Source organism: Falco biarmicus, chromosome 1, assembly GCF_023638135.1.
Source record: "Falco biarmicus isolate bFalBia1 chromosome 1, bFalBia1.pri, whole genome shotgun sequence".
Classification (NCBI taxonomy): Eukaryota; Metazoa; Chordata; class Aves; order Falconiformes; family Falconidae; genus Falco; species Falco biarmicus.
In genome coordinates this window covers 91,823,631-91,895,719 of record NC_079288.1, presented here as the reverse complement: position 1 = coordinate 91,895,719, position 72,089 = coordinate 91,823,631, and the positions used below count along the sequence as shown (strand labels likewise).

The window sequence follows — 72,089 nt, the reverse complement described above, 5'->3', positions numbered from 1 at the left end:
TGCTTCCTTACCCAGAGTTAGCCTGTCAAACACATATGGTTTATCTCTGTATATTGAGAAACAGCATATAAGAACGTAACCCAAGAAAAAAATGTCCATCCACTCTGACACTAAGTTCACTGTTGTCTGAATTTACTGGACTCCAGTTTCTAATCTTATCATCTGCAAGACTTCCAGAACACACACAGCTTCCCCCACTGCCCTGGGTTTGATTCAGCAGTGTTATTGCTACTGAAAAAGCTGTGGAAATCACATCAGGTCTTATATACAAGCTTTAATACAAAATTAATATCTTGGTATCACATATGTTTTTCTTCAGCTCATTCTTATAATCACAGACCAGCCAAAAAAGAATCATAAGTCCTTTCTGAAATTCCAAATGTATCATTAAAAGCAAGGATTTCCTCTATATCTCTAATTAAAAAACAAACTGAGGCATACACAGAACTAGCAAACAAACAAGCTGGCTCACAACCGCATCAGGTCCCATACACATCCATCTATATAAATTGCTGGGCAGACTGCAAGAATGAGGCTTCACCCTATATGCAAGATCCTATTTAATTCAGTTCTCTGTCTTTCCAGAGATTCCATGGTGATTCAGTCTCACTAGTCAGTATTTAGCCATTACGCAAACTAAATGAAATTACTAGGTATCGTATGATCTAGATTTTTGTAGAGTCTGTGTACAGAACTTCAATTTAGAACACTGGCCGTACCCCTGGTGTGATATATGAGCCTCAGCAGATAATTGCTCTGCATTTTGCAACCTGGAATGGCTATGTGAACATAAACGCAGCCTCCTACTTAGAAAAGCCCTGTTTATTGGACAATTTGATCAAGGCAAACAACAGGTTTGGATGTTTTTACCACAAAAAATGTAAGCAAAAATTTGTGAAAAACTCAATATTTTAAGCAAAATCTTTCATTTTCAATTCATAAATTAACATATAGCCTTGTAAAAAGGAAATCCAAGAGAAATTCAAAGTCAAATTAATTTAAAGCTTTGTGTTACACATAAAGGGAAATGCAAAACAAAACTAAGTTTCCTTATTTTTCTATGAGTGATATACACCATATCAGCGTGATAACAACACAATATCCAAAGTAAGATTAATACTAAAATGTTCTGGTTCTAAATGAGGACACACAAACAATTTAAAACATATTATCTCCTTTATGGGTTATGCCAGTTTAATTTTCCTTAAAATAACATCTCTACTGAATAGTTCATATAGACACATTTTTGTGAGAGCACTTTGCTGTTTGTTGGTTTGTTGGGTTTTTTTAAAGGTGTGCAGCACAATAAAAATATTTGGGTGGGATACAGTATCAGATCAATTTGCATAACTCTAATCCTGAATGTACTTATCACTTTCCCGCAAGAGACCTGTGTCACCATGTGCAGTTATCACAGCAAAACTGTATCTCTTTGGAAATTATTGTTGGAGCTTTCACTCACAAACTTCTCATTTGCTTTTCACTAGGCTCAGTAGGTAAATCACTTAGGTAAGAAAACATAACAACATAATTTATTCTATACTGATATTAACTGCTATTTCAATGCAAACAAAAGTCAAATGAAATGCACAATGACAAACACATTATCTGCCACATTTAATAGTTTGATCCTGCTCTGTGTAAAGCCAGAGCATATTCTGAGCAATTATCTCACTTATTCATCCAAGTGCAACACCAGTGTTAGAACAAAGTCAGATTCTGTACCCAATTTGTTGTACAAGCAACCTCCAAGAGCTAATTTGAAGTAGGATCATTGATGTTACCCAGATTTTACTGACAGAGAAACTGAGATAAGCTAGAGATCTTACTGAAAACTTGTGGCAGCCTACACAAGTTGTCAGAGCAGGTCAAGCAGCTTTTCTTAGACCAAGTTGTCTTAGTATCACCAGAACTAAATGACCTTGACTTCATAGCCCTTTCTTAGCATACCTTTCTTTCTACTCAAGTAAAGAACTTTCATAAACTGCATACACATATAAACATCCATTTCAGTTTGCATAATACCTTCATGGGTATCAAAAAATATCTCTATTGCCAGTTTCGTACATATGCCTACATGTGACAACTGTCTTCTGATTGAAAAAAATAGTATCATCTTGAAGGGGTCAATGTATTGTGCACTTGTCTTCCTTCTTGAATCAGAGTTAGGAGCACTCTATACCCACCCAGAGTGGTGGGGAGTCAAAATATTGCTCCAAGATGTTCTAGGAGTGAAGTAAATTAAATTAGCTTCAGCACATGAAGAATTTAACCTTCAAGAAGCAATGTAAACTATGTCTTGTTTTCACAACAGCTACTGATCAGAAAATATGAGTCTCCAGAACACATACATCAAAATCAGGAAAGATCCCTCTATTTGGGAAATACAGTCTGTCATGCTAAATGTTATACTTATAATTAAAAGGAAGTGTTAAGCATAACTAGACAACTGATAATAGACTGACCTGCTGCTATGGAACCATGGATTCAAAACACAGGGTCTGCAAGAAAAGAAGATTAAAAAATATCACTTTATATAATCTTAAGACTATAAGATGTTGTTTTATAATTAATATTAATTGATAGTTGCTGTTAATTTCATTTAATAGATTAAATCTTGAGCTATTATTTTTATCAATTTGTTTTGTATTAATTCATTGAATTGATTTTCATAAGACAAAATGAGAAAACAAATGGCTGAATATCTCCTAATTATTTTGAATTGTATTTTTACATACCTCTGCCTACGTGTATGTTTATGCACGTGTCTATATACATGTACGTAAACAGTACCAAATATACTAGCTACATGAAATCTTTGTTATTCCTATTAGCCTGCAGAAGACAGCAATTATTTAGCAAGAATTCAAGAATTTCACTCTGTGTTATTAGGAGACTGGAAACATACGTGGTGCTATGGGCACGTTACCACTATATGATTGGTGTAGAAAAGGTGCAACTGGATGGATAATTTCTGTCAAGACTATCTGCCCTAACTGCAAGAGAAGTACCTTTCTACATCTTCAAACCATTCCTATATCCCTGCCTTCTCACAGTCACAACTGGCATAGCTGAGACAATGTTTTCCTATGTTGTTTGCTTTCAGACTTCCATAACAAAAAAAAAGAGAAGTCATGCATTATATTAAACAGTTATTGCAAAATGAATCACTGTCATACATCAGAAAAAAATTATAAGATTAATTATGGCATGTTCTAGCTACAGCATTTGGAATCTTGCCATTTGCTAAATTTGCTTTCAGTTAGCTTTCTTGAAAACAAGTAAAAACCCACTAGTTTTGTTTATATACTGGTTCCTATCAGTTTTTTTAACAATCTTAGCTGTGTTGTTTATCCACCCTGTAGCATTATTAATATTGGTTCTTCGGGTTCCAAAAACTTTCTACCATTGCATGACCATACTCTCAAGCAAACAAACAAAAAAAAAAATCCACTAAACAAAAATAAACAATCCCTTGCTAAAAAGAGAGACATTAACTGTATAAATTAAACAAAACCCTACTGTATACAGCTCTCTAAGCAAAAGACTTTAAAAGTCTGCCTTAACACCAGCTACATAAAGGTCTTGATAGCATGCTCTCTCAGACCGATGGGGGAGGGGGAAGGGACTCAAATTCCAAAATGTAGGCTGTGAGCCACAAAGCATTTAGCAGCTGCTTAATTTGAAGCAGGCAAGTAGTCCAAATGACTGTAAACTTCTGGGTGCCTGAATCTGCCTGCTTGCTTATTTGCCTGCCTGCAGGTAGCATAGCCTTTTCCAAACATCGAAGCTATTTTACAAAGGATATGTCTTCACTAGGAAACTAGGTGTGTCCTCACCTATGGTAACAAATACCTAACAAATTCTTAATGAAGACAGGCAATTTGCAGCTTTCACACATTAGTAATTCGCTATAGCAGATTGTGCTGCAGCAAAGGTCTAGTTTGATCTCCAAATTCATATTAAAATTATGAACACATTTATATTCATTAGGACTTTACTTCATACTGGCAATCTTAGTTATCATATGCTAGCTAAACTGAGTAATGAACACCTTGATTTTTTTGGATAAAACGAGATGCATGAGATAGCTCATCTGTTTACCTGAGGTCTAAATTAGGACTCATCTGAAAACAAAGAGGTCTACTAATGATTACATTGAGAATAGTCTGGTGATCTTTATCATCTTAGTGTTACAAAAGAAGGAAGTTTCTCAAACTATTAGGATGCAAATAACTCATCACCACCCCTGGGGGGCTGGACTATGTGTGGGGATAGATATTGGTCCTTTGATAAAGACCATTCTTAGCAAAACTTGCTAATTACACTAAATCGCATAAGAGTTTTCAAATAAAATATTTTTTTTCCTGGCAAACAACCTGCAGGTTTACATTCTTTTAAAAATCTAAGCCAGGGTTCTGTTGATTTGCCTGGTTTTCCAAGTGAAACATACACATGTAATGATCCTAGAATCCTGTTTGTTTTGTTTCTCAGCGAAGATAATTTCCTGCTTTATTACTTTAGAAAATAGTAATTTGAGAGGGATTGTTTTTTATTGTTGTTTTTGCTTTGCTTTATTTTTACACCCAAAGTTACAGACCTATGTTGAAGTAAAAGCTTAGTAGAGGCAAGATTCTTCAGTTTTGCCTTGAGATAAAACAGATTAGGTCAGCAGTATGCCTTCAGGTCCCTCATTTTTTTAATATTTATTTACCTGGTAGAAAAACTGAAGCTCCTTGTCACTGCATGCATTTTGCTTGTAGTAATTACCCTGAGGTAAAAGCTTACTTAATAATGAAAGGCAATCTAAAGTTTTTATAATTATGTTTTTTGGAGTGATGGTTACATGGAGTTGGTAAGAGTATGAAGTCTATGCCTGCTCTGGTAGTAATCTGAAATCATTACTGTTTAGTAAATACTAACAAGTTCCCTTTTCCTTTCCAAGAGAACCCAACATGGAACCAAATTAACTTCTGCATTGCTTTCAGCTGAAATTTTTCTCAGATCATGTTTCTTGGTACATTCTGACTAAAAGTTTAAAGCAACTTTGTACTTCATCCTACAGAACCACACCTTTACCATGGCTCCTGAACAGAGCAGAGTAAGTAGAAACCTAGAAGAAATAACTGCAAATAAAAACTCATAGTCAGTAGCTATTAAATGGACTTTCTGCACATAAGTTTAATTAACTTAGTTTAATGGCAAAGTTCACCCCGTAATTTCCAGGATATAAGAACATGGTTTTTATTAATGCTTCTCATTAATCACATTAACAACTTACTTTGACACTTTTCTTCTTTGAAACACATTGCTCAGAGAGGTTGACAGACTGCTTCTATGTAACAGAGAACCAAATCTGGATAAATTTGTTAGGAATGCCAGTGTAAATTAGTCAGTTTCAACAAAGTGACTACTGACATGTACTAATGTAGAAACTAATTTTATTCACAAGAATAAATAGAAATAATTAATAAGTAGAAAATATAAATAATGAACCAGAACTGAAGTACAGAAAACTATGAGACCATGGGTTCAGAGTAATGATAGTTTTCTAGTATCCCAATTCTAAAAGACAAAGGAAGCAGCTAGGGAAAAGCAAGTACAGGGCAAGCACAAATTGTATTTTCTCTAATATTTTCCTGGCTTCAACTATTTTCAATTTATGGAATTTCTTGAATCTGATGGAGCTTATCTATTTAATAACTTCTTCCAAGTACTTGCATCACACTTCTAAGTATCTTCTATCTTTACAGTTGTCTGCTTGAGCCCATGTTAATTTTTTTAATATAAAACATCCTTTGGCTAAAAGTTCAGAATATATACACCCCCACTACATGATCAACCACCTCCTTCTGTTTTGAGCTATATTCGTACCAACTTTATTCATTAGTCCCTAGTTCTTGTCCTGTAAGAGACACTGAAGAGGTTTCTCAAGTCTCTCAACTACCTCTTCCTCCAGCCTCTCCACGTCTATCTCCTGATAGTTACGATTCTGTAGAGCTTCACCATATGGCTATCCAGTCTTCTCTCATTCAATCAGAAATCATTCAGTTTAATCATGACTCATGCTGGAATTATTCTATATCTTTGATCATCTTTGCTGTTCTTTGAACCTCTACAATTTCTGCTGTAGGCCTATAATCTTCTGTAGTGAGATTAAAAAAAATTGCAGTATTCTAGAAAATTAAGCATTTATTTACAGTGGCATAAACATTTATTTAGCATTTGCTTTTTCTTCCTTTTGTTAAAATTCTTGACATTCCTTTTTGTCCACTGCTGAATGTTAAGCTCATGTTTTGACAGAACTATTTATCACAGTGCCCATTCACTTGTGAATGGTAATGGCAAAGTTTCAGGCTGCCAGTTCACATGTGAAGTTAGGATTGTTTTTCCTCTTGTGTATCATTGTTGTATATATTTACAGTGAATGTCAACTGTCCCTTCATTACATAGCCACTTAGACTTCTAAGGTCCTTTAGCTGTCTTCAAATGCTCTAGTAAATAATATCATTTGAAATTTCTCTCACCCACAATAATATAATTTTCTAAATCATTCACAAATTGATGGGCATTTATAAGCTGATGGCACAGCTAGAGTGGAACTACAGTGGTAACCACTCTTCCTTGTAAGAAAAATATATACTTTTTTGGTTATCTTTTAACAGCAATTTGTCAGTGGGACCTTCCTCTTATTCCATGACTACTTAGCTACCTTAAAAGCCTTTGGACAAATACAGGTAAACTATCAGCCAGACCACCTTTAGCTACATGATTGCTGATTCCTTTGAAGATCTTCAAGAGGTTTGCAATGCAGAAATTCCCTTTAGTGAAGCTATACTAAATCTTCCCAGAGGATTCTGTTGATCCAGGTTTCTACCCTCAATTAATGTAATACACACTAAAATTCTGATCCCATAGGTACTTAAATGTTTAAGTATTTTGCCTACGCAAGTCACCTATTCAACCTCATGAGGCTGTTTAAATGAGTGAAGCAACATGTATGCTACATCTTTTTCAAGAATGTCCTGTTCTCTAATACAGAGGACCTGATTCTTTCTCCTCTATACTAAATATAGAGCTATAAATACACCCCAAAAGAACTAAGTTAACACAAGTGTATTATACCGTAATAATGGTGCATTACAATGAGGCATTTCTATTAACTAAGCTTCTGTCAGAGGAAGAAGGTGGAAGCAGCTCTTATATGAAACAGTCTGGAGCACTGCAGGTATAGTACGGTATTTGGCAAGAGAAGTTTTCAACATCCTTTGTTCTCACTCTGAATCCACATAGTATAGAAAGCCAACAGCTAGGAAGCATTGTGTCAGAAGTGACACCAGTTGAGTTAAAAGAAAAAGAGGTTATTTTGGCTGACACCATAGATACATGACAAAGTAAAATGAACAAATAACACAAGTTAACTTAAAAGCAATATTTAAAAAATACACTAGAACTGTAAGCCATTTCTAGCCTAATTTATTCTTGGCAATTTTTCAGAGAAGTGAGGTGACTGGACCAGCACTCTTCATACAGCTCTAGGCTCCAGGAAACAACAAAATAGTAAGGTATTTAAAAGCTGTGTTTTAATTCCCATAGAGGCAAAGATTCTCAAATCTCATAACAGCCTTTCATTATGTGTAATGGTTATGAATATGCTTTGATTCTAATAAAGTCTTCAGAGTAATTACAGACTATCCATTTTTAGGTATAGGAAAAAAGCAGTCGTGCAAGTTTGTAATATAGCAGAGGTAAGAGGCAAGAAATTAGGTATTTGGAAATATTAGAAAAATAGGTAACCAGGATGAAGCAGGAGACAGGAATAAGAGACTTTAGAAAAGTGTCACAGATACTGATTTGTAACGGAAAAAATTAATAGTCATTAACAGGATCTTGCAAAACATAGGCACAGAAATAGAAATATTGTCCCATCCTTATAATTCTTGCCAGTTCAAAGCATCCTAGAGAGTGTCACAACACTTGAGCGCCAGAGGTTACCTCTAAAGTGGCATTCTCTTTCAGACCAAAAGTGCCCTTGTGAAGAAAGTCCCCCAGTTGTCTCCAGTTACTACACACTGGTTTGCATTGCAGGGCAGTCTCAGAATGCATTAATTTATTTTCTTTGGATAAGACTGAGATACAGTGCAAGGCTTTACCTAATGTACTTCTGAAATAATACACTTCAGCTGGTAACAGACTGCAAGCCAAGCTAACCTGAAGTAACCTCTCCCTGCTGCAAACACTTGTGTGGGTGTCCTCAGCAACTTGCTAGTAGCTAAGGTAGACATAACCAGAATAAGAGAGACATGAAGAGCTCACACAGAGGAACAGTGCATATGTGCTATAGCGTACAAGTACTATGTTTTGCTCAGCCTTCTGAGTAACATGCTGCAAAATTATACAATAAACTAATTACTCTTCCACATGCAGAATTGAACTAAGTTTACCTGTATGGCAATACTCAAAATGTATGGATGCAATTGAATCTGATTAAACCTGCACCCAGAATAGAATAAAGCTGAGCAGGAAAAGTAGTTCACTATGCACAGCAAATCTCAGTTTTCCACATTTTAATAATCAAGACTGATATTGGGCATGAAGTCAAGTTTTTCTCAGTTCAAGTTCTGAGTGAGATGCCAGGGGCCCACCCACTTTAGTGTTACACTTAAAACAGGAGGCAGTTCCAAGCTAAGTCCCTTGAACACCATTTAAGGTCAGGTCTTCAGTTCTTTGTGTCTCATGTTAGACTGAGAAAACACAATACCTTAATACAAGTGTTGAGTATTAAGGCAGCCAGCACACACACACAAAATCCGATTGTATGATTCAGGAAGCCCTTGCAGGCATGCAGATATGCCAGCAGAGTACATATATCAGTCAGTCACTATTATCAAGCTTGGCCAGAAAAATAACCTCTTTGCAGGAGACAGACTTAAAATTGTACCCAAGCATCTCATAAGCAAAGGTCAAGGCCAAAATGAACATATCCGCAATGGTTTATAATTTAATCACAACAAAAAACCTGTAATTTATCCTAATCCCAGACATTTTAGCAGGTCTTTGCTAAGCACTATTCCATTTGCTCATTAAAATGTTCAGCATAGATTACTTGGTGAAAACATATTCACTCTTCTAGACAAAAAAAAATGACTGATATTGGCAAGTCTGTCTAAATGAGGAATCATCTAGACTATTGAACTCCTGAGGCAGCTACAAGAACGATAACATCTAGATTTTGGAATAAGTGCAATGAAGAAATTATTTCCACAAAGCAACAGTGAAACATGGAGATGTTATAGACATCCACATAATAGCTGGGGACATAATAATTGCAGTGTCAATCAAGGTGGAACATGATCAGAAACAGAAGAAAGGGAAGGCAAAGATCCAAGAAGAAAATAATAATTTAATTCAAGTGAAGGCTGAAGGGTGGCAAATACAAAAGGATTCTAGACAGATGACAGCAAAGATGAAGACTTCAGCAGTAGCAAAAATGAAATTTTTATAGCACAAACAGCTTTACAAAAGATCCTGCAGATAATTAGGCTAACCACAGAGGGCACCCAAGGGAAGACAGCTCTGCTGAGACAACAGGATAACTTGGCAGTGGTCAGAGATACATGATGGAGCTCTACAGCAGCTATATACAGTGCTCTGTTTTGTGTAACTGCAGTGCTTGCTGTCAATAAATGCACATAAATTCATGGCTATAGCTCTCCTATTGTCTGACTTTCCAATCATCACATAGCTTTTCATGCACTCTATACTTTTGTAGACTAATCTTCCTGGCCTGGTCATCATGCAGTTGGATGTGTGAAGATAGCTTAGGAACTTCTTTACTACAAGTAAAGTGAGGTCTCACAAAAACAAAATGAAAATTTATAGAAACCAAGAAGGGAAACCTGGCTGCCATGTTTGCCAGTAGGAACTATAACACACAAAGATTCAGTAGGAGAAAATGGGACAGATGTAGTAGAGAGGTGCTTTACTGTTACATTACCAAGAATGGCATCTAATGCACTACCGTATAGGATGCTGAAAACATAAGCTCTCACACTGAGTACAAATTAGGTGAATATGTACAAGGATGAACATGTAAAAATCCTGCAATGCAAACCCTACAGAAAACTGAGGCCAGGTTGTAGAGCAGATTACCAGAGGAGCCCAGATTGCCTGGGCCTGTGGAAAATACTATTTTATTACAACACAGACTGTAGGTATCAGATGACTATTTGCTTCACCATTTCCATAGTTACAGCAAGACTTCCAAAGCACAAGATCTTGTGCTGGACAAATGAGGTATTGATTAGGTAGGTATAATTCAACAAATCAATTTATTGCTATATCAGAAGTAGAGGAAAATTAATCAAAAATATGTTCTGTCATGATGAAATCTCTGATTAACAACTATCTAAAACAGAATTTTTTTCCACCATAAGCAAATGTTGTGATTAGCTTTTGTGGAGAAGCTTGGAAAGCTGTTCCACATTGCAGTAAGTCCATTTTCTGTTGAACAGGTGAATATATTCCATCATTGTTGAAAAGCATATTTAAAAACAATTCCTATGAGTTAAAAAATGCCTGTAACTCAATTTTGAATGGATACAGTTTTGAAATCACAAGGAAGGAAATATAGTCATTCCAGGCCTGCATAATGATAATTCCCAAAAAGCTGGTCAGTTGTCAATGCCAATGCTTCTTGAGATGGATACACAACATAAACATTTTTGAAGCAGAGGACTGCACCACTGACAAGTATTTATTGCTTTCCTGAAAATCTGTTCACAAGCAGGACACGAAGAATGACTTTTTCTGTGTGACACACTGTTATGATTCACAAGGTCCCAGTAAATTTACATGGCAGTAGAATATTCAAAGGTATAAAGAGGGTACTATGCCAAAAGAAACAGCCAAATGGTTTATACCACACAACAAAAAGACCTGCATGACAATCTTAGGCAGGTATTCAAAGTCAGACTGAGCCAGTGATAAAGACTGAGCTCAGATGAGTTAAGCGTTAACAGTCTCTAACCTACACAGGTATAATCAGCAGGTTGTCAGAAGTATGCCTCAGGCCTAATGATGAGGACATTATTTGTCTGAGATATTTTTAATGGGAAATGGCAGAGGTAGTGTGTTGTGATACTATCTTTTAAAATTAGTCATGTATAATCATCAGAAAACTTCAGTTTGGGAGAGGTCTCATACGGTAGGCAGTAACTGGCTCAGAATCTGCAAGACTGGCTTATCTGTACAAGCCATTGTCAACCAAAATCTCGTTAGAAGAGCTGTCTGGAATGCTATATTCTTGGTCTCACTGCATGTCCGGTGGTGCAACAGTTTAGGAAGAGCAATTAGAAGGTATGTAAACCAATGGATCATGTCCTATTGCCCATGAAGCTGAATTACAAAACAAGGTGGACAGACTAAGGAGCAAGCCACAACAGCTGGAATGGGAGTACATCAAAGCAATCCACAGCAATACTGTTATAAGACTAGAATCTAAAGTGGCATTACAGTTAAGAGCTGTTCCTATGCATGACTGACACTTAGCATCAGAAAACTCAAATTTGTTGTGTTTTCCCTCCACTATTAATTCTGACAATGAAAGCACGGTGGTGTAAATAAGATAAGCATTATGGTCCTGTTATGGTCTCTTTGCTGTGTTTGGCACTGCTTCCATGTATTCGAGTTTACAATGGTTTTGGTTTTACTTTGTGAAAACGGGTTTTTGATACAATATGAATTCACATAGCTGCATTGTAATTGCATTGTCTCATAATAGGGAGAAAGGAGATAGTTTTACTTTATATCTTTTACGTTTTTCTTTTATATGAAAAAGGGAGAAAGGAAGAGGCATAAACACTTTCACATCTCAGGAAACAAGCTGCTTCCTTGGTCTTACTGAGATCTGGAAATTTTCCATGCCAATAGAACACTTTTCTTTCTAGCTCTAAAAGATATGTGATTTCTATACCTGATGCAATAGTTTATTTTAATAGAGTTCACCTCTCTGAAATAGGTTTAATTTTGACATCTCAGATTGAATTATAACATTAGCTGGATTTTTCATTAAAATATATTCTATACAGAAATAACACAGGTCTTAAAAGAGCTGTGATAGTTGTCTTTTCCTAACATACAATTCATATGATGTTCTGTTAGTACGCTAAAAAGGGAAAGTAGAATGCTAATATTTGTGCTGTGTTTTCATTTTTTCATGTTGTCACAGCTGTCTTAGACTAAACAAAACTTTTCTATTTTGAAGTAAGAGACTTTGTATATTTATTTTAAAGAATTAACAGAGCTTTTAGACTTTTCAAGAGTCTAATGAGAGATACAAATATTAAATGAATATAATAAAAGATAAATATACCTGTTATCTAAATAAAAAACAAGTTAGAAGAATAGTTTGGCTATATATTTATTTAAACACTCATACCCAGCAAAGATGTTGACTATTTAAAATAATGAATGTCCCCATTATTATATTGTCCAGCATATTGTTTTATTTCACTTCAGTTTCCACATATTATTCATAAGGAATAAGGTTGTACTATTTATGTATCTATATTTCCCCTTCATTGACACAAATTTAATAAATCATAACATGAAAGATAAATATATTTTTAACCACTGAATGGAACTGAAGGTCTATACTTTGAAGTACCAATGTCAAACTCCATATTGGCTTTAATGAGGTTCCAAAAAATAGGTTCAGGAAAGCTAGTGAAGTCTGTTGATCGTTTTTTTTTTTTATTTAGTTGTTGTCAATTCTACAGTCTATTAACAGGAAATTGTAAACAGGGATCAACACATCTCTTTCTCAGTGGTGTCTGTGTCACCTTTCTTGGGAGGACCATGATCATTCAAATATCTAGTAAACTACTTCTGATGTATTGAGAGTACATAAACTAAATGGCAAATTTATTACCATATATATTACATCTAACTCTGTCCATTTATGGTGCAGAATATTGACACATACAGCAGTACCCAGGAAAATCAATCTTATCTAACAAGAAATGACTGCAAACACTAAGAATTACTTCATATCAATTAACCTCGGCAATTCTATTACTGTTCATAGGTTTTTTCTCATCACTATTCACTATTTTTCTCATCATCATCACTGTTACGCAAAAAGCTAGATTTGTTACAGATCAGCATACACATATGAAAATGGTATTAATTCAAACACTCACTGCAAATATTATAATATATATGTGTGTTCTGAAACATAAACATAATAATACAGAAACATTATACAAGAGTAGTTCCATTGAACCGAATAGAAACTGCTTACCTACTTAACTTTAAGCACATCTAAATGTTTAGACAATCTGATCTTTAAAAGATTTCTGTAGAAAAGGAATAGTTTTGTGTACTAACTGTATATTAGGAAAATCCTTTGGGTTTTTTCCTGAGGCAAAAAAGATTGTGACATGTTATGATTGCTTGACAAACTAGTCACAGTTTTCCAGTTTATAAAGAAGACTGATTCCAAAGTTATTTGAGATTTGGAAATAAAAGAAGCATGAAGTTTTACATTCCCCTAATATTCTTATGGTACTTTGGGCATATGTAATGGATGTTTCACAAGAGTTTAACATACCAAAAGTTTTTCTTCAGAATTCATTGTAGCAAATGAATTTTGAATGTTATAACCCTGTAAAAACTTTTAACCATAAGGACTTAAGCTAAGCCGTGTTCTGCCTAAATATGTGTAATCTCTGTACTGAAGTCAATGGATATGTTCCAGATTTAAACCACTGCAAATAAAAAACTAGTTTGACTTCACATCTTCAGTCATAATCAGACATTTTAAGGAGAAAAACAGGATATTCTGCAAACTAGTTTATATAGTTTTCCATTGGAAGGAAATATTTATGGCTGTTACACTGTTAGCTGGAAAATGAATGGTCATTTATTCTTACCCTTACAGAATTAGGCCGATCGCTTTGCTACATATGATGAACGCAAGGCTGACTCACAGTTACAGTATGCTGGGTGTGGCTGCAAAAGAAAAAAAAAAATCTTTACCTTGACATTATTTGTTGTTACTTGGGGGAGGGGGGGGGGAGGCAAATATGGGTGATTTTATCAGTGAATGGGTGTGTTCCCAGCAAATTATGCCACCTGAGAAGAATTCTCTATGAACTTTTGGTACCAGCATAGTACTAGCAAAGATAAATAACAAAAAGTCTAACAAGGAATCACAGGAAATCTTGAAGTTATAGGAAACCCTTTAGAATACTGACTAAGTTTGAATGTCCCTAAAACCGCCCAGGGAGTAACGTGGTTTTCACAACAACAAGCATTTTTCCAGTTCCTGACAACCAGATTGCTGGCTGCAAGGACAAGTAGATCACACACTTACAGTTACCATATTTGCCCATCTATAACTTCCAGGTTACCCACTAAAATCCAGTGCAGTTCAGCAGCTGTGTCGATTAAACCTGTTTCTCTATAGACTACGTGAAATTTTACAGCACAGAGGTTTTGCTCTTGCTTCTGATCTGTAACAACCTGCTGCTTTTCCTTTCTGGCACCTGCCCCTTCCACCTCAGCCTCCCTGCTCCCCAGTCCCCACCATTCGCTCTCCCTGTGACCACAGACATGCTCCTGTCTGTACCTACCCACTCCTTTCCCCTTACAGAAGTTACCCCAAAATGCCAGTTATCTGAGGACTTGCTCTCAAAATCAGAACTTTAATAAGCCATGGATTACTAAACACAATTATTTACTCATGCAAATAACACCCTGTGCTTGTGTGTGTGAAGAACAGTTATCCCTACCATCTTCAAATTCAATCTCTGCATGTCAGTCGAAAGCTGCAGGGACTCCCCCGGCGTCCATGAGGGCAGGGCCTGTCCCGCTGCCCCAGCAGGGAGCACAGCAGGTGGGGGGCAGCTGGAGTGGCCCCAGCCCTTGGCGCCATGCGGGGCCTGGCAGCAGGGAGGCAGCTCATGGGTCAGGCCCAGGCCCAGCCCCACAGACAGGCTCACTCTGGCAGTGGCAGTCACTCAGGCTGGGCTCTGGGGCAGGCATCAGCCCAAAGTGGCTCCTGAGGCCCTGTCATGGCCTCCCCATGCACCTCTGAGGCCACCTCTCCACGTCCCCAGCGGGATGGGGACGTGCTCCGTGGCCTGTGGGATCCATTGACATTGAAAATTACTGGATACACACACAGGGGTGAGGGACTCCCAGAGAAGAGATCACGGTGAGCTGAGGAGCCGTGCTCATTCAGCCCCAGTGCCACAGGGCTGGTAGGGGTGAAGGTCTCCCCTGGCCGCTCAACATACAACACAGCCCCTCAGTGGGAAAGCAGCATTGGATGGGCATGGATAGTGTCCAGAGGCATATGAAAGCAACAGGACAGTTACGAGAAATGGCTCCTACCTTGAAAACAAATTATTTTTTTTAATGAGCATCAGTGTTAGGCCCATTCCTTATTCCTCCCGCAGCATGCTGTGGCTGCAGTGTACTGGCAGCGTGGGACCTGCTTTGAGCAGTCTCAGAGAAGTCCTAGCAGCAGTAATCCACTTGATAGTGACTACTTATGCTTCTGGGATTTTTTGGTCTAAATATCACTACTGATCTGTCTAACCTACCCTAAAATGAAAAATCACTGATACTAAGATACTAGGAATTATATGACATATCTTGTACATGTATCTGAACAGTTCATTCTGCATCAATCTGCCTTTTAAAAATCTGTTTGAAATAGGAAACAGCATGCTAAACAGCCCACTAAACATTGTTGCAGGCCTGAAGACAGCTTTTTCTCTGCATCAGGGCTTAACAGACAGCACATTTGCTGAGATGATACACCGAGGCACAAAGCAGGTGCCGGAGTTACAGCTTGTTCTTCCAGATCTCAGGGAAGAACAGGAAGCTCTTAAAAGTTTGTCTGTCTAACACTTCCCTTATTAACGTGGTTGTTCTATATCTGTTTTGTATTTGCCTCTGCCAGCAAACACCTTTCAGCATGACTCCTAGCAATAAATTATCTTGTGAATCAGAATACTTGGGGTGGATTTTAAAGAGAAGGCTGCCTTTGAACAACTTAACCAAAGATAATCTTCAGCCCACGTAGTGAACATGTCCCAGAGAAATGTCTGCATGGCAAAATTCAGATCTGATGCTTTTCAGCTGAAGTTCTGTAATTTAGTTCCCCTCTGAAGCTTCTCACTTCTCATGTGAGCAAGCATAAGGGTACGTGTGAGGGGAAACTCAAGCTAATATGACTTCAAGTCTCTCTTATTTCCTTTAGACTCTTGCATCTGACAGACACTGCCAGGTCACGTGAAATTGCTCAGAGCTCTTCCCAGAGGACTCTGGCCACACATTGCAGCAGAATCACAATTTTTCATTTCTCTTCTTAGACTTTCTTATTCTTACTAATTCTTTGCAATGACACACATACATTAAAAAAAAATAAAAAATCCAGACAAAACACTGTGTGTACCAGCCAACTTTGATAAATAGAAAAATTTCTTCTGGAGACTACAAAATTATTTCCAGGAACCCAGTTCACACTCTAATTCTATGGCACGTTCAGGAATATAAGACAGCAAGAATATAAGACAGCAAGCACCACAATATGTGCTGTGTATTTCACCTACTGTCAATGAGGGAAACAGAATTTATTTTGGAGAGTTTGCATCTTCTGCTTAAGACTGTTTTTCCCTCAGGTTCCACTTGATTTCCTTTCTACCCCGAATATCCCTCCTTGTCCGATTTTAAGAGGACAGTTGTGATTGCATCCTTAAAGTAATACATTTTCTAAAAGAGCATCACCATTAAGGTCTGTGAGAAAACTTTCTGTAGTTTCTTGATGTATGACAAATGCTGAATATACTCCAGTTAACTGGAAGTACCTTTGGGTAAGCACCCGCATTTAAAAAAAAAAAAAAAAAAAGCATATAACATTTTTCAAAGCACAGTAATAAAATGAACTTTTAAAAAGCATTTATGGCTACAAAGACATTTACAACCCTGAAGAAAAGTGTGGAGAGTTACATGACTAGAAACTGTTCCCTTGTTTATGTTGGGTCATGCTAGCCAGTCTGCAGTAAAGACAAACATTCCTTACATGCTGTCAATTTGCCATCTTTGCTCTGCTTATCTTTGTGGAAGGTCAAGCATCAGAAAACACTGGGATCACATGAGGTGTCATCTCAGCAGCAAGGGAATTGGTGGTTTCGTATCTTAGGGAAATGGTCTTCCTCCTGCTCAGTAGATTCACATGAGTGCCTAAGTGTACTAGAAATCAAGTTCCCGCAGATGTACACTGTTTTTCAATTTACTGCTCAGCAAATTCTCATTCAATGAAGACTAAGCAATTCAAACTGATTTTCACTTACCATCTTTCCATTGCTTGCTTTCTCCTGCTCTCCCACTCTGGCTCCCAGTTTCTGTGAGAAGAAGATTTAGTCAGATGCTAAAGCATGATCAAAAATGTTTAAAGTTCTAAGGTTTTCCATTTCAAAAGGTTACAGGTAACTTCCCTTTTGCTGTTGAGTTTACTATTACATTTTCAAAATATGTATAAAAGGCTATTAAACAACTATCAGTATAACTAATGAGTTGTTAAAGGAAAGCAGGACAACAGACAATACTTTCAGTGCATTTCTTTTAATTTTTAATCTGATGTTCCATGGAAACAAGACTTAATGTGAATGTGTTGTCAGTGTATTTTTTTTCCTGACTGTTTGATTTCTTCTAATAGCTCTTGAATGGTTTGGCACATTCTAACAAATCTCATAGAAGGGTGGAGATGGTTTCCATGAAAATAGGTGGCCAGGGAGAAAATCCAGACCATGCAGTTTTTCAAACTGAGGAAAGATGCAGCGTCAGTTCATACATTATTAAAAACAAACAAATCCACGTGGGAGAGATATCTTCTAAATATTCCTGCCATAGGAAAAATTACTGTCATTTTTAGAAACCAAAACAAGTCAAATGTGAGGCACACATTTCTAGCAAAACAGGCTAGTCTTTGTGATCGTTGAGCTATCTGGATGAAGAAATTGCAATATTTTTTGAAAGGAAGTAAAAATATCTGCTGCTTTTTTGTGAAAACAGGATTTTGAAAACAGGGTATTCCTTGCTGGACAAATCAAGCATTATTACTTGCTGTCACTTAAAAATTCTGTTGATCCTTGTAAGAATCTACATTTATTTTGCTTCTTTAACGGTTTATGCTCAACCTAATATTTTCTGGATTGATTCACTGGATTGTAAATCATCTAGGACAAGGAAACAATTTAAAATTTAGAAAGTGCTATTCAAAGTTGAGTTAAAAAAAGATTACTAAGACCTCAGTGATACATTAACTCAGAAAAAGGTGGTAACTGAAATGCTTTAACCTTTATTTTCTTCCAGATAAGCATTTTATTTTCATTTATCTAAGAATACAATTCTCAATAGACCTTATCTTAGCTTTTTTTTATGCCAGATGTTTGCCCCTATATGTCTGTTCCCTACAAAAGTGGAGATACCTTAAAAACAGTCTTCAATAGCTGGTTTTATTTTTCCTCAGTATAGTGCTGTCAGCAGAGCAGAGACTTTACCTGCCAAGAAAACATTACAACATATGACAGTACATCTCATATCATTCTACTACCTCAAAACCAGGTGCTTTTAACTTCATAATCCCTAATGTTCTTCTGCAATATAGCTTGGGCAAAGCTCTAAATCTTTCATTAGTGACATCCAAAGGTAAATAATCTATTTTAAGTCATGTAATTTTCAAAGCCTTTTTACTTTCTCTTTGCAAATGTAATAAGAAAGCTTGATGGCAGCTTTTTTGATGACACCTCACAAAATTCCTGTTGGCAAAAATAATTTGCTGGTTTAAAAAATGCACTTATTATTTATAAATACTAGTGAAACCCTGGCTTCCAGTGAATTTAAGGTCAGATCACCCAGAGATTAATGTGCTTTAAGACTAGAAGGTACAGTTAAGATCAACAGCAGAACAGCAAGTAAACGCTGCATCAACTCAGCAACTTGCTCTTGAATAGGAATATCTCACAGCACAGAAAAATTCAACTTCTATCAGTTAAATTTTAGGAGCTTAATGGGAACATATGCTGAGTATATGTGCTTGGAAGAGAGCTTGGAAGAGACTCTTTACACCTGGACCCTTGCTAATAAAAGCAACACAACATCAGACTCATTTGGTAAACCACATATAGAGGGAAAAAAAAGCTGATGTTAGAGAAATACACCTACAGGGCTAGACTTTCTGCTTCTTTTGGGCTATTCATCCTTACTCAGAGATGCAAATACCTTTTCTTCAAGTGCAGGTGTAGACTAGTCATCCTTGAAGAATGGCTGTGACTACTTGAAGAACACTTTATTAATAGTTACTGATATTCTTTTAACATCCAGCCCAGGATTTTTCAGGGTCAGCCTATATCTATTTGTTCTTGTGCCAACATTGTTCTTTAACTTAAACAGACCTGTTCCCTTGTGGTGTTTATCCATGAGGAGAGCAATCTTATCCCCTCTCAGCCTTCCTTTTGCAAAGTTAAACAAGTCACACCCTTCCACCTCCTCTTATTAGTCAGGTTCTCCATTCCTCCTGTCACCCTAGTAGCCTTCTCTGCAAATGAACTACTTCCAGTTCATTTTTTTTCACGTCTGTGACTAGAGTTTTGACTATCCTGGATGACTGCACACCAAGGCCTAGCACTATCAGCCCACTCCTTGGCTCTCCTCCTGGAATTCTCCTGGTGGGGAATTTTTCAAAATCACATTTGCCTGTTTTCATGGTTTCATCCATTAACAGTTTACACTCATGCCTTGATCATCAATAATATATTATAGTTCTCCTTAACTACTTCCACCTAAGGAGGTGCAAACTTATGGCAAAAGAATTTGTTATCAGCCCTGATACCATGTGCTCATAACCCTTGATGAAACTCCATATAGATGACGTTCTGGACCAAGTTTCTCCTGGACAGATCAAACAGTAGCAAGAGACATGCATGCATGGGTAAGAACAGTTAAAGATGAAAGCACGGAATGAAGTTGCTAAATCTTCTCATTTAACCACAAAGGATTAAGTGTAATGCTTGCTCATACAATAATAAGCATTTGGAGAGAGAGAGGAAAAAAAACCACCAAACTTGGCAACATCCAAGCGCAGAGAAATATAAACAAATATTGTAAACCCACAGTGGCTAGATTCTTTTTTTCTGGTAAAATGTTTTCAGTTTGGTGAGGTTTATGCTAAATACCAAAATACTGAATACAGTGAACTTATTAAAAGTTCTGCATGCTTTCATACCTTAGAAATAAGGAAAGGATGAAAAGAAATACAATTTCTACTTCACAAAATTTGAACACATGAATAGCAAGCACCAGCCTGTGTAGGGAAGGCCGTTTGAGATTAAATTTGTGAAAAATTACTTCACAACTTTCTGAATATATGTATCTTCCACCTTTTAATTGAATATCCTTAGCAGTGGAAGGTGCACTTAAGCTATCCTTGCAAACAAAAGCAATTGAAACATTGCAGTGAAACAGGAGTCAAGGTGCCTCATTTCTATAGTGAATGTCCCAGTGACCAAACAGGGTTGCTCATCTTCCTGCTCTCTGTGTCTCACACTTTTCTTTCTGCAGTTTCCACAAGATGGAGCATATCAGGACTAGTTAAGACAGCCATTCAGCACCCAGGTAGTCAGGCTGCTCTTTTAGAAGGTAAAGGACGTTGGCTTCAAAATCTCTCAAGCAGAACAGAACACTAGACCCCTGAGTCTATGTCTGAATACCCTAGCCGCCTGGCAGAAGGAAACATGATCTTCCACTGGTTCTGTGAACACACTCCTTCCTTTCTTTTGCTTTTCTGACTAAACCTGGAAAGCATTCCTTTTGAACAAAGTGGGGATGAAAGTAAGGCTCAAGCTCATTTCAGTACAGCAAACAACAATAGATTCAATAGAAAACTTTTTTTTTCTTTTTCTAAGTATTCTGGTTTAGCAGACAAATTAGAGAACTAATTTTTTGCTTCCTTTTCCATATCTTAGTTACCACAACTTCTTGCAGCTGCACATTTTGACATTTTGACAGAAACTTCCAGGTCTACCCAATGGCCAAGGAATGACTCTCTCACTTGGAAGCACTGTCTCAGGCATGGGGATGCATAACTGCTTTTTAAAGAGGAACTCTGAACTTGAGTCTGAGCTAAGTTTTTCCTTACTTTTTAGATCCTTATGTGTATAACAGGGAAAGAGCCATTCTACCCTGCTTCTCGTATTACAATGCTCATTGCTGCTACTGGGAAACACTGGCCTTTTGATTTCATTCTGTATGGAATTTGGTTATTATGCTGTTACCTATTATGGAGTTATACCTCAGGCACTGCCTTCAGCTCTTTCAAAATCTGCAGCTGATCAGCCAGAATTTACTGAACAACAGCAGTTTAAAAACAAGAAGACTGTGTTTCCGTGTTTGTTCATGTAAAGTTAAGGGCAAAATATATACCACATAAGGATGACTGGTTTTGACAGTTTATCCTAGATGAAGTTTACACTTTAGTCTCTCAGATCAAAGCCTAGATGTTTTCTTCAGTTTCTTCACATCATTGAAGAAACATTCTCCATTTACATTGACCACACCTCCTGTGCTCACCATGGCTTTTTCTTCAAAGCCTTTTTGTTCAGAACTGTTACATCAATGTGTCCTGCTTCTTTAATATGCAACCTTTCAGTCCCTTTGGTTGTGGTCTGGGGTGCCTTCAACCCAAAACATATCTTCTAGCATCAGACATCCCCCAAAGAAAAACACTCCTAACTTCCTCAAAGAGGGCTACTGCTTTTTTTTATTTTTTTTTTTAATGTTCATTCTGAACATTTTCTCAAGAACTATGTTTTTACTATTAGACAGTTTAGTTCCTGTTATTTTCTGTACAGTTCTGAAAGGTCTTGGAGGTTATCTGTCCTTTGTCTTAACTTAGAGAATGTGCTTCTGTAAGCAAGTAGATTTGGCTAAAGAAGTAAAGCTCAAGTCAGTTCAGCCTTTTTTTAAGAACATGGGCTATATACGATTTTGAAATTCTTAACCATTACATATAAAATCTGAATCCTCAACAGAGTAATGCTAACTTGTCAAAATACCGACTAAATCTGTGTTAACAGAAAGTTTAAATTCCATAAAAAATGTTTCACAAGTTTAATTTTTTCAGACCAAATCATTCCTTTGATTTGTCTAAAAATAGTGTAAACATGAGGAAAAGTTTTCAATTATACATTCAGCAGTGATTTGTAGTTGTTTTTTAATGATAAGTTGGTCTATTTAGGATTTCTATCTTCTGAAACATTTTTATACTTGTTATTTTCATTTTCACAATTAGAAGGTGGTGCATGAAGATATTTTGACTTGACAGCATGCAATTACATGATGCAGTGCATACAATCATGTATATTATTGTGTTCAAAACCAGAAAAAGAGCTGTTAGGTTAAAAGAGTTGTGGAAATGCATTTTTTTAAGCCATTTTCATTGTCCTATCCACAGGATTAAAAAGAAGAGGCATATGTTGCTCAAGATAGACTCAAAAACATTTCAGTATGGGCTTTGTAACAAAATTTAAACGTTAATTCTATCTGATGCAGATACTGTCTTGAACACACATAGATTTTGGTGCTGTCTGTAAGGCATTTTGGGAGGTTTTTTTCTCTTGCATTTGCTGCTTCCTGAGGAAAGAAAGTAAGTAGCAACTGATGCATCAGTATTTTGGCTCCTAAACATACAGAAATGCCAGTTTGCTAGAAGAGCAAATAATATGACTCTGCATTTTAAAGTGACATCATGGAAAATGGGTCTACATGCATTTTAGGAAACTTCTCATCTGTCACGGTAAAATTTATCATTTTGTGCCTCCTATGAAGTTTTATTGTTATGTTCCAAAACCTCAGCAGAAGCTTCTCAGGATCGATCATTCATGATACTTTGCTTTTCCATAGTCACTTACTGGGAACATGTTGCTCTTCACCATTACAAATGCATCACCTGATAGACTGTTCTTTTAGGACATATTCTCCTTACGATATGTTTTTATTTATTTGATCTGAAAGGCACTACCATCCTACTGACAGTTGTTGGTAGGGTAGCTGATCAGTTGTACTCTTCCAACATCATCTCTGTATAGTAGTATTCTTCTCATGGCACTACAGAGCTGGCAACTGACCTTTTTAACAAAAGAGATTATGGTGAACCTGTCACTGGAGGCAAACAGCAGCAACAAAGCATCTAATGTCTCTGCTATTCCCAAGAAGAAAGCATAACTGTGGTCAGCATCAACACACATTACATGGCCAAGTTCATGGCTCTAGGGTGTTTGCACTGCCTCTGAAAAGACTTGCTAAAGTCTGTGAGCCATGCTGCTGCAATGAGCTGATGAAATCATGAGAAGCAGCAGTAAGTGTTACATTCAGATTGCCAGCAGACACAGCGCTTGCCTGCTTTTCGCCTGAAGTAACCTGGGCCATATTTTCTGTGATTGTTTTTAATTTGTTTTATCATGCCTAATGTTCCCACCCTTTTGGGATCACAGCCAAAACATCTGCACAGCTGGCAAATGCCATTGTGCCATTCAATATTGTTGGATTCAAATGCTGACAGAATTTAACAATTACAAGTGGAGATGGTCTGTACCAAGTCATGTGTCACTTGATCTAGTAGGGAACTTGCCTGGCTAGGTGCTGTGGAAAAAAACCCAAATCATTCTTGCCAGAACTGAAAGCAGACCACTGTTACTGAACGAACTGGTAATCTCTGGGAAATGGGCAGCAACTGTTGAGGCTTTGGAGAAGTTACCTCAGACGATCCTAGACTGAAAGAGATGCTCTTCTTCTTCCACATCATTAGCATTCTCAAAGTGGCAGGCTGCATCTCAAGATTAGAGTTTGTTTTAGGCTAATTCATATTCACTGAATCTTGGGATTCATGTTGCGAAACTTCCAGATTAGCTGTTCCACTTGGCAAGCTTCCAGAAGTAGAGGACTTCTTTGCTTCTCCTTCTGAACTACTGGTTAGAGGAATGCTGCCTGTGAACAGCCTGTACTGCTGTTCCTAGAACCATAAACACCACTTGTGGCTTTGGGAACTCTGAGGTTGCCAGACCAAGCAGCAATATTGCATTATCAGAGATAGTTCTCTTTCTTTCTTGAGACTAAGAAAATTAATAACTCCCAATTTTCTTTTTCATCATTCAAAAAGTATACAGCAACCAGCCTGCTCTTTTAGAGAATCCTCTTCAGTGACTGCTGCTTCTACTACTGTTCCTCTGGGCAGTCCCTTCCCTGTATGACTGTAAACAGGCATAGTTTCAAAAGAATAAATTTACAACTATGATAAGGGGCGGACTGCAAGTGTTATCTCAGTTTGCTACAGTGAACCATGTGTTTCATCAGTGTGAACTCACATAGTCAACAGACACATGCAATAACATGTAAGAGAAGTACAGCTTCCTGAAATCAAACCAGAATTAAATAGTAAAGCCACAATGGTACCAAATAGGCAACATATTTCTCAATTAGCTCAGGCACGATACTGCAAATTTTCTGAAGCCAATACAAATTATGTGGCTTTGGTTTACCAGTATTTTCTGTGGAAAAATGCCATTCATGAAAAATTTGGACCAACTTTAATGAAAAATTCTTGCAAAGTACAGAGCAGATTCATAAAACTCAAGAGACCTGATCTTCAGAGTATTCTCTGACTGCCTGAAAGATCTATCCTCTATTCGGGAGTGATACAACGGTGTTAGCATTTAGGAACAAACTGAGGAGCTAAAATCCTGCTAAAGACACATAAGTGAATAGTCACTTGATTGTACTTGTGCAGTAACGAATCTATATAGCAACTATTGGCATACAGTCACCACAGCTAAATTAAACACTACTAATGAATCCATTAAGTAAACTGAAATGAATAACAGACTCATGTGCCAGAGGCAACATTTTTTTAAAATCTTCCATCTTCCAAATACAAATATAATATCTTCTTGGCGTCATCCTAAGGTAATAACTCATTTCATGCTCTGTAGCTGTAAACATCCTGCTATGACAAACAAAATATTTAAATTATTTTTGATTTATCACCTTATATTATTCCTCAGCTAGGATGCCTTTAGAATGAGTCGCTCTGAGATGAGAGAGCACTAGGCTTAATCTAAAATTACTTCACAGTGGATTGAGAATTAATCATTTATGTGATCTCAAATATTTCATGTACCATGAACTCATTAACTCCTTGTCTCCACCTATGTATATATATGACACACATACAGATGCACATATATGCTCTGTCATCTCAGCACTATTCTTCAATCTCAGGATTGTTAACACTATTAACAGGATATGACAGTCTTTATGCCACTGAGAAACTCATTTACTTACAGGAAATCTTTACTTGTTGCATCAGGGCAGACTTCTGTCTCAGGGTTATGTTCATGGTTACAATTTCACTGCTGCTTCAGAAAATCTGGGTGTCTTGAATGCCCTGTGTCATATTTGTCAATGGATATCTAAGATTCCTTAAAGCATCTAATATGATGTAGATGCCTATGTTTCAGCAGCAGAATACTTCCCATTATTGTCTCTAAATTGAAGTAAAGGGTATATCACAGAGTAGAGCATGAGTCAAAGATTCAGTTCAGTACTTGACCTTTGAGTAGTAACTATTTTGGTGATTTATGTCGAGAATTCTTAGGGAACAGAAGATAGCCAGAATAGCCACTGTTCAAAAGTCAGGCCTTCATTATTAGTTCATGTAGACAAAAGACATAACATACTTTCTGTTGTCTTTGAACTAAAGGAAAAAAATAATCATAAGGGGTAAATCTGCATTTTTGTTGATTATTGTTTAATTGCTGGTGACTGTACTAAAGACAATCTATAAACATGCAAACTAAGTTCTTAAAATTTGAATATGAAGTTGACATTTTCTGACATATTTAAATAATTTAGTTCCTTAAATGACTGGGCATAAGACATAAATCTATTTTTCTTTGGACATTTGGAAGAAACCAACATTTAGTTGCAATTTCCCTATCACAGGATACTCCACCTGTATTACACCTTCATGATTTACTAAATCGTGGTTAACACATACTGTGTGTTTATTTATTTTTCTCATTTACTGTCTTTTTCTCTCTAATTCTGGTTTTCTTATTTTACATTAATTCTGACTGCATCTGCCTTTCATAATTACAGCACTGAAAATCCAGTTGGATTCTGGGACAAAAAAAATGCTGTCTGATTCCAGAAAAACAGTGAGAACAGTTGTCTCAGTGTAGGTTGATAGTCAGCTGTATTTATTTACCTAAATTTTTCCCCAAAAAAATAACCATTTTAAACACTAGTCACAACTAGTTAATGTCATGAGAACTGACATCTCCTGCTGATGTAACTTCTAGGTTAAACGAACAACAATCCCAAATAAGAATTCGACAGACTCACAGATCTTTCTAGTTTATTTCTGCATCTCTCCTTCTTTCATTCTGTGCTCTTCCTGAAAATTATTTTAGCTATATCTAGATGCAATAATTATTCTACAGTTCTGACAAGATGAATTTTCTAATTGGAGTTGATATTTTCAGGATTCCTTTTATTCCCGACAGGGTGAGAAAGCAGCCTTTGCAAGGAATCATTTTGTTTAGACTTTAAATTAATCATGCTGGTACATATTTTAACTTAAAAGCTTAAAAACAAAAGAACAACAAAATTACCTCACATAATCCTGGTTATTTCCACAGCTACATAAAATGATCATTTAGTTTAAGATATACAGGCATGCTTCTGGAAGCATTACTTAAAGTGCCATAGTTTCAAAAGAAGGGCAGTCCTGCATGCCAAAACAGTACCACCATACAGCCTCCCAGACTTATGGTTAAGATACTTTCTAGGGAGGTGTGGATTTGAGTTCATTTGTTTTGTGGAAATTCTTAAACCCCTTAGCCCCATGTTGAATGGGAAAGCTCTAATTATTCAGGTATTCCACAAAACAGAGGACAGCTCCTCTCTCCTACCTATTCTGTAAATGTTAAAAAAAAGTGGCCAAAACAACTACCTTTTTTCTGAAGTTAATATGAAGCAGGACAGGTAAATACCTGGGCAAAGAAATGTCTATTTTCAGAATACTGATCAGATTTATGTTTCAAACAGCTACCAGCCTTAATCCTAGCAAGATGGCAGTCACTGAAAAGAGTGGAATCTTGTGCGTTAGTGGAGTTTCACTGCCAAAAATACAGTTCCTAACACTGTTCAGCAGGGCTTTTGAGAATCACAGTCTTGGATTTAGATGCTTAAACCATCTACAGATCCAGTTTTGGCACTGTAATATTTTTGTGGATTTTGGCGTGAAACTCCCTGAGCCTTGATTTAAGCTAGGATAACTCCAGTACTACAAGAAACCGTAGCTGTTTACTATGGGAAAGTTACTGCTACCCTTGACCCCCACACTATCTGCAGTCAGGAGTGCCAAGAGTTACTGGTGCTAGCAAGTATTGTATCAGCTACCATGAGGACTGCCTCCTCACTAATAATAATGGTTGAAAGGTGTAGGTATGCAATAAAATAAATAAATAAAAATAAATAAAATAAAAAGTGTTAAACAAAGTGTTTTCCCAATTACTGATATTTTCTCCAACTTTGCTGATTTCTCCAGCTCTCCCTTTTGAGTTTGCTACTGTGTTAGCTCTGCCCGATTAGTCATATACCTAAGTGAATCAGCATGAAATAATTCATGTGTGTCTTAGCTTAATTGGATTACATTTAGTCATGCAATATTTGATTTGTCTTGATTCCTAGATTCCTAGTGTATGATTTTGAATTCGCACATAGTTACTCTAAATTTTTGGACATCTTTGCTGGCTGTTGAGACATCCTGCCTTGAACTTTCTCTGCTCCAGATGCCAGATGTGGTTAGTAACTTTGAGCTAGAGCCCAGAAACTAAAAGAAAAGGCCAAAACAGATATGGAAAAAGAACCTACAGTGGTGCCAAGATCCACCCTCACTTTTTATGCGTAGAAGGTACTCTGAAAATTTTGAGCAAACAAATGCTTCATCCACTGTCCCAACACTGAAAAAAAATGAACCTCAGAAAAACGGCCAAAAGGAAACCTGAAGGCTTCAGCCTAGTAGCACAACTTGTACTTACTAGCTACCTCTGATTCAACATACAGAGAATTGCCTTTTGTGTCTTAAACCTGGGAAGCTCCTACAGAACTGATTTCAAGAGAACACATTTTTACCCTACAGAAGATAGACATTAATTAAACAAAAAAGAATAAGCAGGTTTACTTGTAAAAGCAAAAATTCCAAAATAGAATAAATAATTATATTTAGGAATAGACTATCCAATGATAATAAAAGGTACTGTGCTATTATCTTCTTTAAGAAGAACACACACTCTTTTACATAATTCAAGTAGGTCAATAGGCATTATGGAAGCAGAGAATATTTTTAGCTTATATTCAATGTCTTGTAGCTCTGTAATTTGTGAAAATAACGCATTTATGAAAATCTGTTCTAACCAGTGATATTCTTTTCCTTCATCCCCTATAAAATATTGGTTGTCTGTTGTTCTAAACCATATTATAAACTCTGTGGTTGAATTGTCTTTTGTGCATGTATGTGATCATGATTATAACCAGATTCTCAGTCCTTAGAAGCATAAGAACCACAGAATCACAGAATGGTCAGGGTTGGAAGGGACCTCTGGACATCATCCAGTCCAATCCCCTGCTAAAGCAGTTTCACCTACAGCAGGTTGCACAGTCGTGTCCAGGTGGGTTTTGAACATCTCCAGAGAAGGAGACTCCACCACCTCTCTGAGCAGCCTGTCCCAGTGCTCTGCCACCCTCAGGGTAAAGAAGTTTCTCCTCATACTCAGATGAAACTTCCTGTGTTGTAGTTTGTACCCATTGCCCCTTGCCCTGTCACTGGGCTTTACTGAAAAGAGCCTGATGTCCCTTTCTCTTGATGCTCACCGTTAAGGTATCTGTAGACATTGGTAAGATCCCCTCTCAGTCTTCTCCAAGCTAAACAGGCCCAGCTCTATCAGCCTTTCCTCATAAGGGAGGTGCTCCAGGCCCCTAATCCTCTTTGTAGACCTCTGCTAGCCCCTCTGCAGTAGTTCTCTGTCTCTCCTGAACTGGGGAGCCCAGAACTGGGCACAGCACTCCAGGTGTGGCCTCACCAGAGCAAAGCAGTGGGGGTGGATACCCTCCCTCAACCTGTTGGCCCCACTGCTCCTAATGCACCCCAGGATCCCCTTGGCCTTCTTGGCCACCAGGGCACACTGCTGGCTCATGGGCAGCTTGCTGTCCACCAGAACTCCCAGGTCCTTCTCTGCAGAGCTACGTTCCAGCAGGTCAGCCCCAGCCTGTACTGGTGTGTGGGGTTGTCCCTCCCTCAGTGCAGGACCTGACATGTGCCTTTGTTGAACTTCATGAGGTTCCTCCCTACCCAACTCTCCAGCCTGTTCACATCACTGAATGGCAGCACAGCTGGCTGGGGTATTAGCCACCCCTCCCAGTTTGGTATCACCAGCAAACTTGCTGAGGGGACACTCTGTCCCTTCATCCAGGTCACTGATGAATAAGCTGAACAGGACTGGACCTAGTCCTGACCCCTGGGGAGCATCGCTGGTTACAGGCCCCCAGCTCAGCTCTGCGTCCCTGATCACAGCTCTCTGAGCTCTGCCAGCCATCCCGATCTCAATCCACCCTACTGTCCCCTCACCTGACACACACTGCCTGAGCTTCTGTATGAGGATATTATGGGACACAGCGTCAAAAGCCTTGCTGAGGTCAAGGTAGACAACATTCACTGCTCTCCCCTTGTCTACGCAGCCAGCCATTCCATCACAGAAGACTATTAGCTTGGTCAGGCATGATTTCCCCTTGGTCAGTCCATGTTGACTACTACTGATAACCTCTTTTTCTTACACATGCTTTGAGATGACCTCCAGTATGAGCTGTTCCATCACCTTTACAGGGATGGAGGTGAGACTGACAGGCCTGTAAGAGCCATTAAATATCTCCAGATTATCTGAAATTAATTTAGAATCACACAGAAATTGGATTTATAGTCTTGACCTTAATCACACAATCTAGGAGGAGCAAGAACAAAAACTCTTACTGTAAAAGTGCTAAAAATATCATATATCAAAATTTCTTCTCATTTAAACAAGAACAATTTTTTTTAAGGTATAGAAACAGATAAGTTCATTAAAAGACACTTTGAGATACATATATATGTTTTTCTTGGCACCAAACTCTATCAGCCCCACCTAATGTCACCTAATCCAGGAAGAAAAACATAAACTCACTCAGTAAATACTGTTGCTCTTTTTCCAGGTTGTACCAGTTTGGGGAGTTTGTAAAGGGCTAATTTATCTTTCAAGTAGAAATTAGTGACATGGAGAACCAGACTATTTCCTAGGTATAAAAGGTATGCAGGCTACGTATATAAGTACACACATACACAGAAAAATATTTAGATTATTTAATGCATACTGATATATAGAGAAGGACAGATTGGAATATAGCTAGTTTAGGTTAAAAAAAATTCAAACATTCTTCAGAAATACTCTGTTTTCTCTTGAAAAATGTTCTGAAAAATGTGTGGAATAGATTTAGTTAACTTGGTAGGCATTATAGTACTGTCATAATATGAAAAACGTGACTGTACTCGTTCTGAGCATATTCTATAATCCTATCTTTGACACGGTAACCAGAACATACATGTATTGTAATTCCTCTGCGTTTTGCTGTCTTGCCTTCAGTGATGGTAATTTGATGTCTAATCAACCTAAATGGCTGAGCATTTTTTGAACCCATGTAAAATTACCATGACATCCTATGGCAATAAGTTCCACAGTCTAACTGCATTGTGTATGTTGTAATAATTCCATCACCACTGGCATCTGTCTTTTAAACAGCCAAATATTCCTTTATTTGAACACTGATGCTAAGAAGTGGTGCTGGAGCCAAACAAACAGACACCCAAAGCACAGGGCTCAGCCCTATGTGAAGCTTAACATTCTTACTCACAAGCTCTAAGCATCTTAGCAGAAAAGTTTCCCCTTTAGATCACACGCCTCATTCTCTCCATGAACGGTATAGAAAACTTATGCGTAGAATGCCACACTTAAGTGATCTGAATCAACCAGCTGGGACTAGGTGCCTCATATCTTGGCATTGCTTTTCTTACTTGGAGGTGGTTGAACAGCCATTCTGTATTTTGGTCATTAACTGTAGATTTATACACGTGAGTGTATATGTGTATATATGTGCACAACAATGCCAACTGGCATCATAAGCCTGAGAAAAAGTTCTGTTGATGTGGACTTCTTTAATTTCAGTGCTGGATTATTAATATCTTTGGATCACCAAAACGTTTTAATTAAATTCTGTTGAAGATTTCTGCTGCAATACTGGAAACTGCCTTATAGATTTTGCTGTCTCAGCTGCTTAGAAATGGATTACGTAGTTCTTTACACCTAGGCTGCAATTCACAAGCCAACACAAAATTTCCTTCCAAAACTGGGAGGATGTTTTTATCATATCCCAGTATACCTAATAAATGTTTCTACAGCACACACTTTAGTATCTTATTGGCGCTTCATGACTTAAAGCAAAAGAAAAGTCAATAATTGGAAGACATTGAATATCGTGGGGGCACTGAATTGATGGTTTCACTCATGTGAATGCAGTCTAATAGTATTATCTTTATTTGTTCTCCAGGCAGAAAATCTGTCTAAATGTATTTGTTTATAAATTTTTTTAAAACACTGACCAGAATGGCTGAGAACTTGAAGTTCAACTTTATGGAAAATTCTCATGTTTCACACTTACTTTTATCACTACAAGGGAGTTCACAGTTAGGAAACTTCACAATTATTCATGGTATTATGAAATTGGAAATTAAGGGAAAAAAGCTAGGAAATTGGAACATATCAAGAAATACTATATATAACAGAAACTACACTATGGCATAACAGAACTGATAGAATATAAGATCCCAAATAAACAACAACAACACAAATTCAGAATGAAACACATTCATTTTTCAAAAGAAATCTTATAATTACTAATGAAATAAGAACAGTCCTATTTTAACGGGTTTTCTCTTTGAAACTTGTCAAAATAAGTGTTCCATAAGAGAACTTTTGGGCTTTCATAATACTGAAACACTGAACATCCCTACTTATGGGATTACTTTATTACTTATAGAGAATAATGACTTGAAACATGGTGTGGTATAATGATTTAGAAAGGTGGAATAATCCACTCTCATTAATTTCACATTTACAAAAATACTTAGACTGTCACTGGGACTCATTCTAGTCTTACATGGTTCACAGATTTTCGGTAGAGTATTTCCCATTTCCCTATATTCATTCTCATATTCTTATTTTGGATTTTTTACATCTCAGTTTTCAGGATTTTTTTTCAGTTGTCTTTTGAAAAAACTACATAGAGATCCTTCATGTCTCAAACATTATGCTGCTATTCAGTAACATTACAGGGAACAAAATAATTTGGATAGGAACAATATTTCTCTCTTAACTGATAAAGCATTTCACAAAAATAGATTTTTTTAAAAAAAAGAATAATGCTAAGGTATTGGCAATCATCATTCCAAAAACTGAAAATCAGTCACATAAGGATGAAGGTCTAGATCCATAAAAAGATGTCTATATCTCTGTAGTTATGTACATGTTTCATTTCTATAGACCTGTTAACTCCATCAATAGAAATGCATTATAAAATATAGGAGGGAAATTGGGTATCCCGATAAATAATCTGCATAGCTTAATACAAGATTGTTCAGCTCGTTCAATGTACACATTTGTAAATTTGTTCAAAGGTAGTAAGTAGGAAACAAGAAGAGGAAGGTATTTGCTGTGTCCCTGCCTTTGTATTTCATTTTGTGGCTGGCCTAATGAAATTTCATTGTTTCCCTGTATCACAAGAATGCCAGAAGCATTTAGACCGTAAAGCAGCTTAAACTTAGGTGGGTAAAAAAAGCCTCCCAAAAGATACAGATATGGATTTGAACCTTCCCCTCTCCCTGATAGGAAAAAGAAAAGAACCACAGACTAGGCAAATATTTTGCCATGGAATTACTTTGAAAAGTAGGAGTTGCACATAAATATAATCTAGCAAGAGAGGCGTTGCCATGGTATTATGTACAAAGCCAAAATCAGTATCTGTGCCTATGGCTCACATCGCAGCATATAGGACTGATCAGGAGACTGGAAGATTTTATGCTTGTACTAGACAAAGATTAACACACAGTTTACACTTCACATATTAGCACTGTCAGTGAGGGAGTTTTCCTGGTAAAAACAAAAACATCCAAATAGCTAAGCACTTCTTTGAAAAACTACTGAAGTTCTTTTACAGATGTAGCTCTGCATGACACAGCCAAAGTACACAAGGCATGCATGTAAGGGAGAAATACAATATGTATCTGTGTTTGAATCTACAAAAGGTCACAAGAATTAGGAATTCTTTTAAATCATCTTGTCCTATGCTGCATTAACTGTTTGAGTGTACCAGACAACATATTTAACGCATATAAACATGACTAGCAATGTCCTTACCTGTATGTCCTTACCTGTTCACATATAGTTCACCTCCTCCAAAGCAACCACTGCTCCATAATCTCAACAATGATGTATTCCTTGTTTAAACCCACCATCAAAACAAATGTCGTTAGGTTTAAATGCATACCCCTGTGTTAAATTAATTGCCATTCAAATGTTTTAAGGTACATCAGTTCTTTCTTCACCTTATCTATGTCTTAATTTTTAATTTTTTTTTATTTTAATCCTCAACCTTTTAACACACTCCTACATATGCATTTTTAGCATTAAACATCATCTTCAAAATGTTAAATTAAAGGAAAGGTTTAGGAAATTAAATACTATGACATCATGCATTTTATCCCCAAGAAAGTTTCCTGGTTTATTTGTTCAGACTCATCCAGGTTTTTCAATGCTGCAATGAAATATTAACATAAGCAAAGCAGAACTGGAAAGTAAAAAATTATCAAAGCTTTATTAGAAAAGTAAAAATTTTTATCAGATTTAATAAATATGAAAATTGAGTTAATTGTCATAAAAACATAGGTTGGTATCACAAAGAAAATACATTTTGTAAGATGTTATTTATAGTCACTCTACAGCCTTTTTGCACAGCTACTGAAGAATGGAAGGACATAGCTAATAGCATTGGGGCTCAGAGGGACAAATGAGCAGGAAAGTGGAGCCTCTGCTTTGCCAAAAAGGGTAATATCCCATTAATTTCTCCAAAACAAGAGAACAATGTGGACTATGAAACTTCCAAGGCCTCCCTTCCCTTCTTTTGGGAACTCCATGGCAGACCAGAGCCAATTCAAATTCCTGACTACCATTCACTGGTCTTAATTCTTTCTTTACTTGTCTTTACCTGCCATTTTCCATTTGGAAGAAAAGACCTGGTATGATTTTTATTTTTTTTACTTTTGACATGGTAGAATTATGAAGAACTTTATGTGGACTAATTCTAAACTTCTTAGATTGTGCTACCAACCCTGTTTATAGCTACCCACGTAATAATTTCTAGGCAAATGGTTTTATGTTCTTTTTCATTAAGATCTATAATTGTGAAAGTAAAAAACAAAATATTTGTTTAAAAAAAACCAAAATATTTGTTTAAAACCACTAAATTTGAAGAAAATAATTTGTTCACTGCAGTAATGTCAGTGCATGAACAAAATAATATATTTTCTGGAAATCTTTTTTATTGTCCCCAGTTCATAGATATACGTGACCTTAACCTTTTCATACTATTCTTTTCAGGAATGTACATGTATGAGATGAAATAAGGTTAAATGATTTTTAGTGCCAGGTGCTGTCCGTTTTACCTCAAAATGTAATTAATCCACTAATAGCTGAGGTTGGTGGTTTTTTTTTTAATTCTGTACTGTAACTACTAATTGAAAAATATGAAAACATTAAAAACAGTGTATCAGTTACTTTACTGTCAGAAACTGTCTGACTCAACTTCCATGGAGGCACAGTATGCACCAGGGACATACTCAGACTATACGCACATTGCAATGCAGTTTCCTAAGTGAGGAAGCCTCATAGAGAGTTTTCATGCAATCCAGCATGCCTTGGTATTAGTGAGGTTTCTTCACCAATGTAATCAATTACTTTTCAGTTTGAAGTAAGTACATTGCTGTGTTGAACACCTTTTAGTTGCTGTGATGTGTATTCAGTAGTTCCTTGTACAGCTGTATTACTTCAGTAAAAGCCACTTTCTGAAAGAGGTGGGAAAGCAATCTGCTTTCCTTCTTTGATTCTACAAAGTGATCCCAGGTTGCTCTGCAATTGTAAATGCATAATGTTATGTTAATGAGCTGTAGGGAGAAATCTGTTGTGCTTATTTATAGCTTATTTATGGACTTAGGTCTTTTTCACACTGGAAGCATTTATCATCTAACCATAGCTATATTCATATTGAACAGCAAAAAGTAAACAAAAGATATTTATGTGTATTTTGATCTACTGGTTGGTGATTTAGCTTGATAACATTACAAGTGCAAACTATCCTTATAATATTCACAGAATCAGAAAATGTTAGGTTGCAGAGACCTCTGCACATCATCAAGTCAGCCCTTCCTGCTCAAAGTAGGGTCACCTATAGCAGGTTCCTCAACACTTCGTTCATTTACATTTTTTGCTACATTCAGGGATAGAGACTCCACAAGCTCTCGGGGAAACATGCTCCAGTGCTCACACTCACAAGAACAAAGAAGTTTTTTCTGCCGTTTAAGTGGGATTTCCTGAATTTCAATATTTGCCCATTGCCAATTGTCCTGTCACTGGGCACCACTGACTTTGGCTGTGTCTTCTTTACACCCTTCTATCAGTTATTGATACGTATTGATAAGATGCCCCTTGGCCTTCTCTTCTCCAGGCTGAACAGTCCCAGCTCTCACAGTGTCTCTTCATATGCTAAATGCTCCAGTCCCTGAATCATCTTAGTGGCTCTTCGCTGAACCTGGTCCAGTACATCCATGTCTCTCTTGTACTGGGGAACCCAGAACTGGACCTAGCACACCAGACGCATCTCACCAGGGCTGAGCAGAGAAAAAGGATCACCCTGCTCGACCTGCTGGTGATGCTTGGCTTAATGTAGCCCAGGAGGCTGTTTACTTTCTTTGCCTCAAGGGCACAGTGCTGGCACATATTCAGCGTTTTGTTCACCATTACCAAAATCATTATGAAAAAATAGCTTCACAGTCAGCTGCAAGGGAACTTTGTGTTGGGCTGAACCTGTTCTTAGATCTTAAATAAATTGCTTGATTTACTTCAGACCACATCTTAATGCTGTATCACGTATCTCCCTTTGTATATGACATTCTCACATTCCAGGTCTTCATTTATTTCACAATAATTCTTGATTGGGTTTTCTGTGTTGTCATTTAAAATTACATGCTGGTGACCTTATTGAACACCTAATGTTCAATTATTTAGTAACCTAAGTATGTTACTGTATTTGACATGGCCATGGATTGTGTTTTTATATGATTTCTGAAATATCTTGGAAGACTTTTTTATACAGCTTTGCATAAACAATTTTGCAACGCATTACAGGTTTACCGTTCCAACAAAAGTATGTCAGGAGGTTTCACATTTCGTAACATAGTCAAAGACATAATTTTTCTGGAAGCAAAAAAGGCTTTCAGATGCCTTTAGTCCTGAAAATGAATAAGTCTATTTCTGCATGTTTGAATAGCACAAATACAAAATGGAAGAGACATATCTATTTATATCATCCTAGAGGAATGTACTTACTAGTAAGATTTCCAGATATCCTAGAATATAATGGCCAATTTGAACTTTGCTTAATAATTACACTGAGGATTTCAGTTTCTTCCTAATGGTAATATGAAGTAAACACTATCACATAAACAGGAACTAATCTGTAGGTCTCAGCAAATGAATTCAGCATGTGCAGATGATGCCTCCACATAGATTTGTACTAAATATTTTGTTTAGAGCTTTTAATATGGACAGAAGGATGAATGTGGCTGCATTTATAAAAAATAAAGGCACTTATACAGCATGACATGATCCTTTTACCAAGCTGCATAGACAAGTTTCTTAAAACCCTGAATGTTCCTTTGTAAGTCAAAATTCATCTAAGGATCTCAACTAGAAAGCCCATAATACATCATTCTCAATTGACTAGCAAATGCAGTTTATTTTCTAGTTGTAAACATTTTAAATTCTCAGAAACATCCAGTAATTGACTGTGAATTTCTAATAGCTAAAATACTTCACAGATTACTGGCTTAAATTTTAAGTATTAGCTATGGTCTTCCCTCTGACCTAGAATAACTTTATTAAAATATTTAATAATTTTTTTTAATAACTGCTGTTATTTTTAAGATCTACATTTAAGGTTACATGGACCATTCCTGAAATAAAGATTTATGCATTGTTTTTCTTCTTCACCAACTAATATAAGCAGTTACATTTCCTTAAGAAACTGAGAACTTGATTCTGGTAGTTTTATATTTTTTTGTTCTTGTTCTTGTTACTCAGTTTCTCATTTAATTTAATAAAAAATAATTTAAAGGCATGAACTTATAAGCAAAAGTGTCATGGTGTTGACATTTGAAATTTTCAACTCATCTTAATTTCACCTTAACTGATAAGTGTCATTTCTAGTAAGTACATCACTCATCATTTCTTTTGCTTCCCTTTTCATACCTTTTCTTTGAGGTTTGGTTCACTTTTCCATATTATTTCTGAATGCCACCACAGCCTTCTTTTGACCAGGTGGTAATCTATAGTACATTATAAGCATTCTGTAGCACTTCCAGGTTTTTGCACACAAGATAATTATGGCAGTTCTCTGAATTCCCTGAAACATACATATGACAACCACTTGGCAGCAAAAAATACTCTGCCCCACCCCAAAAAGGCTCTGTATGTGATATTTTTTTTCTAAAACAGAACATCCAGAAACTAATCTACCTAGACAGTGATTAGGTGTAGAAGAAAAAAAAAAAAAAAAAAAAAAAAAAGAGGGAGCCAAAACATTAACCTGAAAGATAACTATCATTGTCAGACCCTACAGAAATTGAAGAGCAGAATAAGGAGGATCACTGTATTCATGTATCCCTGATAACTCCTTATTTTTCAAAGTCAGAATGAAGGTTTTCTGGGATTTCTCTCTCTCTCTCTCTCTCTTTCTAGGTTCTTACTTTTTAAAAGTTACAACATAATAAAAAAACATATTCCCTCTCTCTTCAACTGGATATTTGTCAAAGAAAGTACATTAGTAGTATTTATCAAAGAAGATCATTAATAAGATTCCAGCATTTCAACAAATATCAAAAAGCGTGAGTTTTATCTGTGTAGTTATAATCCTTTAAGGAAGTAGACAACAATTCAGTTGCACTAGAATTGTATGGTTCTAAGAAACACAAGTGACTTTACTTTTGGGTGTCTGGTCTCATTTTAACTGCTCACACCAGCTTTTAAGAAGCCTTTTACAGTTTGAGCGTAAGCCTACAACAATTTTTTCCAAAGGTATAGATATTTGTACTGCTTGATGAGTTGATAATCAAATGAATAGGGTAGACAGTCAGTCCTTCATATAGTGTCTTGCCAAAGTTGCAAGAGGCATGGGAGGGGTTCACATATTTTTGTTTTGTTTTTACTGCCAGCTGCCATACTGCTGTGGTGTTTAAAGACAGTGCCAAATACAGGGTTTTAAAGGTTCTCCTATAATTATATCAGATAGAGAAAGGGCAGGGCATGCTTTAACACTGAATCCTTCCTTATTCATTTAGAGCCTGGCTCAAGCCTTGAGAAGTTAAACACCTTGCAGAACTGCCTTCCTAGCAAGGCCTGTAGTGCCCTGGCTGTACACGTTCAAGCTCATGTTCTCATTCTTCCAGTAGACTATAACTTTTTAAAATGTGTTATTGGTTCTTAGGTATGGAATTAACCCCATATTCCCTAAATTATCTAGTGACTTTTAAAAAGTGATTTAAATAATAATACTCATATCATCATTGAGCACCCTGTTGCCTTAACTGCTTTTGGTTTGTTTTTTTCTTTAAAAGCATTAAGTATCTAAGATGAAACGCTAGCAGCTTATCGTTTCCCAGTTCTTTGACCTATATGCAGGACAATGGCTTGAAAAATTTACCATTGTGATGCCTAAGATACAGGCTGTGGTAATGTTCAGCACGACAGTAGGAATTTGATCAAGGAAAGGCATGCAGGAAAGCTAGAATGCCTCTCTGAACAGGTATCCAGGACTGGATTCCTAAATCCCCTTGTCCGTAACTCGCTAGGCAGCTATTTCCTACCCCTCTTCACTAGTTTCTTTTTTTTACTCCAAAACCTTTTTCTCAGTCATAGATGTTTCCAAAGTAGCAGAAAGCTCTCTCACTCTTGGCATTCCTTCTCTAATGCCAGCTAAAGGCAATCTAAAACCCAGTCATCACCTCTCTTACCTCCCATTTACTGTAACATCCTCCCACATGCTCTGACAAATCTTTTCACAAAAACTGCATACTTTCTAGGCATTCTTACAATTCAGGAAATTGCACCCTACAAGTTTCTAATTCCCTTTTTGAATGTCTCCAGTGACTTCCCTTTTCTACTTTATAAAGCAAAGTGATCTAGTCTTCACTTTTCGATCCTCCTTAAGCTACTAAACCAGGCCTTTTTATTCTGGTATACTGCTAAGGCATTAACTTCCAGTTCTATTCTGACATTACTACTAACTTCAATTGCGATTTCTCGTATTTTCAAAAAGCACATTATGCGTTCTCCTACCCTGCCTGCTATTTTTGAAAAGACAGGCAACCACAGGGCTGTTTGTTTTAATGGATTCCTCTAAATCTCACCATGGAAGTCTTGACATCTTGCACAACTCATATAGTATGAGTATGCTCTGATAATAGATTTTTTGTAACTATTTTCTTATACTCTGCTTTTAGGCATCCTGTGTTCTCTTATTTTCCCCAAGTACATGATATTTTTGTGCACGTACTGCTGGTGTCCTGGATGAGCAAAATAATCTAGCCACTGACCTAGCACAAGCTGATATGATGTTGTGCTGTAAAAATGCATTTTGGCAAATCTCAAGCCTGTTGTTCATTCAGTTTCTTGCCCTCTAAGTTAGTTTGACGTTTCTGGCAGCCAGTCTATCTGTCTTGAATTATTTTGTATACACAGCTAGGTATAATATCTGAAATAAAGCATAGCTGCATAACCTCATCTTCTTATGCAGTAATTGCTGTTTTTCTAACAGTGCATACAAAGAGATCACACAGAAATCACATTATGAAAAAAAATCCTGAACACAGAAGACTGTCTTGTATTTGCTGAACACTTAACTTTCTTACTAAGGAAGGTTGGGTCACACCACATTAACTATGTGACCTGAAATCTGTCTTTCAGCTGCCCTACACAAAGCTAGGCATTTGGGGCATTTCTCTAGCTTTTTTTTCCTACTCATTCTTTCTCAGCAGAAGTTGGAGAAATACACTAAACTACATACCAAAGCATACGTGCTGCATAACTGTGTTTGGATGCTCTCCTAAATGCATTGCCTGATAATCCATTCACAGAGGTGATACAGTTTATTTAGGTTTCACAGTAACTTGAGTAACACCTTGCAGAATATGAAGAGATGATAACAAAAATGAGGCATGGGTTGCTTTTTGAAAAACTATTTTTGAACTAATAGGGTGACATATGTCTGAGAGAGATCATAGTCCTGTTTCCTTTTCAGAAACAGATTAAAACCATCTGGATCTCTTCATGCTTTGATGCCACTGTGGTCTATGCAGAACAGTGGAGCATAGGCTATGGGCCATGGAAAAGAATAAATGTAAGTAAATGGAGGGAAATGGAAGAGGAAGCACCACAGCCATAAAATGAAAGCAGAAAGACATTGTATCACTAGCCAAAAGATCTACTGGAAAACAGTAGATGAAATCACATTCTGCATACAAATAGCATGCAAATGTTAATATGTAGTCGGCATTGCACTGTTAGCAGGGGTGCGTATGAAAGTTTTACTCTGAACAGCCTCAGCATCTAAGGGTTTATTTAGTATAATGGTTATTTCTTAACTTTTAGCAGAATGTGCAGATTGCCTATATGGAATTACTTCTCTCTCAAAGCACCCAAATCAAACATGCGTGGACTCATTTAGTATCTTTTCATACCTTTGATTTTAGGTAGTAGTTTTTTGTCATATTTTTGACTCTAGCTAACATGTTGGATAACAGTCCCCTAGGGTGAGTGTTAGTGCACCTTTCAGCGAAAAAAAATCATAAATATGATACGATTTGGTTTGACTCTACCATTGAATAATGCAACATCATTTTTAACTGTCTCACATTTTCTTAAATTAGTATATCAGCCTCTCTCACAGACAGAATAAGGTACCCAAAGCATATACTCAGTCTTCTGTAAGCTGACTACTTAGGAATATAGATCCTTTACAGTACGTTACTGCCTATTGTGACAGCTCTTCCAACTTTTTATGTGAAGTCAGGTACTGGTTTTTCTTAAGGATAGATTATCTGAAAAGATAGACCACCGAAACATTGAGAAGTGGAAGTCCTAACGCTTCTGTGAAAGCTTTAATGAAAATTGAAGGCAAGATTCAAAAACAGTCAATTTTGAATCACTAAGAAAAAATGTTTCATAACTACCCACCCAAGTGTCAGCAAGAAGACTGAGATGCTAACTCCGGATTTCTAACAAAGTAAATGTCTACAAAGACCTTTTTTATTATGGGCAACATTTTATCTTTTATGCGGTTGGTCATATTACAAGTCCAGGGTAGTAAAGGAAAATCTTGCAACAAATTTCTTCAGAGCACCTGTAGCGAGTTAGTAGCAAAGCTGGTGCGGATCGAAGTAGCAGAGCACACACACCCCTTACAGCCAAGCCATCTCTGCTGGCTCCAGGGGTAAATCACAGAACATTTCTATTACTTCCTCCTGGACCTGGAGGACTGACACATACTGTTCTAGTAGGAACACTGGCTCTAATTTCAAATATACTTCGCCAAAGTTATGGGTATTGACATGGAACCTTTCCTGCCATCTTGCAAGACTTGTCATTTAGGTGCTTGAATGGAATAATGGGAAGAGTCTATTCAGCCAACAAAACCAGAGTTAGAAACCCTGGGTTAGTTTATCACAATACTTTTAAACAATTTCAACCTATGATACCCAGGATTATATTCAACCAAGCTGATCTTTGGGACACAGACTTATAAGATTTGTTTTATGGAAACAGTGTGTGCACTCAGATCTTAAAGCATTCCAGCATCTCTGAAGAGTCCAGATTGTTCTTAACATTCATGCCAAGTTATCAACAGTTTAGAAAACAGTTGCCAAAGGTCATTCAAACTACAGCTGTTTGGAAATACAGAGGAGTTTATTGATCTTTTCCTTTGCATAACACTTTAAAACAATATTACTACATTTTGGAAATAAAGAAAGACCATGACAGATATTAATCACGGCTTGGCCGAAAGTTGGAAGGAGGGGGTGTTATGAGGGTTGGGTTGCGGGTGAAGGACTCCACTGCAATGCTATTGTTAGGTCTCTGCATGGTAATACTGTTCTCACAATGTGACTTTGACCTGGCAGCGCACTAGTCTCTCAAGAAATTAGGGAAGCTGGCTCAGCTGGTTGAGAAATAGCTCATTAGGCATGGGACTTTAGGTGGCACAAATTTCACAGCTCCAAAGCAATCTGGAGCCCTCCCAGAAGTACAGGTATCATACTCAGACAAATCACTAATCCCAGAGGCCAGCTCCAACTGCTTTTATGAAGTACTGTGAATCATGATCTTTAGGAAAACTAAATGGCTGCTATCCAATTTAGCAGCTGGATTATATTAGTTCACATTTTTAAGGACAAAGGTTATAATAACAAGATCTTGTGTTACTCAATTTACTCAATTAGGTAACATAGTTACCTTAATGGTTCTGTAACAGTTTGCTGGTGTTAGGAGCAATATAATTTGTTTCTTCTAGGTAATACAAAAGAAAGGAAGTCCGTACATGAAGGCAGCCTAGCAGAAAACCGACAGGGCAAGATAGGCACACTGTTGCTGAGAAGCAAGGAAAAATGACAACAGAAGTTAATGACAGAGATGAAGTCTGAGTCAGAGTACTTCAGGGCCTTGAAAACACAAGCAAAAAATTTAAACCTGGTATACTAGGCAAAAGAAAACAGAGAAGCCAAAAGACAAGCACGTGTGTTAAAACACACATGCACATACATGACGTACATACATTTATGGAGCTTAGAACTGGAACAACAGGGGTTTTCCCCACCTACCCAACACTCCACCACACTGTATTTCCAATGGGATAACATTTGTGATTCTTATAACAGACTAATGATCAAGAAAATCAATTTTGGCTTTTAGTCATTAAGGCTGCTCTTATTTCTACCGTATGGTGATATATATCTTAGTATCGATGAATTTTGGTTGCACATAATTCACATCATGTAGCAGAACTTGGCTTACGAGCTGTAAAAGTGGCTAAACATTTGTTTAAGATACAAGCTATGTTATCCACAGACCCAAAAATTTCTAGAAAGCACTTATCTTGATATGTCTAATATCCATAAAGTTTGACGGCTGGTTTTTCATACAGGTTCTACTGGATAAGGCAGAAGGAGAAGGCAGGTGGGGTATTTTGAAGTGTGAAAAAAAGGCCCCATGTTTGTTTTTTTCGAGGCTGAACTTTCTTTTCAGTTCCTCACCCTGCTGTTCGTGCAGCTCGGGCCAACCAAAACGCACACAGACTGAGGAGCTGCCAAGAGCCCTTATCAAAGCGTGTAGCCATTTCTCACGCGATTTATGGGGGCGCAAGGCTCTTCCCCGCTGCGAGGGGGCGAGCGCTGCCCCGGGACCCCCACCCCCCGCCCGGGGCCGCTCCTCGCTGGAAAGCCCGGAGGGCTGAGGGGATGGAGCCGGTCTCCTCTCCCGCCCTTGATCTCTGGGGTTCCTCCAGGCACCCGGGAGAGGGATTTAGTGACCTACTCCGCCCCTGCTCCCCCCGCCCAGGCAGCGCCGGGCGGCTGTCGGTCACACGAGAGGGGAGCGGGGCGGGGGGGGAATGAGCCGCAGCAGCGGCAGGAGGAGGAGGAGGAGGGGAGGAGGGAGGGCAGGAGGGAGGGAGGGAGGGAGCGAGCGAGGGAGGGAAGGAGGGAGGGAGGGAGGAAATCGGGCAGGTGACACCGCACTAGGTTGCTCCGGCTCGGCGGGCGCGGGGCCGGCGGCAGCAGCGCGGCAGCCATGCATGTCAATGGCAAGGTGGCTCTGGTCACCGGCGGGGCGCAGGGCATCGGCCGGGCGTTCGTCCAGGCGCTGCTGGGTAAGGGCGCGAAGGTAAGGCCCGGCGAGCGCCCCCTCCCCTCCGCCTCCGCCCGCTGCCCTCCGGCCGGCAGCCCCGGGGCTCGGCTCGGCTCGGCTCGGCTCGGCGGGCCCCCCCCGCCCAGCCTCCCTCGCTCCCGCTCAGGTAGCCCTGCTGGACCGCAACGCCGAGGCCGGGCAGGAGAGCAAGGCGGCCCTGGACGAGCAGTTCGAAGCGCAGAGGACGGTGTTCATCCCGTGCGACGTTACGGACCAGGAGCAGCTGAGAGGTAAGGAGGAAACTGTCAGCGCTGCGCTCCGGCGAAACATGCAGCAACCTGAAGGAGCCCGGGCTGCTGCACCAGTAAGTGTGCCATTCAGGTTTCTGGAGGACAGCCTAATCCCAATCGCTCCTGACAGTGACTCAAAAAGGATTTGTTTCAGAACCTGCAGATGTGAAATATTACCATCAGCATGCGTGTGTTTCACCGTGTTACTTGGCACATCGTAAAGAAAAGCCAAAGAAATCATTTCCATTGAGTGCTGTGTGTGACATTTTTGCATGAAAGCCTCTGCAGAAGATAATTGTTATTTTATGAGTAATATATATATAAACTTTAAAGCAGAGACTAGCTTTTTATGAGGCTTCAGTACAGACTCCAAGCTGCATTCCCTCATCACAGGGGTAATAAATTCTGCTCTGGGTTGCAGTGCTCTTTCCGTACAGCACACTTACTGTGAACGTGTGCTGCTGTAGCTGAACGCACAACTGGCAAAAGCTGGTACATGGCTTTATCATGGTGTTAAACATGGGATGATAACATTTCACATACATTTTGCAGATACAGGGAGTGGCAAGGAGCTTCCCTTGTGTGATTTGCATTTGTGTCTTCACTTAGCGAACAAATTGTGCTCCCTAGTAAGTTCTTAAGAGTATTGTATAACGTTGATGTACCCTCCACAGTATTTCATAACAGGCACATCACTTCATCAAAGTTTCATTATTAAATGATACATTCATATGTACTGACTCAGATTCAGATTTTGACATCAGTTTTGTCAGTGCCTTTTTCCCAGATTCACTCGTGTCAAGCTAGATGTGAACGTTTTTAGTTCTGCTTTTATTCACTATGCTTCACTGGCTGCTTTCTCAACAGCGGGGATTGAGCATGTCCATTCCTCTTTCGCAAAATATTGCAGCTAGTCCAGAATTCAGCAATATTGCTCACTGCTCCAAGCTAGCATGATCTAATTACAAAGCTTTATACCGTCTGTTTGTAAAATAGATGCTGGACTTCAAATTTGAGATATGCTGTCATCAGCAAACAAAGTTTATATCAGTCAGGCTGATTATTTTTTATTATTATTATTTGATTACGATTTTGATTCTTGACTTTTCCTTCAGGTGGGAGGAGTAACCTAGGAGGAAGAAAAAGCATCCTAGGGGTAGGAATAGCATGGGCTGCAGCATGGGTGTTACCCCAGTGTGTTTCTCTCCCTTGATTCCTCCTCTCTTTAGTGCCAGGCTAGTGCAGGACCAACAGGGTGTGCGCTGGGAACCACAGTGAGCGGGACGGGTCAGCGAGGGAGGTTTTGGAACCAAGTTAGTAGGAAAAAAGCAAACAGAGTAGGATCGGAATGGGCTCTCGCAAGGAGCGAGAGCAGGAACAGCCAGCTGCTGCTTCATACACATATCTGATACTGCATTATTCCTGCTGCGGGTTTTTTAGTGTAAATTTGCAATTATGTCTTACAATTCTTTGGGGCTTCTAGGGTATTTTTTAGTGGGTTTGTTTGTTGGTTGGTTTTGTGGGGTTTTTTTCCTGCTTTATTTTCCTATTTTTTCACTTGTAATTGCAAGCTACCACTTAAAAAACTTAGATTAATTTCACTCCTAGTGATTAAAGTTCTTGGTGGATGCATCAAGTTCTGTACTTGCTTTTTATGTTAAAGGTCATGTGTGTGTGTGAATAAAGTACCTTTTATTTTAACTTTAGCCCTTTTGGTATGAAACAAGTCATAGTACTAAGACTAGTATCTGTAGTTACATGAGGCTTATGGGTAGGAAGTCAGCTGCTTCCTCTACTCTCAAGTCTTGCCTGTGCTTTTTTCTCTGGTGGCTCTTTCATATAGACCCCTACAGAACTCTTCTATCTTGTCCCACTTTTGAAAAATCACTATATATTTATTTACTTTTGCTTTCCGTGAATATTTAAGAAGCTTATATAAAACTGCTGTTTGTACTTACTTTCCACTTTTTTCTTCCTTCTCCTTTAAAATCGATCCTCTTCTTAATTTTTAATTTTTCTTCATCTAATATTTTGCATGATCATCTGCTTTTATTTTTTATAATTCTAGAAGCACTAACTAGTGTGCAATGCAAACAGAGAATTATTCTACCTTTGAAAAGAGAACAACAAGTGATGGGTGATGAATGATGATACAGTAATGGGTGGCTGGTAACTTTATTGAGAACTTATAATGAAATCCTTCTTTTTGGGGATATGTAATAGATGGGACTACTGTAGACAAGTAAACTTTTACCAGAAATATTCCAAGTTTGGTAATCATTCCTTATTTTAACATAGATATGCAAACAGCTGAAAAAGATTTGGCTTTTTTCTCAATATGTAAACTAGAAAACTACAATTAGTCAAGACTGTGTGATTTTAATAAGTATCAATTGGCAAAAGTACCATTATCCATGGTATTTTTTGAAGGCAAAAGATTCTGTTAAGAATGAGGTTGATGAAAGATGCTATTTAGAGAAAGCTGAAAATTTCCAGAATTTGGGAACTAATTGAGGACCCGATTTGTATTTATTTTATTCATTGAAACTAAGTTAGATAACCAGTTCTGCTCCTAATAAAGCCAGAGGTTTCCAATTGCCCTTGCTGATACAGGACTGGAAAGATGGGAATTGATTGAGGAGTTAAGATGAGACACCAGAGAATGCATTAGTAACAAACATAACAAAAGCCAAAAAGGCAGCCAGACAAAAATAGAGGCTTTAGTAATATTAAAATGGTCTAGTACAGAATAAGAATGTTAGAAAAATCTGTACATTAAAGGCAGATGGACAAATAAACAGCTGCCCAGCTCTTGTTTTGATGACAAGATGATGACTGTGATGGACCTCCAGCATTCAGGCAAAGAAAAGGCTGCAACAGTACCGACCATCTGGTGCAAGAGAAAAACTTTGTAAACCCTGCAACTGCTGCAAAAAAGACAAGTGTCTCAAAGCAGCTACTGTGCTACTGATTGACCCTAATAGCCAAAGACTAAAGACCAGAGAATTAAGATGGTCTTGGGATCACCTTTTAACTAAGTGGTTTCATTAAGGCCTGCCAAGCATAATTTCAGCATACCTGAAACAGTCTAGGTTTTTAATCAGTCACCAAATGCTATCTTTTTGTATCAGTATTGGAGTGGTAGTGTCTTGGTTTACATAATAATAAATATTTAGTGATGAGGAACAACATTTAGAGGGAAAAACAAACAAGTTATATATATATGTCAGACAATGTCTGCAGTCATGGAAAAAATCTTAGTCTGGAATGAACATCTGGAGGTCATCTCATCCAATTATCCTGTCAAAGCAGAGCCAGCCTAGATGAGTTTGCTCATCACTATGATATACATCATCATGTTTTTCCATACATGTTTTTTATCTTAGTTCAAACACTGTCACCTGGGAGAATACAATGTCACTGTGGAAGTTTCCCAGTCCTTTATTTTGAAATTATTTGGAAGACAGGTCACTGTTTTCACCAACAGAAGGAAGATTTGATTTTGAGAAACACATTATTAAAGTTACCTGACAAGTAGGATGTGTAACTACTTATTCATAAATCGATATATTTAAACAAGAATTATGATGAACTATTTGTAGTTGAAAGATTCATATTAGTTATATTACTAAGAATTGCATTCTTAGGTTAAATTCAGACTCAACCAAGAAAATTTTTACGAACACCTGATGCTTTTGTTTTTCATTTAAAATAGATGGCACCAAATCTTGAGTTCATTAACTATATCAAACTGTTACAAATCAAGCTATAAATGCTTAATTTATATAATCAGTGTGCCAAACTGATTGTATAAAGCCAAAATGTATGGGTGTTAGGAACTTTCTTTATCTCCTGTTACCAAGTCTTACAAAACTGAATGAAAAGGCAACTATGGTATCTTAAACCTTTCAGTTTTCCTGAGTATGTTTAATATTGGTGCGCAGTTAGATAAATAATTTAATTGAATGTTGTTCATTAGTGGTTAAGAAAACAGTGAAGAAATTTTGGTGGACTAACAAAGCATTAATTTGTATGCATGCATTATATTTTTATACCTTACTTTCTAGAAATACTAAGAAATTTCATCCTTGGATTTCACTATAGGTGCTTTCAAAAAAGTAATTGAACATTTTGGAAGGCTGGATATTGTGGTTAATAATGCTGGAGTGAACAATGAGAAGGACTGGGAAAGCACTATACAAATTAACTTGGTAAGCATTATCTCCTTTCACATGTTCATACTTCAGTATTTGATGCTGGAATACACTTAGCAGCCCCTGGCTTGTATGGAGCATGCCATATTACAGAACATTAATTATTTGATTGGCAAGCACAGCTATTGAAACAATAACCATGTAATTGCACATGTACTAACCAATAAAAGTGTGTGATGGGTCCTTTAAGTTGTCTACCCAAGATGTACAGCCCTGTGTACAGGTACTCAGGCTAACACCAGACAACATTCTTTTTCTATAAAACTCAGTGAAATCCCAGGTGTAACATATTAGGAAAAATTTCTTCACCAAAAGTGTCATCAAGGATTGGGACAGGCTGCCCAGGGAAGTGGTTGAGTCACCATCCCTGGAGGTGTTTAAAAGACCTGCAGATGTGGCACTTAGGGTCATGGTTTAGTGCTGGACTTGGCAGTGTCAGGTGTACGGTTGGATTCAATGATCTTAAAGGTCTTTTCCAACCTAAATAATTCTGTGGTTCTGTGATTCTGTTCTTTTTGTCTTATCACCAGTCACTAGGCTGAAGCAGACTGTACGTGGGTTTGAACCATCTCAAGTAGCAGAAAAACTGGAATTCAAGTCTTAGAAATCTATATGCTTAACTATCAAGCTACTGCCCCTAAAAATTAAAAAAGGGAAGTTTATATAGTGTATACATTATTGTACAGGTAAGTTCACCATAAATGTCCTAATGGCTTAATAGCTAAATGTTGAAAAATTTCATCAATACATGCTGGTGACTGGCATAAGAACATCTAAAATGGTCAAGCAGAGTAGAAGTAAAGCCATGTGGATTAAATCAAGGACCCTCTAAAGAGCCAAATATCCTAATTTATCTTTTAATTTAAATATTCTTCCCCTGTCTAACCCTGATTCAACTAACTAGCTTATTTCCATAGGGCATTTCTATCTAGTTATGGTAATTTCCATAAACCAAGATATAACATTTTGTACTTTTTACTTTTTAACCATGGAAGAATAACAGCTGCTGCATGTAATACATTATATTGATGGGTTCCATAAAATATTTTTTGCTTCTTGTACAGAAAGGAGCAAAATATATATGAAATACATGATTTTAAAATGTCTCTTTTGCCCCAACACTGGATATTTGAAGTATCCCTTGTATTGTCCTTAAGAACAGGAATAACTTCTATGGCCACACATTCTGATATACATTATGTGCATATTGTCTACTTTAGAAAAACGGACAAAAATCCTCTACATGCCAGTCTTCATCTTAGTGATATCACATATATTGATACAACAAATATTCCCTCCCCAGTTTAAAGTACAAAGTACAAAAGTAGAGCAGTTCAGAGCAAGATAAATCAGAACAAACACATATGGGGTGTGTTCTTTATGGCTAAAACAGTTCACAGAACCGGTTGGTCTCCAGGAATGTTTTTAAAGGAGTGTAAGGAAGTTCCCTGATAGTACTGCTTGAGAAAGCATGAAGAAGAGAAATGAAGAAGCAGGTTCAAAAAGTGAGACTTAATTTCAAAGGAGTAAGAGGGAAGAAAACACAATTTCTACTTTTATCCATTACAGTTTCCCGAGAGTGAGAAAAGATAGCTTGATAAAAATGGAGGGGAAAGAGTATCAACTACTAAAAAGATATTCCTGTTGCAGTGATTTTCACCGTTTTGCTATATTTTGTGCTAAACATCCACCTTTTCATTACTTCATATATATTTCTATTAACTTCTTTAGTGAAATATTCCAGCGATGCCATTCATTCCACACCTGAAAACTCCAAAGCTGATAGGGTTGACTTGATCAATGGCAGCTTCAACTACTCATATCCATACAAATATACACTCTTGTTATTATAGTACATAAAAAAAGATCTTGGCGACCATACAGGAATTCCATTTTAAATGGATATTACCAGCGCAGTTTCAACAGTCCATGACACACAGACCTCCATGCACAGAATAGCACAAGGACATATGACACACACATTCTTATGAAGAGTCCTACCTACAGTCCTCTAGCATGACAAGAACAGCGTTCCTTGCATTCAACATCATAAGAACTTCATAAGGAATCCAAAAATTTTATAGTCTAACTTTTTTCTCAAGCCCCTAAAGAAAGAAAAGTGCCCACATCTTTATGAGCCTTACACATATGTGTTAGTTAAACAGTTTGGTGTTCTAAGAAGCTTCCCTAATTTTATCTTGTGTTGATGATGTAGGCTTTCTGGAACCACTGTAATTATAGTGGCTGCTGTAATTACAGTATCTTTTCTGTTTATAGATGCACTTAGCACGTTTTATACTAAGACAATCCCAAAAATTATTTGCAGGTTCCTCTTATGCTTGTATCAGAGGTTTCTGCACACTGACATAGGTAGCAGTTAAATGCAGCAGTATGGGTATCACATATGCTTACATTTTAAATATTACCTGAATCAAAAGTACAGAAACACATTACATAACTTTTGACTATTGTTTTCTTATCTCAACAATTTAATTATTTTGTAGATATATTTAAATGGATTCCCCAAATGAAATTAGACTCGTGAAAGAATCTGACAGGAAAATCACGATTATCTTCTGTTTATGTGTTGATTTTGCATGTATTAACACATTATTCTGGCAAAACTTTAAATTGCAGGGCACAACTTGGGCATGCCGAAAAACCCCAGTCATATGGGATCCAATTATTTAGGTGTTGCCCAGAGAGAAGTAGAATTCAAATACACAGATAAAATTTGTTCAGGTGCATGACAATCTCATCCTTCATTGCCAGGCAAAACGTGGTAGGGCCCAACAATTCAAAGTTTTTACATTTTTCAAGGGTTTGCATAATTTAATTCCACAAATGACAAAGGTAACAAGTTTCTGTGAATTTAAAAAGAAAGTCCTTTTCTAAAAGCAAGTCTACCTAACTCAGGGTTTGTCCCTGCAAAATACTTAAATTGGTACTACAGAGAAGAGAATGCAACACCGTATATATACGGGTGGCTCTGTTCAATACAGCTTATGGTGAAGAAAAGGTTCCAGCAACTAGCAAACCTTGCAAAATCAATTCATTTGCTCATCAGTAAGGAACTATTCCTCAAAAGGCCAATTAATGTCTGAGCAGAAACCAGAAGGGTAACTAGGCAAACTTCAGAAGTGACTAATTTTATTTATTTGGGGGACAAAGACTTCATGATCATCACAAAGCTATTCCATCATGCAAGGCATAAAAGGGATCCCCTGGATGTTTGCTGCAACCTTCTTTGGGTCATACACCTTGCTCTCCTTTCCTAGTGTACCCAGAAAAATGACAAGGACTGAACTTCCAACCCTAAATAGTGTGACCAGGACACATAGCTGGATTCAGCAGCTGGGAATTACCATGAGGTCCCACAGTACAGACAGAGGCAAGCATCATTTCATAATGCTACCAACACAGAAACAAAACAAAACAAAGTGCTAACTGTAGAAGATAAAATGGCACAGGTAACTAGTTCACCAAGCTTGCATTCTAAGACAACCAGAAACACGGCAATTCTGTTGTTCAGTGGCCTAGTTGCTTATTCTTCAGCATAATTTGATGTCAGAAAGAGGACTAAGTGCCAAGGGAGAGATGTGGCCATCAAAAAGTGAGAAGTACCACTTACCTTGAAATCAGTGGCATGGGAGTCAATCCCCTAAGTGCATAAAGCAGCTTGTAAGTATAACTATTTTTGTTGTTCATATTACACTAGGAAGGACACAGACTTACCTCAATTGCACTGTAAGTCAATGAACTTCTTAGCTTACAGTTTTAATGTAAGTTTACAGTAACCAATATTGAAGTACAATGAAAAACAAATGTCTTTCAACTAACTACTTAAGCCCAGCTAGTCAAAATGTAATACTATTCCTCTGTCCTTCAGGAATTGGGGTGGGGGTGGGGGGGTGGGTTTATAAAGAAAGCCACATGGTAAAACACTAAAACAGTGTTTCGTTCCCATGTTGTATAAAAGCTACTGATTTCTAGTAAATAATCAAATCCTACTGCACATTCCTTTCTCCTTTCTGGTTCTCCCTCCCTAGGCTTCTTGTTTTCCACAGTTTGAGCTAGAAATTGAAATTCAAGAGCCTGCAATTTCATTTCATGTAGCAACTAACCTATACATAGGAATGCCAAGGGACTTGCATGCTTGCTATAACCTGTCTGCTTCCTAGAAAACCTACATTAAAGACAAACTCAGTCCCACCTTCCTGTCTAACAGCAAAATGCTAAACTTTTCCATGGATATCACTAACAGCACTTAGTTTCAGACTTTTCAAGTTTGTCTTACGCAGTTCATAAAGTACTTTGAAATGTTTCCTTATAGATAGCCATCAATTTACAACATCACAGTACGAAAGTCAAATGATCTTGGGTCAAATTCCAGCCTTGTGCTAACCTGCTTTATGAAACCACAAGTCAATGGCTCTTTCATTTGTTTTCTGTTCGGTATCCCTAGCACTGAACTGGATTAGCTCAGAAACTTACATAAAATATTAGGACTGATAACTGATTACCATTTTGTTCTCTCAAAGGAATTCATATTGCCTTATCACCTTAATAACTATAGTCATCTTCAGCACAGAAAGAATGCAGCTATAGTTTCTCAGCATAAAATATTAGCATGCATAACAAGACAGCAGAAGTATCAGACAAGATGTGGCAAGGTATATTAAATAGGTATAAGAAACAATGTCAGTTGGAAAACCTGCCTTGAAACACTAGGAAAAAAAGCACTGTGTACTAAATTACTTTCAAAACAATTGTCACTTGCAAAGGATGATGATTAACAATATTCTGGGCACCATCACTAAAGAACACACTTTTATTTTGTAGATCAAGGTAAAATGAAACACAGAGTATGAAAATTGACTTACAGTTGGAATACAAGAACATTGTACAACACTTGGTAACATTGGTTCCTAACACCAGAAAAAATTAATTAGTTCTCTATTGAAGAATTGGAGTCTTACTAGAATCAGACTTTAAATACGTAATTTCTTTTAGAACAATACAATTAAAACTATCCAGCTGTGGGATACATAGAAATGATAAGAGTCGCAGATTTTTTTAAGGTTTGTTTCTGATTTTGATGTTTATACCTAAATTGCCATTTAACCATTTGTTAAATAAGTTGCTGATTACTGGTATGATACTTCCAACAGCAATGGCAAACGATTTGAATATTTGCACCATTATTTTGCAAAGTTTACCATGCTGTCAGATACTAAGTTTTGGATTTATTATTGTATTTATTACTTGGTGCTTCAGAATGTCTGATCTCCTCTAATGTAAATCATTTATGGAAGCTGATACTAGGAGATATTCCTACACTCACTGTTATAACTTCATTAGAAAGAATCCTAAATTTTCTACGGACAATTGAATAGTAAAATTGCCTCTCCTGGGAGCACGTTCAGACTTGCAGTGCACCTTGATGATCCATATTCATTATGTGCTATAGTAAAACAATGTATTTTGTTAAGAAAACAAACAGCAGTATCACTAAGATCACAGGTTTTTCAACAGTGAGTAGGACAACCATTTAGATTATTTTCTGATTTTAATGACACTAGTTTACAGTAGCCAGGAGCAAAGAAACCTAGTTGAGAATCAGCTGTCCCAATTTTCCCTTTACCTGCATTTAATTGCAAATTTGACTACTTTCCTACTCTTTGTTCTTGACATGTTTATGGACAACATCCATGCAGCTAAATGCAGTTCTAAACAAAGGAATTGTAAAAAATTCAAGTCTAAAATGCAACACGCTTCCTTGTACAAAGTTAAGTATCCCAGCATATTTTCATCTTAAAACAAGTCAGACAACTTTTTTTAATTACGTAATCTTAAATTTAACTTTCCCAGAATTTCTGTTTGCAACAAACTATGAATTATTGTTGGCTATGAGTATGGGATTAAATTATTCTTCTTAAAAGTATACATGGAGAACTACACAATCTGAAGACACCTTTAGTTTCTTTCCATTTATTGAAAGACAAATTACAGACATTTGTCATCATATCCCAAAATGAGGAAACTGGGCTGCACAGAACACACCATTCTTTGCCTGTCTTACTTCCTATTGTCTGTTTCATGGTATAGTGAAGTAACAGCTGACAACCTTTCTTCTAGAATTCAGACTCAGTATTCTGATGTCAATCAATAAGAATCCAAAGTCACATTTCGTATGAAAAGATGTCTGAGGCTGCAATTTAGGCACTTGCAAAGATGGATTTCTTAACAAAACTGAAAACTAATACGCTATTGTTCTTTGGAAAACAATAGTCTAAAGACTATTGTTCTTTGGTACACCTCTTTCCCATCTGAGGGTTTGGCACCCAGATATGACAGCCACACTTTATCATCTCAGGTGGATCAACAGGCTCGACCAGAAGGCATCACTAAGGCTTCTAAGCACACATTGTATGACTTCTGTACTACAGTGAATTCAGCCACAGCTGTTCTTCCCTGGATAACTATGGAGAGGACTCTCTCTCCTGGAGAGGGGAATTCTGGCAAGACAGTGGGAGATCTCTCACAGCACGCTTTTCATCTGAATTGCTATCTGCTGAGTGTGCAGACAGCTGGGCTCTTCCCACACTGTATATTTGGTTCAGAGTTTATCTCCAGAATAATTCTTCATGTTATCAGCCCAAACATCAGAAACAGCCACGTCACTGCAGATCAGCCACAAGATAAGGTTTTTTCAAGGGTAACAGCAGGTGTAAGGGCAATATCCAAATGAAAGTCTGCATTTGTTCTGAAGACAACCTCTCACAATACCTATGTAAAGGAGAAAGAAGGCTTCCCCAGACACCTGAAAAAATGCTAAGTTAATGGATTTAGAGAGAAAAAAGAACAGTACAGAGATTTTGATATAAGAGTCAAGCTACCCACTTTTTTTCTTGTCTTATAATTGTGGTTTGGCCAGGGACTCATCTAGCTCTATTATCTCTTTGAATTAGAAGGCTGGAGGAATAGAAAAATCTTCAAGGAGCCCCAAGCTACTTCCTTCTCTAGCTGATTTATTCCCTCTAATCACCTTAAGCGGAATTCTCTTTTTCTGTTCAGCAGGCTGAACCACTGCTCCAGGGTGTGATAGGACCTGCACCTGCTCTCCATAGACATCATTAACCCCTGCCTTTCTAAAATGTCTTGTGTACAGCCTATCATGTGTACATGTTAAAAACCGCCACCCACCTTAAGTCCAAGTCTAATTTCAGTTGGGCTGCCAATGAGTTTATGTTCAGAATAAGTCTGCCTCACAGCAACAGTCCCCGGCATTAATGATCTTGTTTTTCAATACATTCTTTAAACTTACATGTGACAATCAACATTAACCAGCACTAGACTGCATGTATAAGGGCTCTGCTACTTTCCAGGACATGCAAGAGAAATCAGATTTAGCATGGCATTTGTCAAGCCATTGAAGACAGTTCTTTGGAAAGTTTCTTTTAAAACATTTCATGAGTAACTTTCTTTTGGATATTAATCAAAACATTATTAAAAACCATGTTGCCTGAAACAAAACTTTCCAGGAGAGAAACAAAAAAAGCTTTTTATGGGAGTTGTTGGGGATTTTTTTAAGTAAAAAAAAAAAAATATTGTTTGAGAATTTTGAATTATTCATATTTTGTGATTTTTTACACTATTCCAGGAAATAGCTATACTGAAAATATATTAATAGTGAAAATATCATATAAAATGCTGCAACTATAGAAAATTAAAAAAGCTGATTCATTATCAAAATTCCAAAGCAAACTTGGCAACGAGGTCTCAAGTTGTTTTATCTCTGGCAATGGGCAGCTTAATTTGATGTTACTTGGAAAATGAACAAGCGACATTAATAAAGCAGGACATCCAGTCTTCCAAATCTGACTCCTATTAAAACCAAAAAACCAACAAACATGAAGGACAACTGAAATTGAATTAGAAGATTTACTTTATGTGTTTTAACATGTATGTCTAAAAATATAAGCTACAAAAATAAAATGTAATACCCATCTTAAAATTATTTCCAATTTTACTTTGAGATTTTAAATAATAGTACACAAATATTTAACATTCTGATTTTAAAATATCTTTTTTTTTTCCAATACAACTAGCCACTAGCCATTAGGTTTTAGGCATATACAGATTTTTCACTGTGCTTTTTTATTCCTTTAGGAAATTTTTGTCTCCACGGTTTACAGTTCTGTAGAGTTCCCTGGTCAAAAATAAAAAAAAATAATTATGCACAGATGTGGAAATACTTTTAGGGCCACTTCATCTTTTGAACATCTTCATTTATTTGGGACAAATAAATAGCACTAACGAGTAATAAATTATAAATGGAAATCTCGTTTAAAAGTGGAAATAATATTTCCTTAAGAATAAAAAGTGACTTAATGCATTTGTTCATTTTAAGTAAAAATTGTAAACCAAATGTGAACTGATTGCAGGGAGATCTAAAAATAAATAAATAGATCTGTAAATAATTATGACATTCACCACTAATGCAGTAACATTACAACATTTCACTGAGGCTAGTATCTTCCACAAGCAGCATCATCTGCTGCCTTTCTAGTATAACTTGTTAAAATCTCAGGGAAAGGGACTGACTTACTCTCTGGGAGAGACTCTCTCAATTCGTTCAGGAGGCTGAGAACCCCAGGCTTGGTGTATCTTTAGGCATCTCAGTTTAAATGTCTAAGGGTTGGTGAGAGGAATCCCAGCAGAATTTCTGAATGCAGTAGGGTTCAAACATATATTTTAAGGAATCATGGTTACACAGTTCTCAGTAAATTTCTTCCTCAAAGTTTTCTTTAAAAAAAAAAACCTAAAACAATACTTTTAAAAATCATGTTGCAGCTAATATTATCCTAACAACATTGTACATCTCTTAGAATGCTTTTTTACCTTATCTGTATTTGTCTGTTTGGGCTAACTTTCATTTGAAAGGAATGGTAAAACTCCAGTAACTTCACTCAGAAAAGAATACAAATTTTTAATATCCTGGGTCCAGAAATATATCACATAACTTAATCCTAAAAAGCGTAAATTTATCATGCCTTGAGCCAAACAGAGTTAGAAGTGTGTTATCTTCAGATTAAGTGTAGACTTCTATAATGCCGAGCAGTGCATCTAAACAAAAATGCTGGGATGTGGATCAGTTTATCCACCAATTTTATCCTTAGATAAAGTATGTGTTTCATCTGTAAATTATTTAGTTATTCTTTATTTCATTTTCTTTACAGCTTTTATTTCACATTGTAACTTTTTAGTACGACTATTGATTCTTAGTAAGAAAAATAATTAAGCTGCTATTGTTTCTGTCCACTGTAATTGTGCTTCTGAAGTTAGAGTTGCATTACTGTGGAATGTATTCTGTGTTTATAATCTTCAAAGTATAAATAAGATCACTGGTAAAGCAATGCAGGTTCTAGGCACCACAATTAAAGCAAGTTTCAGTTTTTAGAAGCTCAAATATTGATAAATTTTAATATTGATATTTTGAATATAATTATCCCTTTCCCCCCCCATATCAGACATCTGTGATTAGAGGAACATACCTCGGCCTAGAATACATGAGAAAAGGAAATGGAGGCAATGGAGGAGTAATCATTAATATCTCATCCTTAGCAGGTCAGAATATTTTCTGTATAAACACTTTCTACTCACTGGTTTGTTTCTGAAATAAATAAATCTTACTGATCCATCATACTTTTTCTTCTTTCTTATGGCTCTTCTCTGTTTATTCCAATTTTGATCTGGTTTTCATCATAGCAACAGAAGTAATATCAAAGGACCTCAACTTTCAATTGCTTTTATAAACCCAGTTCTATGAAAAATTCAGTAATTTTCTTAATATGTAAGTCTCATTTAATAATATTAAGTATAATGTAAACAGTTTATTTCAGGTTTCAATACTGTCATAGATTGAGGAAAACCTAACTAGCCTGAATTCATCATGCTTATTCAACACTTCAATATCACTGCTGAATTAAAAGATAATGTACACCACACTGTGTGTAAAAAACAAAGTGTAACATATATAGACGTAATCTGACTTCTGAGTTACTGTAAATTTAATTATTTTTTATATTATAAAGTATTTACTGGGTGTCGAATATGGAAAATCAGATATCTTTTTCACAGAGAGTGACGAAACAGTAACAGGTCCTTCATTCAACTCCATAGTAGCACAGCTGTAGGAATATTTAAGATCAGACTGCATCTATATCTATTTTATTAAAAAAGATTGTCACACACCAATTCTATGTTCCAAGCCCCCTCAGATGTGATCTACCTCTACTTGAGAAGCCATAAAATTAACACTCATATTTCACTGAGCTTAAGCAAGCACATTCTTTGCTCACTACTTATCTATGCTATAACTGTATTTCAATTTCTTGGCATAAAAATAGAATTATACAGCTTCTAAGTCAGTCAGGGCTATTGCTGCTCAGTTGTGAGGCAAAATTCTGTACCCTTTCCTGTAGGTACGCTAAATGTTGCAGTAGCTGGGCTCACAGCAAAAAAGCACAACTGCAGAGGAAATGGTAAATGGAGAACGATGTCACCTGGCACCCTTCCTCAAAAATTGTGTGGGGAAATAATTGCATTCCCTCATGCTTGTTCGAAGAGTTTGTTCTCTCTTGCTACTGTCATACTGTCTGGGAAAAAGAATACATAGGCTAGCTTACACTTGGATTGTCAGTGCTTTCTTTGGTATCCATGCAGAATACCAAATGATAGCAATTTTACTCCAGTGTACTCCTATGTGTTTTAACAATGAAAAGCCAGTAAGACAGCAGCGGCCGTAGCTCCTGACCGTGGATAGGTATGCATGTTCTGAGTATTATTAAATTCTCTTCTAAACCTTTGCTTTTGTGCTGAGAAGTCCAGCTCACCCCGTTAACATAACGCATGTGGATCTTGAGGGTCTGACTTAATACATGCACCTATCTCATATGGGTGAGGGGTTCTTTATTAAAAGTCTCCATGTTCCTTTAAGTCAGCACTTGCAATACTGCCTAACACATTGCCTACTGCCACCAGTAAGTTTAGCTCCGTTGGCTCAAATAGACATTGTATGGGGACCAAATTAACCCAGAGGAAACTGCTATTGCAGTACGAGAGTTCATCAACACAAGTAAAAGATTAAACATTTTCACAGAAGTGCTGATGCCCATGCAGTGCCTTAAAGGCGGGCAGAGGTAGCAAGTAGTTTGATTCCTTTTCTAACTAGTCCCAAAGGAACACAAAATTTTGATTTTAAGACCTAACAGCTTGGCTCTTCTTGGTTTGTTAAGAGCTTGTAAGTGCCATTTTAATTATTTGATTAAAATTTGCATATATTTACTTACTTTTTAACATTAATATTGTGCCATAATGATCACGGGTCAAAACAAAAGTGTTCTTTGCTTTGTTTGTTTTTACAGGGCTTGTATTTAGTACTAGTTTCCAAGGTCATAAGGAACAACACATTATAAAAACTGACATACACTAATTTTTATTGTTTATTTATTTACTACTATTTGTGCTTTGTGACTCTAATTATCCTTTCCAGTCTGAAGGTCTAAGTCCTGCAGTTTATTCCATATATAAAAGACAAACTGCCATTGGCTTGCTTAAAATTCCATTTGAGTGTTTTCTTTTCTCAGATAGCTTCTGTTGATCATTAAACTTTTGAGTGGTTTTGATCCCCTCGTCCAAGTTCTCCACAATATTTTATCAGATACACTCTCCAGATTGCAAATATTCTTGTGTCTTGCTGAGTAGCAAGAGTTATATTTAGTGCTTATGTAATATTTAATACTATTTGCTTTACACGTTAATTAGCTTCCAGTTCACCATGGGACTTTTGCCAATGATTTGAACTAGGGACAGAATCAAGCCTTACTGTTTTGTATTTCCAAACACCTATGGAACTACCTCAATGATTCGTATGAAGTAGAAGCTTAAAGTGTTCAATCAGCTGGATAAAAGCCAGAGCGTCCACCCTGTCTTTCCCATATTGAATCTTCCTTTCTTTAGTGTCCCCACAAGACAGGACTAAGTAAGAAAGGGAGAGAAGTATGTAAGCACATGCAGCAAGCACCAAAATCCCAACCCATTTAAAGCTGTAAAACATTCTTAATTTTATGGGATTTGTGCATTCATATCAAAAGGATGTAATGCTGCTGAACAACTGAGATAATGGGAAATGTGGTTTACTGCCAACTTCGTCCCATAAAACATAATGCCAATGACTGCAGGTTTCTGCATTGTAATAAAGTTCATTTTAAAATCAAAAAATAAAATGTTCTAAAATTTCTTCTGTAGGAAGCTATGCATGTTAATTTTAATTTTAACAGAACAGCTACAAGCACAGAAAAAGCATACAGAAATAAATTTAACTCATGACATCATTTACATGATTAAATTTAGCATTCTCTCTTACCTTTTGGTGCCTGGTACCTGTACACTTTTAGTAAATAAAGGGGGAAGTCATGTATGTATGCACTTTTGTTTTGATAGCTTTCATACTTTCAAGAAGGTATTCTGTAAAATTGAATTTGTATCTGTCTGGATTCTGGCAGATAAAAAAATTAGTTATTCATAAAGAACTTAAAAAATGGTAAAATGTTTAGCATAAGATCATGCTAGATTTTTTTGAGAGGTTGTTCAATGTGTAGTGTATCTGGATACCTTTCCAAATAGCCATATTGACAGTTTGATTGCATTCAACTTCAAGCACTGGGGCTCTACAAGCAGCCAGTTTGTCATCATATAGAAAGAAACCTTTAGCCAAAAGAAATACTTAAAGTAACCCTTCACAGCAAACAGATTTCTTTAGGACCTGATCCTATATATATTACAAGAACAAAGCTGAGCATATGGTTAACATCATTGAGTAATGGCAAGACTCTTTTTTTGATAGAGTGGAACAAAGGTGTGACAGGCTGTACAACTGGTGCTTTCAGTTCTGCGTCATGGAAATGCTTCTGGTCCCTCTCCTTTGTAAAAAGGAGGATGCTGAGCAGAATCCATAAGGATGAGGTTAGAAAATTTAGAAACTTCCCTTGGGACTTCGGTTCACTGTTAAAAACTTTCCTAGAAATGACACAGCTTAGATTTTTTTCTAGGATTTCTGTGTTTTCCTTGTTTTGACACAGATCACGTCAGTATAACGGACATAACAAATGTGACTGTGTAATTCTCCCTGTTCTTAAGAACAGGGTATTATATAACCCCTTTAATAAATTCTCTCATCACTCTGTAGGACCACCATGCCCCTAGCTCCTTTCCCTAGTTACATATCAGCTTCTTCAAAAGAAGCTTTGGCCTTCAAAAGAACGTTGTAAGCACATTCCATACGCTTTATCCAGACTTGCCTAAGGGCGACAAAGGAGATTTCTGTAATGTGGTTTGGAAAGACATTTCATTTCAGTAAATACAGCTAAATCTTGCAATGTTATTTATTTATAAGCATTCTGTGTTTTGCAATAGGCATTGATAAGTATATTTTATAAAACAAACCTAATACAGAAAGGAAAACAAATTACTTTGGCAATATTTTCCAGCATAGAGAAGTACACTTTTGGTTCGCTTTTAAATACATTCCATCCGCTTGCCAAAACTTACCTTTCAATGTTTCCACGTATCTGTTCCATAAACAAGGAAAATTTTAGAATTTTAGAATGCCACACAATACCGTGATTATCACATTAGAAAAAATGTGAATATTTTAATGGAATATTTAAATGTTTTAACAGTGAATATATTTGTCTACAGCATAACTGGGAATAGAGCTTGATCACTGCATAATCACAGCGTAGCAGCAGTGCTTTCTGATGAACCCAAAGCTTCTGTGAGATCAACAGCTCTGGTAGAAACCGGACTGTGGTTCTTTATTCTGTGCCACGCTCATCCAAACATGAAGTACACGCTTATAACAATTAATGAAACTTAAAGATATCATCAAACAGAAATTATATTTGCCTCTAGCCGCCTAACAGTGCACCCATGGAACAAACAGTGGGCAGAAAGGTCATCTAAAAGCTAGTAAATCTTGTTCAGAGAAAGAGACTCGTTCAAATCTCTGAGGGCAACATGTTCAGTGGTAAAGCACACCTGGGGAAAAATTACTTAATTCTATATTCATCAAAGCTCTTCAGGGGACTGAAGGGAAATACTGGTTTCAGCAATGCTTACTGATACAATTCAAGCTTATTTAAACTACCCTCTACCTCCAATACTAATTTCTCAAGATGTGGATACTGAAGCTATTGACCATGACAAATAACCCATTGTAGTGAGAAGCCTGACACTATGTTTCAAATGGTAGAGTGGTCTTGACACTGTAACAACAATGGGACTTGAGTATAACCAAGGGCAAGACCTGTCTCTTTCAGCCTGCCAGGAACTGAGAAAAATAAAAAAAGAATAATTAACACTGGCACACAGGATTACTACTTGTCTGCTTAAATTGGTTTTGGTAAACCAAAGAGCACCTTCAGTCATCATGAAAACATTTGCATTCAAAACCTAATTCTCAGTGAACATTGTTTGAGGGGAGAAGGAAGTTCCCCATCTTCTCCCTTGTAACAATTCAGTGATGCAGCAACATTCAGAGAGAGGAACATCTAGGCATAGTTGCCTCCCTTTGCTAAGAGAAACATAAAACCACAGGTACCACTTTCCAGCAATACACTGCCCCATCACCATCCATTAGAACATCCTCCCCTTCCTCCCCCTGTTATTTTGTGCACAATGTTCTCCAGTCTGTCACTTCCATTCCATTTTGCATAAGACAATTAAATATTCATGGTAGCAGCAAACAGAATCCAGATTTTTCTAACAAATGAATGCCCTAATATGCTATGAATTCATCTTTGCTCACTGGTTGAATAAATGCTCAAGCAGAGCAAGCTCAATGTCACACATTGTTTCATCCCAAGACACTTGCTAGCAGTGTCCCTAGGGCACACTGTTAGCAGATCGAGGTTCAGCTCTTCCCAGGGCAGGGAAGTGGCTCAGAGCTGGAAATCCGACACCATAGTTCCAAGTACTGAACTCAGGAACAAAAATGAGACAGGACTGTCATAGTTTTGGTGAGTGATGCTAGGAGTTGTTTTCATTGTCACTGCTTTGGCTGAAAGTGAGGCAATTGCTTTCTTACTGGTTCTCCACTTTAGCAAAAATAATAATTTCAGTTAGAAAATAACTGGGTTTAATACTTCGATTAAAAAAAAAAAAAAATTGTTCCCCCCTTCCTGCCTAGTTATTCCTCCTGTCTTTTGACATTTAAGTCTTTGCATCTTATTCCACTTTATCATTGTGAGCTGTGCCCTTCCTTCGTTTATTTCTTGACTTTGTTTCTCTTCCCTCTCAAGTAACAAGTCATTTGTCTTATTGTGTTTAAAAAAAAAAAAAAAAAAAGAAAAGAAAAGAAAAAAGACCTTTAAATTACTCCTCTGTATTTCCTAGTAGATTTCATCTTTTGTATGTCTGTTAGCTGCAGCCTCATTGGAACGTTTTTTTCTCTTTAAAACATGTAAAACTACTCAGGAGTTTGTTTTTTTTTTAAAAAAAGGATCACTTCTAACATGCTAATATTCCAATGTTTCCAATTATTTGAAGAATGGTGATGATCATCAAAAGTCACCAAACAGGAATATTAACCCTTCATTGTGACCATAACCCACAGGAGACAACATAAAAGCCATTTTTCATAGTGAGCTTCACAATCAGAAGCATAACACATTAATCCAAGCTAAGATAAATACAAATTTAAGAGAACCACCACTAGGTTAAGTTCCTAATTTCCCACCACTGGACAGTGCTAATAACAGTGTTGCTTCCACTGGATCACCAATGTAGCTTGTATACCAAGATAAAACCTTGAAGCTGTCAGGATTGTAATTAGAGCTTTGGACCATCATAGAAAGTGTTTTCCTTCAGACAAAATGCATTCCAGAGCAAAGAGCCCATGCAAGTCTCTGGCATACATAATTTTTTCTGGCAAATCCCTACTTAAAGCTATCTCCACTGAGATGTCACACCCCTTCTTGATTATATCACTTAAAGAGATGAAATATGAAGAATGAAAAACATACTTGAGATATTAATTGGGATGACTTCCATTAGAATCAAACATCAACACACCAAAATCAGTATCCAGTTTTACAATACCACATTCAGGAACATTGGCAAATTTTATCCTCTAACTTCAGGACAAGCTGTGGTTTGCTATTCACAAAACCCTACCTTTCAGGTGGACTACAGCACCTATTGTGGTCCAGTTCAGCTGTCATTGTGTAGTGGAAATTGTTGGCATAATGGGCAGAAATGTATATACACTCATGGTCCCTCATGTCTCCTTGGCCAGCTTGTTGACATCAAACTCAGCCTTATTAGAACTGAGTTCTTAATTTTCCTCCAAAACCTGTTCTATTCTTTCTGTACTATAAATGATGATTTTATGCTCTCCTTCTCCCACCATAAAGGTTCAGCAGTCATTTTTTATTTTGCTTCTCAATTTCCTTACAGAAGATGGCAATGATATTACCCAGGATTGTTCTTTTTCCTGTTCCCTTCTAAAAATCTTCATCCTGGCTTTTCATTCCAGAACCCACTGTAGGAGGTACCATATCATTCAATCCTTTTCAGCCAATCTAATTCAGTCTAGAAAACACTTCAAAAAGCTTTCCTATCCACATCTCTGCTTTCATTTCTTTCTGCTCATTACCTGAGATCTTCTTACCGTTCCACTCCCAGTGTTTACTCACTTATCTCTACACTCTCTCTGCACTGAGATCTTACATTCACTTTTTAGTGCTTTTTCCATTTACTTATTGCAAAATGGCTGCCTTAATTCACTTAAATCTCTTTAAAAAACCTATCACCTATGAAATATTATCAGAGTAATATTCTAAAATAAATTTTACAATGCCTCAGATGGTGGATCAAGTCTGAATTACTTTGCTTCTTTGAGCAAAATGCACTATACAGAAGAGTATGCATACATTTGTTACATACGTTGTCAAACAAACAGGCAGGAAGAACATTGCGCGGGCAGATGTATTGGCTCACTGTGCTTCACTCAGCTGCGCAGCACGCTCGTTCCTACCTTTTGCATTAGGGCTATGGGAAAAGTTTTATCTGAGGCTGTTTTGTCACTATTCCACAGAAGCAACATAAGCAAGGGATTTAAGTAGACATTATGTTTTGATATATTACAAAGATAATAAATCAGTTACAGTAGTCAAAATGGATTTTACTATTTCCCTTACTTTTGCCCACACTTCCTCCCTAAAACCACTGTAAATGATTGCAGGTGGCTGGTTTACATACCAACAGCTGGAGTGTCAGCAATCAGAGTTTATCTAAAATACTTTACATAGTTTATATACTTTAACTACTTTACAGATTCATAGAAGGCTCAAAAGTCTCATCCTTGAGTGTTTTCTTCCAGATCCTGTCCTTCATTTTAAGTCATACTACACAGATACAACCTTTCCTCTTCAAAGTTACACTTTTTATTACTCTTCTTTTGCCTCCTCATGTTTTTATCCATCTCAATTTTTTTTCCCAGCCTATCTCAGATTACAAAATACAATTTGAAAATTTTTACTAATCTATACTGTTACAGCTCTATAAATCGATCACTTTTTACATTACAGACTTATATGTGTGTTTAAAGTAATCATAAATAGGAGTACCCAACATCCTTATTCAGCTACCTTTTTATTTTAAAGGACTCATGCCTGCTGCATTCCAACCTGTGTACTGTGCTACAAAGCATGGTGTAATTGGATTCACACGATCAATAGCAGTAAGTATGTGTTTTTGAAAATAGTTTCAGCAGCAACTTGGGAACATCCTAAGTTTCTCATGTTCCCTCTCTCTTATCACACAACTGGAACTAATTTTCTTAAAGAAAACAAAGTGTCTGAAGCAGTGGAAATTAAAGGGAATCCAAAGATGGAATAAGTAAGGCATGTGTGTGTTTATGACTGCTGTAAGGTTTTGGGAGCATGGAAGAATGATGTTGCAAAGTAATTTAAGGACAGTCAGAGGAGCCCAAAAGTTTTATCCAAGCATTAAAAATATTTTTCATAACTTTATCCCAGTCATCTAACATTTTGGCTTCCTTATTCATAACTCAGGTTGATGACTTTTATCATAAACAGGCACTAAAGTGTACAAAAAGTGATGAGCACAAAAATGTTTACCATTATTTGTTCTCACCAAGTCTTAATATGCTGAAAATATAAAATGACACATTGAGGATGGGACATGTTAGACGTCATATGACCACATAATAAGTCTTAGCCCCTGACTACGTAACTTTCTAGTTAAATTGAACAAGCAGTATGATAAAATAACTTGGAGGGAGCAAATATTATTACTTTCATAGGCTAAGCTTAAAGATAGACTACTCATATAAGATTTCCAATCTAATTTCCAGAATAAAGCACGAGAAATGATAATGTGGATAGTTTATCCATATTTTATGCCCCCAACCCCCACTCAAATAACTTCTCTTTTAGATTAACCTAAACAGATTAGTATAGATAAGTGTTGCATATAATATTAGCCACAGCATAAACCTGACACCTGCTTTTCCATTTTCTTTTTCTCATGATAACATAACCATCATCATGTAAGTTCAAAAATAAAGGGTCTGTTAGAAAATGGGAAGAAATGCTGTCTCTATGGAACATGAGAATACCAAGGAGAAAAAGAATAATAAACACAACGAATCACTCTGTGTACCAGAAAAGGCAGTACAGCCTAACATTGGGCCGGTATGATACAAAACATCTAGGACTGCCATTTCTTTTCTCCTCCAGACCAAAAGAGCAGGCTACCATATCATGAAGATGACACGTGATTTAAATAATACCAGAAAGGATTCCTGCTAAATGTTAAAATAAATAGAACTCATTGTTGAACAGTTATGGTTATTCTTGGATGTATCCCCTGTAGTTTCTAAGTTCTGTGCTATCGCTAAGTTCATCCAGCCTTCAACATACGCCTGGATGCTCATCAGACTCCTTTGCTGCACACATGCATCAGTAGCACCACAAGTGAAGAGTCCTACCATTCCCAGCACAATTTGTGCTGCCCGTTTTCATCATGCTCCTGAACTGCTTCCTGAAAAAACTCCTGACTGTTTCCTGGAGTTCACAGGGGCTTTCCTGTGAAGATGCTCAGTGGCAGACTCATACCTTGGCAGGGACAATAGAGCAGCTGGAATGGAGTAGCATTACAGTTCTAGGGGTAGAGATCAAATCGTGTTTCTGTTGACGTGAGGGAGCTAAATACAATCCTCAAGTTAAATCTCCATTTGATTTCACATAGTTTTCTTTTAATAAGAAAGTTCGTATAAAATTGGAAGCATATATTTGGGAGATATTTTTTCATTTGGTTTTGCTTATGAAAGTTGCATCATCACCCTCAAATACTGTTAATGTACAGGCCAATAGCACTAATAAGAAAAATTTGGGGAAAAAACAGCTGCATGGAAAGAAGAGCGTTGATTTCTTGTAGAATTGTTCTCCCTGCAATGTTTCTTTTCTAGTAGTCTAGTACAATTACTAGAGAAAATGTGCTTCAAACCTAGTTGTTGAAACAAAACGATCAGTAGTAATAAAATTTGCTTGCTAGGTAAGGTTTAAGAGTACTCAGTGGCAAATCTCATTCTTTGAAAAATTACTTACACAATACACTTCTATAATGCTGATGACAAATGCCTAACTTTTTCTCTTTTCTAGTTAGCTGCTAATATGGAAAACTACGGTGTGAGACTCAACACAATTTGTCCAGGATTTGTGAACACACCAATTCTTCAGTCAATAGATAAAGAAGAGAATATGGGTCAATATTATTCATATAAGGATGAGATCAAACATATGATGCAGTTCTACGGCGTGATGGAGTAAGTCAAGTCAGATACAGAGGGTTTTCGCCATCTGTTAGTGAAGAACAAGCACGAACAACAGCACTTTCAGAAGAGTTACAATAAAAGGGAAATGCTGCCTCAGATAAAAGCCTATCAAATATGTCATCCTGCATACAAGGAACAAATGGCAGATATCTAAGGCTATTTTAAGACTATCACCTATATAGCAATATTTCCCTTTATGCATTCCTATTTCCCAAAGTGAAAATCAAATTCCCAAGTTAAAGGTGATGGGGTGTAGTTTTTAATAGCCCTTGGCATTCTTCCATAAATTTGTTTGATCAGGGTTATTGTGAAATACAGGGTATATAATTTGTACTGAACTTCCACAAAATTTGCAAGCGAACCAAGGTAAAAATCAGACCAAGAACTAACAAAACTGGTCTAAGCTCACAAGAGACCAGTAGCACCAATGATGGATCAGATCATTTACCTAGCCCATCACGGTATGGCCAACAAAGGCCAAAAGCAGACAGCTAGGAAAGAGTGTGAGAACAAGATAAGCATAAAGTGATATTTTCTTAACACTTTCTTGGCCTCTAACAATTAGCTGATTGGGTACTTCTCCACAAAGGAAATTGTATGACTGTGTTGTTTCACTTTTTCATATGTAAAATATATTGTACCTATTGACCACAGTAAACTGCATGTGACAAAATTCTCCTTAAGCTAATTGGTATGTCAGTCCTGCTACAGAAACAGGATAAATCAACAGCAAAGAGCTGCAGAGGATTGTGTAAGGATTCCTTCTGTCCATTGCCATGAGAGAGAAGAAAAAAAAAAAAAAAAAAAAAAGGAAGCCCAGTGGCAGCTGGATGTCCACTGGGATTTAGCAGCAACTACAGCAAACAAACGATTTGCAAAGTTGCTGCTTTATGTTGTATGCCCTGATTGACGAGACTGGATTTCTCTCCTGAAGCACTCATACCACCTCTGCTTTTCTTGAAAATTAATTTGTTCAAATATCAGTTTGTTTCATTTTCAGGTACATAGATTTACATTGAGTTTCTTTACTTCTGTTTTCCACATGTTCTATTACACCATGATTCTGAAATAAAAACTTTTTTTTTTTCAGCCCATCGATAATTGCTGAGGGACTGATAACTATAATTGAAGATGATACTCTAAACGGAGAAGTTATGAAGATTACAGCATCCCAAGGGATTCATTTTCAACAATACAGCCAAACACCTTTTACATCATCAAAGAGATAAATAACTGGTTTATGCTAATTATTTTTTGCTTTTCTTAAATGTATAAAAAAAATTAAAGAATTATTTTTGGAAAAAAGGGTTCATATTGTATCTAGAGCAGTGGCAGTGTTCAAACATTTGCATCCTAATAACAAAGAGATGGACAAGAAAATCTGGTGTGGTAAAATGTTACCATCCTGGTTTGATTCTATTAGTACTAATAATAGTATTTATTCAGATAATTATTCAGTAGAATAAATACACTGCTCTGAAGATTTTTGATTATGTAGTAATAGGGGCCAGGGTTTTTTTTTTTCCTTCTGGTAGTTCTGATCTACATACTCCAAGCCTATTTTGGTGGACTTCATATAATTCTTTTCACTGTCGTAAGCGTCTACTTACCTACATCTTGAATTCTTCAGTACAAAAATTCAGTTCAGGAATCTAGAACACAAATACCCCTATAAGGAGTTAAGAATTTACTTTTTCTTAGGAAACATAACATAGAACAAGAGGCAAAATTCTCTTTCCTCACTTGTATATGCAATTGGATATGTTGCATATCACACAAGTACAGGTTTTTTTTATCTGCTTGGATTTTAGCTATTTATAAATTAGTTCAGAAATATTTTTGTTTTCTTTTATGGATATATATATATATGAATTTTTGCTCTCTGTATATACAAGGATGAATACTTTGGCATTGGTTGAAATGTCTATTTACTTATCGAATCTCATTTTCTAATCATTTAAATCTAATTTCTTGCCTTGGCTGATTGAAACCTCAATTAAATCCTGAATAATCTGATTTTTTTGTGTTTTATACATGTCCATTTTGGTATCACAATATATAACCTTAGATGGAGCATGTCATATAGCAGCAATGAAAATAAAAAATTAGCTTCCTACCTCCTGAGTGCCACCAGACCTCCTGAATCCAGGTCAATCCCCAGCTATATTTATGAAACAAACCTTGGTAGTCCATGGGTTACATGCCTGATAAAAATAAATTTTTACACGGCAATTTATTTATGCTTATAGCACAAGAAGTTTTAATAACTCCTGGGAAAGGCGGGAAAAGTTAATATTTACCCTTCCTAGGAGTACTGACATTAATTTCACTGATGTAAGCATTGGGGTTTTCAGCATTGTGACTGAAAGAGTGGAAACACTATTTACCTTGTAAGGAAGTCGGGGAGTAGTAAAACTGTAGAAAGAATAAAAGAAGCAGACACATGTACCTTGAATTACTCATCATTCTCCCACCACCTCCACTTTTCACTATGTTAACAGTATTTTTAAAGCCTATTTTTAATGCACACATGATGCTAGCCACACCATTAGCATCCCTGAAACCATCTGTGTATGCCTCTGGTCTAACAGTTACCATCTGATTTGATTGCATTAATTTCTACTTTGGTCTCATTACAATCAGAGCATTTCCTCACACACGACAGAGTAATGCAAAAAATGTGATGCAAACTTGAAGTCAGCATACTTCTTTAGTTAGGTCTTAACACTGATAATCATCCACCTCTGCTTCTCTCCTTGTTAAGCAGCAGTATTTCAATGTAGTTTATAAACAAGGGAAGGTTTAATGATAGTCTATGCTAACACCATGCTGTTAGATAGTGACACAGAAGCTTCTTCTAATAACATACTTCAACTAACGATAGGAATATTGTAAATGCCAATATGTATATTGATGATATATTGTTTCCTTGACTGCTTTTTTTCATCTCTACTCCTTGTTGCCCCAAAAGAAATATCTGTTAAATAGTGAGGGTTGTGTTTTCCAAGGGATCAACGAAAGAATATGTAAGAACGTTAGTAATAAAGAGGCCAAAGGTCCAATATATGCCTCCTGGAGGAAGAGAAACAGAAAGAAATTTAAAGTTAATTAAAGCCAATCACTTCAGACATTGCACAATTAACTTGTGGTATTGCACAGGTACAAAATTTAATTCTGTGAATTGGCAGTACTCTAAAAATGGATTCCATGTATGTGGTGTATC

At 37.0% G+C, this 72,089-nt stretch overlaps 1 protein-coding gene across 2 annotated transcripts; it reads left to right on the top strand.

Annotated features, from left to right (window-relative positions):
• The first annotated feature begins 44,309 nt into the window (after positions 1–44,309).
• HPGD (15-hydroxyprostaglandin dehydrogenase) lies at positions 44,310–70,982 on the top strand. 2 transcript variants are annotated; one of them, XM_056351928.1, is made up of 7 exons: positions 44,310–44,474; positions 44,605–44,728; positions 48,833–48,939; positions 58,476–58,572; positions 66,672–66,748; positions 68,694–68,857; positions 69,957–70,982. In XM_056351928.1, exons 1-7 carry the CDS (start codon positions 44,382–44,384, stop codon positions 70,093–70,095), a joined length of 801 nt encoding a protein of 266 aa, XP_056207903.1. In that variant the 5' UTR covers positions 44,310–44,381; the 3' UTR covers positions 70,096–70,982. The 2 variants fall into 2 exon arrangements, with proteins under 2 accessions (XP_056207903.1, XP_056207913.1); XM_056351938.1 differs by having other exon boundaries at positions 44,330–44,460.
• Positions 70,983–72,089: the final 1,107 nt, after the last annotated feature.

What these genes read in the sequence shown, in the direction of transcription:
- HPGD (XM_056351928.1), top strand. Translation starts at nt 44,382, where the DNA reads ATGCATGTCAATGGCAAGGTGGCTCTGGTCACCGGCGGGGCGCAGGGC. An exon ending in TGCTGGGTAAGGGCGCGAAG is followed by an intron (nt 44,475 to 44,604) that starts GTAAGGCCCGGC and finishes GCTCCCGCTCAG; the next exon opens with GTAGCCCTGCTGGACCGCAA. An exon ending in CAGTTCTACGGCGTGATGGA is followed by an intron (nt 68,858 to 69,956) that starts GTAAGTCAAGTC and finishes TTTTTTTTTCAG; the next exon opens with CCCATCGATAATTGCTGAGG.